This window comes from Arvicanthis niloticus, chromosome 5 (genome assembly GCF_011762505.2).
Source record: "Arvicanthis niloticus isolate mArvNil1 chromosome 5, mArvNil1.pat.X, whole genome shotgun sequence".
Classification (NCBI taxonomy): Eukaryota; Metazoa; Chordata; class Mammalia; order Rodentia; family Muridae; genus Arvicanthis; species Arvicanthis niloticus.
The window spans coordinates 54,201,912-54,274,000 of NC_047662.1; the positions used below are offsets into that span (position 1 = coordinate 54,201,912).

At 37.6% G+C, this 72,089-nt stretch overlaps 1 pseudogene; it reads left to right on the plus strand.

The window, feature by feature from the left end:
• Positions 1-4,584: 4,584 nt before the first annotated feature.
• LOC117708724 (homeobox protein NOBOX pseudogene) lies at positions 4,585-22,009 on the plus strand (annotated as a pseudogene).
• Positions 22,010-72,089: the final 50,080 nt, after the last annotated feature.

Below are 72,089 nucleotides of genomic sequence, written 5' to 3' on the forward strand. Positions count from 1 at the left end.
GTACTTCATTGATCCTGGATATATATGTTTGCATGTATAAGATGATTATTGAAAAACTCAGGCTAACCTTGCCAGTCAGCTGGAGGATGTAGCTCTCAGTGTCAGGCTGGGGGTCTTAATGTGAGGTATATGGGTGTGAATGGAGTCCGACTAATCTTTTGAAAAGAGGTTGCATGTGGTTTTATTTCTCCCTTTCTTCTAGGTACATGCAGAGAACAGTGTACAATTTGCTGCAATTGAACTTGCTTTATCATTGTCAAAATCTAATTAGAGTGAATCTCCAGGAACAGATTGTAGGCTTACCTGTTTGCAAGAGGGGTAGAAACAAGTGGGAGAAGAAAGGAAGCTGCGATTCCTTCCCATTCAAACTTCACAGATTCTTTTACCTGGGTGTTCGTTTGTCTGAGGCTGGAAATCTAGCATTTTGGCAAAGCTCACACCAGCATATGTGTACATGAGTACATATGTGTACATGTGTGCACTCACACACATACTTTATTCTACTAAAACTGATTGTTGTATACATGGATAGAATTCAGTCTAACAGTTTACTACTAGTTTTTACTTGATACTTGTAGATTTTCAAGAAACATGGTTAAGGAGATTTGTTTCAAGAAGAAACAGCATAGTTTTCTAGGCCACCTTTTAAGAGACTAAATTATTAACTTAGACTAATTTGTATCTGGTTATAGGAAAGTTGCTTCTGTATTACCCCCATGTCTGTTTATCTAACCCCATGGTATACAATGGGTCATTGAATGAAGTCTTCTTCTCTCCAGAAATGGCTAACCATCTCTTTGAAAACAAGTGCTGTGTGTGTGTGTATGTTTTTTTTTTTTTTTTCTGGGAAGCAATTTTCAAGTACAAACATTGCAGAGAGGTACAAATGACTGACTCTGGCCTACTTAAGTTCAATTAAATTAGAAGCCTCTGCAATATGACATTGCATTTATGGATGCTCAAATCATTTGGATGGGTGGTATTCATCAGTGTATTATTTAGAAGCCAATATTCTATTATAGTACTTTCAATTAACGGACATTGATTAAAATAATCATATTTTTATTTTGTCTTTTGTTTTGTTTTCATAGCTACTGACATAAGCAGGCATTATAATAACTCTGATTATTTAATTCATCATAAAACTGAAGAGGGGCAATTGGAAGAGAAGACGATTGAAACCAAAATACACTTTACACATATGAAACAACTCACAATGTTTTGCTTAGCCAAAGTAGGGAATGCATATGTACGTACACATATGTGTAGTGTATTATACACATGTTAACTTGTTAGATAATGGCACCCTGCAGTTAGTACTAGAGAGATTATCATGTTATATAAATTAGCAAATACCAGAAAGCAGAGTCAAGGCTCTTTCATCCCCATTCATGAACCATTCAACAGCCCATTCTTTTTAGAAAGAACAAAGTGTAAGTCCAGAAAAAAAGGAGCATTTAGTAAAATTACTGAGCAGCCAATTGACAAAATCGGTGTGGGTGTCTCACTGGGGTGAGATCTCGATAGCCTCACCCACAGCTTTATTAGTCTCGGTTTGCACACACTCAGTTCCTTATTTGACAGACAGCACACCAGAAGCGGCAAATTAAAAGAGGTAAGAAAGGTGACAGATGAACATCTGATTAACAGGAACATTCAAACACGTAACACAGTCTAAGGTTGTGCACTAAAGGGAAAGTGAGCCAAGTGTAGCCTGCAGTTCTTTCCCCGTGTACTTCAAAACTCTTATTATTAGAATGAACTCCACGAGTCATCAAGGAGTACAATAAATTATATTTTAATCCTACTGCTTCCTCTGATGATGAAGTGGTGTTATATGTTCTGCTATAATGCAGAAGTCTGAGTAGTAACACTGAGTTGGAACTTGGGGACCAGCAGCTCCAGCAGCGCTCGAATGCATTTGTTACAGAGAAAAATTTCAGATGGTCTATTTGTCAAAACAAGCCAGACAGTGAGATCAGCTCTGCTGAAGATCATGGCTGCTTTGTAATCTTGTCTGTTCACAATGCGTACTAAGGACCACTGAGAGGACGATCTCACAATCCAAAACTTTCTAGATGCAGAGAATAGAGCTACTTATTAAATTCAACTTAAAGGTTTACGGAACCAAGCTTAGCCGAGTTCATATTTAAAGAAGTAATAAAATAGATGGAATCCCCAGAATTAAGCCAGGTGTTAGGAACATTTGGACCTAAGATATAGGATATAATGGCATTGAATGTTGAATAATAGTTTAAGCTAACAATTGATCATATTGATTTCTATCATTTATCTGCCACTTGCTGTATGTCAGTCATTAAGTCTTTCACTTTCAATCCTAGTTACCCAGCCCAAGGCTTGGGAAGACTAAACATTTTCTCTAAGGTCATTCAGCTACTAAGTAATACTCAGCTTAGAGTGAGTTCAAGGCTAAGGCCAGAGCTCAAAATAAAATGCTAGCTTCTTTGATGTTCCCTATTAATAAAGCAGAAACTTAAAATGAAAATGTTTGGAGGGATTAGAAACAACCTTGAAACCTTGGAACTACAGCTATATAATACAGCAAGAGAGCTCTGAGCTAGCATATTGGGATCAAGTGGGGAAGACAAGTCAGGGACTCAGTATTATAAACTAGAGGAAGGGAGAGAAATCAAATCAATTATGCTTTTAAAAATAAAAGCCAGATTTTAGATGGGTGGCCTCTGTCAGAATCTTCAGATCCTAAGTGAGTCTCCATGACCTTTTGTTGACTAATTGCTTCATAATATAGGCGAAGGCCACATCGAGACCAAACTGACAAGATTAAACTTGGGTGCCCCTAAGGCTTTTCTTTTAAGAAAATTAGGTTTTGAACTATATGAAATGAAAGAATTGAGATCATCTATATCCCCTTTGTAATATAGACTCCAATGGATGTTTCTAAGTAATTTTAAATCCTAAGCATAGAAGGCAATGGTTATGACTTCCTTGTTTGAATTATGTTTTGCATCTCTATGTGAAGAAGCCCACTTTAGGATGATGGCAAAAGGAATGAGAATGGGAGGAACATTCTGGTATACTTTGACTAGAAGTAGAGGTAGGGCCACAGTTAGCAGCTGTTAGTCATTCTTTTTTAGTTAAAAAGGCAAGTATTGAGTCAAAGACGCCACTGAGTCCCGGTTGTTTTCTACCCTCCACAGCTCTGGATCTGCAGTTGTTCATAAATGTTTTTCTCTTTGTTTTGTTTTGGTATTTTGTTTTGTTTTGTCCAGTGTAGTTGTTTTCTGAAATGAGATCTTGCCATGTTTTGTAGCTTGCTTTGAACTCCTGGGGTCAACCAATCCCTGTGACTCTGCCTTCAGAGTAGCTGAGATGCTGTTAGATGCCACACCTAGGCCAAGGTTTTGCTTCTCCCTTAGAGCATCACATTTTTCTTCTTCATGGTGATGAGGGTACAGGAACAAATAGACCAATGTTTCATATGCTTCTTTCTCCCATTCGACCCCAACCATTGTTACTGCTCAGAAACCATATTGTCTTCATCGACTGCCTCCAGCTCAGATGGGACAGATGTGAGTGTATTTGATAAAATCCAGCAGATTATCTTCCCCTTCTCATCTCACCATCCAGTAATAATCATTAAGTCCTTGAAAACCCATGGTGCCAGCAATATTGGTCCAATAAGTAAACTCTCACTTTCCAAACAGATGGGAGTGATGTTTCATTGCCAATGGATGAAATTGCTTTAAAAATCATCAACAATATACAAGGGAGAAAAAGACGCACCGTTGCTGCTGGAAGTCAGGCCACATGCAATATTCTTCGCTTAAGAATCCAACATTACATTTGCTTCATTATAGTACTTTGTCTGTCAGCTCATTTGAGTCTATTAACTTAATTGTTCTTTATTAACAAATGGGTCATTCTCTCTGGCAGCAGAGCAAAGCTCAAATGCCAGTTAAATACTTTTGATGAATGTGATATTGCCTTTCCATTCTGTTCTTTCTCTGTACATGCAGAGAATGGGCATGCATGTGTGAACACACACATAGACATGTGTACACTTGGATGCACACGTGGCCCACATGAAGGCATGCAGAGACAGAGACACACAGAGAGGGGGGAGGGAAGGAGAAAGGAAGGAAGGGAAAACAGAGTGGAAAAGAGAGGACTTGGAATTGAATGTACTTATAGAAAAGAATCTGATTTGTTTTTTACCTCAGCAAATGGGGAAGAAAGTGTTTGTTTTTACAAATGAGTCCTACATGTAACTGCATATTAGATTTCTCTTTCATGCCTCTGGTAAAATGTTCTTACTTTACTAATACAATAATGTTTTAGGTAGACGGATTAGAAATAATCATCTTTGAACACCACAATTTTTGAAGAATTTCCCCTTTAAATCCTAAGTATTTTTCCTACTTGCTATTTTTTTATATTAGCCACATTTCATAATTTCAAAAGAGAGAGTTCCTATTGTCCTCTTCTATCTCAGTCTCCCCTTCTCTTTACCCCCAGCTCCAGCATCTATACCATTTCTTATGGGGTGACATTATCCTACTCACCAAACCTGTAAGTTTAACTGAGGGTGACAGGGTGACCTTGATGACAGATGTTCTTATGGCAACAGATGGCACTGGCAAACCCGAGAAGCTGCTGTATGCCGTCTCCCTGCCACCTGTGCCTGGTCAGATTGAGCCCATCAATTATCCAGGCTGCCCCATCCCCTGCACAGCCAGTCAGATGGATTGGCCCAGAGGGTTTGCTGCTTGTGAGGCGGTAGCAATGGGTCTGGAAGAAGCAGGCAGGTGAGAGGACCCTTTCTACCATTCTTCTGCATTCACCATCACAACTCCTACTGCCCCCAACTCAGATAATTAAAAAATCATAGCAGTTGAACTGTCGTTTCAGAGATAAACAACCACTAAGTTACCTTACTATGAACATATCACTAACTTTATGAGATCATACACAGGAGTATATATTAAGTGGTTAGTGAGTTTACCAGCCTCAGAAACTATTCTAAGAAGAGACACATGCAATTTTTTCTCTCTTCTATACCCCATACAATTCTTGATTCCAGTCTCTTCTTTTGCTTATCTATTTATGTATAAATCAAATGATACATACAGACAACAGAAAAAGAAAAAATATTAACAATAACCTTTAATCTGTTATTGCATAAAAATGTAATAAATGTTCTCATGAAAAAAAATTCCTAGAAAATTTACATTCATGTTCCTTAAGTTTTTTAGTAAATGTACCACAGGTAGAATTTATACTCATTTTGTTGTTGAAGACACTGACTCTCTGAAAGATTCAGTAACATAATCAGAAAATTAGAGTTAAGATCTGAACACAAGACACGTGGACTTTCCACTACAGTATGGTGCTTCCACAGAATAACCCGAAAAATTCTATGATCTACTTGGCTAGAGATGAACAGTCCTAGAAGATGACCAGAGGGCCACAACTCACATTCTTAATGCTGGCTGGCTTGTCTTGTGCATTCCCTGCTACTACAATAATTACATCATTTATTAATAAACTCATATGTGATCTCCAGCAAGAAGGTCAAACATAAGTGCAACCTTTTATTATTTTTCATTAGCACAACAGGGTGGTTAAAGTCAGAACAAATTGGCTTCTCTCTACTCAAACAAAAGTCGAGTAATATATGAAACCATCAGTAGACCTTAATCCAGATGGTCATGTCATTTCTAAGAAATAGCATATGCTAGCCATTATGATACTTAAATGTAATGGTTTTATACCTCTCCAGTGTGTGTGTGTGGGGGGGAAGTAGAACAGATTTTAGCCTAGGAATTTTTTAATGGTGCTTTAACCCTCCAAAATAAAGCATTTCCACAAAGAAATGCAGCTGATAGAGCTTGGCTTAATACAGGAGAGCCTGCTTTTCTGCGTTGATTCATGTAACAATCAGGCAGCATCTGGATTTACTGCTCCCATGGTCGGCTGTTTTACATACTGTTGCTGAATTGGGAACTATTACATGCTTTTTTGATTTTAGAAAAAATTGCCTTAAAAGTTATTTACACTCATTTTATAAGAAAGAGGACAATATAATGATTTTTTTCTCACTGTGATTAGCTATGAGTCATTTCCTAAGAAATGAAGTTAATTTACCACAGAAAGAAAGTTGTAATAAATCATGAATGTGTACTGTTTCTAAGTGGGGTTAAAAACATCTTATTTACATCTGCCCCTGAATAAATCACAAACATTAAATTATTTGTAAGAGACAAAAATCTTCTAATGTTGAAATCGTTCTGAAAACATGACTGGAAGAAGTGAGAGATATGTGTTAAGAGGAGTGGGTGAAGCTGGAGGTCTTTGGGAAGTGAATTGCTAGTCTGGAAGCCTTCATGTTAATTCTAAGCATACTAATTATACGTATTATTTTTTTGTAAATTCACTTAGTATCTCTGTGGCTTCCTTGGTCAAATGAAGGGACTGAAACTCATATTTTTTATTTAAATCTTTTGGCAGCCAAGAGTTCTTCATAACTATTTGCAGAACTACCCAATTTCTGCAGCTGGGAATATCATGATTTTTTTTACCACTGGGAGATCAAAGGTAGTCATGTGACTTCTTCATCCAATGAAATGTGAGAAATGCTCAAAGGCTTTAAGATCCAGTTTATGATCTATCCAATTCTTCTCTCACTGTTGTCCATCATAGTAGGAGGTAATCTGATATAGCCTCTGTCAATATGAATTTCTGCACGGCCTGGATGGTTTACAGGTTCCCTGCAGCATGAGCCAGAGATGAACTGTAGCTGTAACAGATGTTTTTATCTTTGTTAAAGTAGCATAATCTGGCTTATAGTATAGAAGAGGTGAGCAAGGATCAACCTCATCTAGATATTCCAAGCTGTTGAGGCTTCTGCTCATCCAGAATTGGAGAATAAGAATCTCTCATGGCAAGGCAGCAGCTACTTGTACTCTCACAGCGTCTCGGCTGATTTTGATGTATTTCTTGCCTATAACTCACTGAAGATGCCCTTTCAGTCTACAAGAGGGTAGAAAAATAGCTTCTAACTTAGTACATATACCCGAAAGAATAAGGATAATGAAACCTTATGTGCCATATTGTATATCAATTTACACAAGTGCTCTCCCACTTTTGTTGTGTTAACAGCTATAATAAGCAGCCATGGATCTGTGAATGCATTGCAGGCTGCGTCCAATAATTTACCTCCCTGATGATACCCTAAAACTTTGAAGTTTTTTTTTTTGAGTTTTGCTATAAAATATAGTTACTTTGTATAATATATATTGAATACAATACATATATACATACATTACTTATCTGATTCCTTAGCATTTCCTCTACTATCAAGAAATTACCACGCTGGAAAAAAAAATCTACTGAGCAATGATTGATCTGTCAAACGTTCAATACTTCACTAAGAATTTCTGAACTTAACTCTGGCTTTCAACCTTCAACTTAATCTATTATAATAAAAAGTTGCATACTTGATCTTTATCTTGGTAAGTATGATGTTAAACATTCATGCCTATTTCCACATATACAGAGTATAAGTGACAGAGTAGCAGGCCCAATTCTTGTCTTTGTGTAGAGGGTAACTGGGCTTCAAATCTTGGTTTCTTTACAGGCTCCTGATGGGCTGCTTTACAGGATCTTTGTCCTACTTACTTATTTTCTACCATTTAAAAATGACACAATAATGTGATTTACCTTACCTATGTTTTGTCAACATTAAATAGTAAAATGAGTAAACAGTTAACTAAACAAAGAAAATTAATGAGAGAAAGACTAGTCAGAGAGGTAGTTTTGTCCTGGCCTAGCATGGGTAAGGCCTTAGTTAAAATCCCAGATCTGTGAAGAGATGGGAAGAAAGAAATGGGAAGGATTTGAAAAGCAAATTATGAGTCAAATAGAGCACTTAGCAACTTCTGGGCGAGGTTTAAATGAGAAAAGGGGAGGGAAAGGGAGAAAGGTTTGAAAATTAAGGAGGGGAAACCAAAGACTCAGGAATATCTTTTGGGAGAAGATGATACTTGAACCTCCACTGTAATCAAAAGAAAAAGAATGAAAACCAGAGAGAGTAAATAGAGATGTGAGTGAGGAAGGACCTGAGAGTTGAGCAGATATGCCATGGAAAGGATACCAGCAAAGAAAGAAACAGGAAAGCATCGTGATACTTACCCAGAGGTTAAAGGTAAAGCCAGTGAGGACAGGTGCCAGGAGAGTGGGAAAGTTTAAACTGGCCAGCACTAGATTGTATTTATTGCTTTATATTTTCTTTGCCTATCATGCTTATAATTAATTTCATTATAGAATTCCCAGATGCCAAACTTTATTTTTGAATTTGTGAATAAGAAGGGGTAGATATTAAAGAATTTTACTTACCATGATATAAATGTGAAAATTTCCATCTCATTTTCAAAGGGGGAAATGTACCAGTTAGGACCCTGGGAGAAAGCAGTTGCTACCTACCAAAATACAGTTGAGAAAAGTGTAATGAAGTGACTTTACAAAGCAAAGGTACAATACAGTTAAAGAAAAAAAAAGATGACAATAATAAAGCATCCTGGGATTGGCAAATAAGGGCAGACAGTCCAATCTAAATAAAAACAGGAAAGACTTAAGAGAACCTGGAAAGTAATCCAGACACAGCTGGAGATGAAGGCAGTTCATCAGAAGATTTGGCTCGCCAAAAGGCCTAACTTAGTGTCTAGTGAAGTTGGAGAAGGGTAAAGAGCAGATCTCCTGTAATAAGCAAAGAAAGTACTCTACATTGAACAACAAAGTATCAAAGTAGGACTGTTAGATTAGTCACCATGGTAACTGTACAAAATGGATCAGGAGAAATATGAAGCTTATATTCATCCAAATAAATGCTTTATCAAGCTAGAATGGAAAAATACAGATTTATGAGTATATTGAATGTCAAGATTTTCAGGGGTTGGTGACTGGTTATAGCTGGCATATAAGATATATGAATGACAAAAATTATTCTCATAATTCTAGTATGAGTGACACTAGATTGTCAAGTGATGTAACAACCAGTGCAGTAAGCCAGTGGAGGGTTGAAGAATGTCACTTTGTAGAGCACAAGGAGATGGAGAGGCCCAGGGAATGTCCATCTAGTTGGTGACTTGCCACAGGTATTTGGATGTTGGATTGATACCACATGAAAGGAACCATGGCTAGAAAGACAGATTTTTCAGACATTAGACAAAATAGTGACCAGCATTATAGGTGTATGTAATGTTCAAGAGAGAAACAAGTATCTAAGAATAGCAATAGTATCTGACTCACTGCCCTGCTCCTGGGGACCTGGCCCATTTTTTGACTCTAGGCTATTTGCTGACTGACCAAATTTCCAGCAGGAAATTATCCTTACATTAATTATATTTTCTGTTCCAGAGACATAAAGACAGTTAATTTTCTGAGCCTATGGGCCTGTCAAGATTCAGTATTAGAAACAGAATAAATCTTTAGTTTTGATTTATTGCCCTCTTAAAAATTGAATTGATGATTTTATGCAGGCTTGGACTGTTCAAATGATACAAATACTAGAGAAAACATCCTCTTTATTTGTTTGGCCTGATGACATTAATCCACATAACTCTTCAAGGAACTCTTACTCTCCTCTTGTCATGCAAACTAGGCTTACTTAAAGGATGCCATTGGTCATTACTTCCCTCTACTCCATTCTCCTCCCCAGTGCTTTTGAAAGCTGTTCCCCATCTCCTGCTTGGGTTGATTTCCTCATTAGAATACATGAAACTGTTGTGGGAATAGTACAACTGAGTGTGCATATCAAGGTTTGTTGAACATCATGAAAAAAAAGCACTCTTTCCTGTACATAATTGTAGGCAGGTAAATGAAGAGATAGATATTGATACATTTGCATATATAATTCATGATTGTATGTGTTACTTACATGATCAGATATATTCATACATATGGACATATAAGCTATCATGGAGATTCCAGATGAATGTGCTCATATGTGTAAGTATGAATTTATTCTTTAATGTATGACAGTGTGCATGTGCCGAAATACATAGTTGTGTGTGTGTGTGTGTACGTGTGTGTGTGCGTGTGCGTGTGCGTGTGCGTGTGCGTGTGTATGTGTGTGTGTGTGTGTGTGTGTGTGTGTGTTTTACTGGCTGTAGGATTGGGAGAAGAAAATTTTTTCTGTCTTTGTATAATAAGAATAAGACAACAAAGGGTTAAAGCAATCACTTTGCAAATGGCTTTCCAAAAAAGCTGCACCCTAAATTAATTTTGGCTGGTAATCTATATCGGGTTAAATAACTCCTCATTATTCTGTAACACAGCTGAGGCATCTCCAAATGTTTATCTTGTTTTGTAACCGGTACCTTCTGGTATATTCTAGTGCCAGCACTCCCAGCTCCTGCTATATTTCATTCTCACTATTTTTGGACCGAGCTGCTGGTTCCAGGTGATTTAATAAATTGCTTTTTTTTTTTTTTTTGAGGGGGGGTGTTCCTTTTAACTTACCCATCTGCTCAACACATGCGTAACTTGCAATCTGTCGGCAGTTTGCAGAAAGACAAACTGTCAGAGCTGCATGCATTTGACAACTTTGTTCCCAATTAGGTTAGTGGTAATTTAACAGATTTCAGGGCAATGGAGAAAGGGATGGCATGTTATTAAAGCATCAATTCTGACAGACCCGAGCACATATGATTTCAATGTAAATTATTTTAAATGCTTTAATTAAAACCAAAGAAAGATTTACCCTTTTAAATGGTAAGTGATAGCAAGACAAATTTAAAAGGAAGGAGAGTAACTGGGGTTTCTAAATGCTTTATGTATACAAGGCAGTCCAGCAGTCAGGACGCTGTAATCTATGGTGGTAATGTGGAGGCCGAGTTAATTATTCATTGCTTCCTCTCCGTAGCAGATGTGATTCAATACATGACGTACAGTATTCAGAGCCTGGAACGCTCTCTGTGAAAATCTCAGCTCAGGCTTCTTTTGGATCCATCAGGAAATTGCCAGAATCTGTTTAACACGTTAAATATATTCATAAGAAAAAATGTTGCATTTTTTCCTTTGTTTTTCCTATGTTTCAGCGCAGCTGCTTCTCTACTTCACTGAGCTCAGACTCCACAGCCTCTGTATCCCATCCCGGCTACAGTCTTAAATCCCTATAGCACATGGACAGATGTGTACAAGTGATGAGGATGAGTAAATGAGATTCTGTGTCTCAGGTCACTTTGCAGACATGCAGCTCCCCTCTGTGTTGCAGTCATTGGAGTTCCTGTGAGCAGAGTGAGCAGAGTGAGCAGAGTGAGCAGAGTGAGCAGAGTGTCTTTGAATGACTGCTTCATGTTCTGGGAGGGAACTCTCTAAACCAAAAATGTACATATGTAGAGATATTTCCTTAATAAATATGGAAGTATGTTTGATTTATCCAAACTATAAATCTAATAATTGGTTTAGTGATTTCCACTTGTTCTCAGAAAACACGATTTTATTCTTGAAATCACCAATATATCAATTAAGGTTTAAATTTTTTTGAACATAATTGCACAAAATTCTTTAACAGACACATTTCTTAGTCACTTGGGAAGAGCTTACCATTTTTTATATGGGCCTATTGAATTGGGGGCTGTCTACTCTTTTAGAGTTATTGAAATGACTTGACAAAGGAAGTTATTACCACCCTACATGTAGGTTCTCTTAATTTATCAAATTGATTCTAACTAGGTTATTATATCATAACTTTTAAGGGCATCATTTAGAATGATTGTGACTTCATTCAACTGGCTGACAATGTGTTGAGATAAAATTTTTGTAGCAAACTGGACTTTATCTCTCTGTTAATGTTATACACAATTGCATATAAAGTTCTGCAGAAGAAGGTCTCAGTAGCTGCTTCTCTAGAAAATTTATGCACAATAGAACTGAAGTGGTGAGTTAGTCAGAAATGGCACCTTGGGAGTAATGTTGGAATGCTGAGTGATGGGCACAGTGTTAACTTTCTTCCCTCCATCTCAGAGGATAGCCTTCTACAGCCTCTTCTGAATTTCAAACCCTTCTCTGTTCAGGATGGTGTCTTCCTTTTGGTTTGGTTTTGGTTATTCTGTCTATTGTTATTATCGAAGCACAGTCATCACTATGCTTTGATCAGACTATATCATTTCTGTCTCCTAGGACAATGATTCTAGTAAACTCTTTTATCATCCTACACCTCTAGTTTCTCAACTGTGGGCAGAATAATGGAGAGCTAGCTACATTTCAGAGTGTTTTGATAATTAAATAAATGTATTTCAAGTGTTAGGTATATAGTTGGTGAGCCATAAAGATATTTCTGTCACCTCCTTTACTCAAATTTTACTGGTGCTTTTATTCAGTTATGTGTTTTATGTGTTTTGTTCTTATGGATAAAGTTGTGCAAAAAAAAAAAAAGAAAAAGAAAAAGAAAAAAAAAAGAAAGAAAAAATTAAGAGAAACTGGATCATGAAGAACTTGTACCTAATAAGACATATGAAAAAACACTAGAGAAGTCTGTAAAATTCATTAGACAGTGAGTTACATAGGTCTCTGGGGTGTTTACAATGGAACTAGTTCTTGTTTTTGGTTTTTTTTTTATGCTGGATCTTGGACTGGTATCTGTGTATTCTCATATCTACTAGTAAATTAGTAGGTTGAGGCCAACTTGTAGCAAAAATATAAAGAACACTTATATATTCTACAATCGGACAGCCCAATTTTCCTTCTTGTGCTACTGGTGTACTAAGCAAATAAGTACTCTGTTTTACATTTCTGAATCATTCTGTAATGATGAAGTGACGGGGCCTCCATATCAATCATTATTAGGTCTCTCTAGCATACAAGATGGTATCCAGATCCTGAGAGGCTGACAGAGTCTAGAGTATTCAGGCCAGGCATCTTCATGTTCATGCCTCAACAGAGACTTTCAAATACTTATTTCTCTAGTGACATGGCTCTTGTTGGACGTTTTCAAGTGCTTACTCCCCAATGGCATGGTTCTTGTCGGACCTCAATCATTTGGCTCTCATCTAAAAGCTGTCAAGGGCATTTTAATGGAATGAAGGTGTCAGATGGGCCTGGTGGCACATGTCTTTAATCCAAACATTCAAGGGGCAAAGCCAGATAGTTCTCTGTGAGCTCAACGGCACCTTAAGTAAAATATCTGTGTACATATGAATCTCAACCCATTTTAATTTACAAGCATTTACAGAGGATTTTCTGTGTTCAAGGAACTGAAATGCATACTAGAAATAAAATGAAAACTAAAAGCACAAATGTACATTTGGAATTATTATTGACAAGGTGAGCAAATTAAGAGTAATATAAATACAACAGCAGTGCATACGTTATATAATATGGTTTTCAGATCATGAAGTATTATTTCAGATTGAAGAAAAAAATTTGATAACCTAGAGAATGTATGTCTTAAATACTATTTAGCTATTTAAAAATTTATGAATTTTTCAGGCAAATGGATGGAAACAGAAAATATCATCCCGAATGAGGAAACCCAGATCCAAGAGGACATGCATAGTATGTACTCACTAATAAGTAGATATTAGCCATAAAATACAAGATACCCAGGATATAACCCACAGACCAACATAATTTTAACAAGAAAGAAGGTACAAGTGAGGATGCTTCAATCCCACTTAGAAGGGACAATAAAATAATCACAGGAGGTAGAGGGAGGGAGGGAACTGGGTGGGAAAGAAGAGGGGAAAGGAAATAAGGAGGCATGATCAGGTGCAGAGATACAGAGGAGAGAGGCCCAGAGGGGCAGGAGAATGAATGGAAATCTGCAGCTGCCAGGGTGGGGAGAAGGGGGACTCTCTAGGAAGTCCCAAAGCCCTGGGAGAAGGAAGACTTCTGGGAGTCAATAGTGCTGACCTTAGCAGAGATGCCTAACTGTGAGAACATGGAATCTGAAGAGCCCACCTCCTATAACCAGGCAGGATACTTAGTGGTGAGATAAGGACACCAATCTACTCACAAAGTTTTGATCCCAAATTTATCCTGTCTAAAAGACATACAGGGATAAACCAGAGAGCAAATTGGACCAATAACTGGCCCAACTAGAAACACATCCCATGTGCAAACACCAATCCCTGACACTATTAATGATACTTTCTTATGCTTACAGACAGGAACCTAGCATAACTGTCCTCTGAGAGGTTCTACCCAGCAGTGGACTGAAACAGATGCAGATACCCACTGCCAAAAGTTAGATGGAGGAGGTTGGGACACTTAAGGAAGAGTTTTGGGAAGGATTGAGGGACCTGAAGGTGAATGGAACACCACAAGAAGACCAACAGAGTTAAACACCTGGATCCCAGTGAGCTTGTAGAATCTGAGTAACCAACCAAAGAACATATACAGGCTGGAACAAGGCCTCCAGCCCATATGTAACAGACAGGTAGCTCAGTCTTCATGGCTACCTTGTCTGGCCTCGGCTACCTTGTCTAGCTTCAGTGAGGGAGGATGCAACCAATTGGAAGATACTGGTTGTCCTAGGGTAGGGGGATACTCTGGGAGGATCAAACCTTTTAGAGGAGAAAGGGGGAAGGGACTCTGTGAGGGAGGCACCAGGAGGGGTAGGAGTGTTTGGGATGTTAATTAATTAATTTTAAAAAGAGTAAACAAATTTTTCCCTTCTTAAATTTTATTTACATTCCAAATGTTGCTCCACCTCTTGGTCCCCCCTCCCAGAGATCTTTATCCCCTACCACCTCCCCTTTGCCTCACCCATCCAGCCAGCTACCTCAACCCCAACCCCACAGCCTGGTCATCACTCTTTCCTGGGGCATCAAGTTTTTATTGGGTTAAGCACATCTTCCACTGAGGCCAGACAAGGAGTCCTTTGCTACATATGTGCCAGAAGACACCAACTAGCCCATGTATGATCTTTGATTGGTGGCTTAGTCTCTGGGAGCTCCCAGGGGTCTGGGTTAGTTGATACTCTTAGACTTCCTATGGGATTACCATTCCCTTCAGCTCCTTCAATCATTTCATGGTTGGCTCTAAGTATCTGCATCTGACTCAGTCAGCTACTGGTAGACTGTCTGGAAGCACAACATAGCATCAGTAATGTAAAAGGAGGAAAACACTCAAGAAAATTAATAAGAAAACACATAACATACAGTGACCTTAAATGAATTGGAATGTGACAGAAGAGAAAAAAAAAATGGTGGGAACAAATAGACAACACAGACTTTTTACCACATAAGACAGAACACTGGGGAAGTCTGTAGACTCAATTAGGTAGTGATTTAGTTAGGATGTTTTCAGGGTGTATACAATGAATGATATGGCTTATGTTCTTGAATAACAAAGTCAGAGGCCAAGCAATTTGAATTTCGTTGACTCAACCTGTCAGTTCTAGACAATGTTCTAGGTCACTGTCTATCTGATTCTCTTAGTTATCTTTGGTAGATAACTCTAAAGTCAAAGATCTAGTCTTTGTATGCCAGTCATCCTAAGGCTAGAAAAACAAACAGATTCAGTAAACTTTATTAAATTACTCTTCACTGTTGATAAAAACCTGAGACTGGCTTCTGACAGATTTCTATACCTATCTATGCACATAAAATTTTATATAAATATATATATATAATTTTTATACATGTATACTTTTATATACATGTATAAAATTATATACATATGTAAATATATATTCTATACATATATATACATATATAATTGGCTCTCATGCACTCTATCAACAAATATTCTCAGAAATATTGTGAGATATTAACATAATGATGTAAGGATGGCTCAAAACCTTTGAGTATGCGGTTTTCTATAATTGGGAAAAATCAGAATTTGTATGCAACAAACAAACAAACAAACATGGGAGCAGCATTTGCTCAGTGGTATCTGTGACGTTTTTAAGTTGTTGAAATAAGAAATAACTGCAAAGAATGCAAGTTGTTTTTCTTCACTTCTGGGCTTCAGTGTAGCTTTTAGAACTTAAAAGCCTCATAATTCATGCATTTCTGTAGAGATCACTGAAACACTAGACAAGTGCAGTCATTGTGATATGAATAGTGGAGGGCAGAAATGAATCAGATAAAGAAACAAAGCAAGTATTGTAGACGCACAAGAAAGAGAAGGCAGGTGCAAATCTGCAAGCCTGAGAGATGGTCAGATGTCATGAAGAGGTGTAGTTGTGGGCCAGGGCAAGTATGGGGCAACTGATGGCATGCAATTCTCACAGCTGTGCCTTTTCTGCAAGACTCTTGGTCATTAGAAATGGTTCTGTAAAAGACATCACATAAGAGACGTTTAAAAGTGCCACAAATGAGAACTTTTTCAGAACTTTTTCCTTCTCAGAGATCTGAACACTGAAAATGTATTACCATACTATTAGAAAAATATATACATATATTCTAATTGTTATTACACACTGAAACAATCTTATTTGAATTTCTTTTTTTCTGTTCTTTTGTCTCTCTGTGTCTCTATATATTTGAGGTGTGCTAAACATAAAGATGAGAATTTGTGAAAATCTCCAGGAAAATGATTACAGAAAACAGCATTTTCTTCAGGCGTCTTACTCAAATTGACAAATCAAGTGTCCTGGATTTCAAAAGGCATCTTACTAGAGAAATGTCTTCAAGCCATTTGTCAGCCTATTTACCCTGTCTGCAACACATAATCTCATATTATGAATGTAATCCACATGGCAAGATATCTCCTAATGCTTTCTATAGATGTGTATGAAAACTACCTGATCCCCACAAAGTCTCGTAGAGTTGGCAAGAACTCAGAGGGCATTGGCTGAAACTACCTCAGAATTTAGATATATTCATTCTAATTCATCTTCCTGTATGGAACAGAGATGGTCATCTTGCTTTGAAATTATGGGATATAGTCCTTTAAATCATTTCTCTCATATACTCATATACTTGAACACTTAGTCCCGTGTTAGTGGCACTGTTTGGGATAGGTTTTAGGTGGTGCAATCAATGGCAGATGGAGTGAGTTTCTGGTGGTAGACTTTGAGATTAAAGGCCTCATGCAACCTCTAGTTTACCCTCTGCTTTGTACTAGTGGTATTTCTGGCACCGCACCTACCACCCTGCTTTCTGACATGCCTGCTGCTTGCAGCTCTGCTTCCATAACAGAATCAACTCCTTTCTCTCTGGAACTGTAAGCTCTAGTAAATTGTTTATTCCATAAGTTGTTTTTTGGATGTGGTGTTCTATCATGGCAACAGAAAAGTCACTAATGCAAAATGTATAGCTTGTGACTAGCTTTCATTATTCAGAACTCACAATTGTTTAGCCAATGTAGACATGAAGGTCTTCCTAAGATTTTGAGGCTTACAATATAGAATTTAATATTTTATTGGCTAATCTTTAGGTATTAGAAAACACATGATGGATAACTGTTGTGTAGGGGACATTTAGACACATGGATCTCCTTTTGGTATGTTTTAAGCAAATTCAATTCTATAAACTTAATTGATGTCTATTTGGAGTATGCCCTATGTAAAAAAAAGAGGTAAGAAATCCTCTTGTGAAGTGATTGATTCTGCTCTCATTTGGGTTTTCTAAGTACTGGGATTCAGATATTAAGTTTTGTTGAAGCAAGTCCTATCTCTATGCTTGAAGAGCCATCATAAATCATCTTTACAGGCTGGATAATCTGCTTACCTTCAAGTGTTCCTCACAAATATCATCTTCCTCCTTTATCATATGTCTTTCCAGATGCAAACTGACATAGATACATTCGTTAACAACATGGACTGACTTGATTTATTTTCACTGAACAAAGTAAAATAGACAGGAAATTATTTTTAAGGGATTCCATTACATCCCAAGATAGAGCTAGTTGTACAAGTCCATGACAGCAGTGAAGCACTCCTGTAAAATAGAGATTACCAGCTACTAATACCCAGTATTATGTATTTTTTAACATACCACCCTATCAAATTCTTACAATGATTCTTGAGAAGAGCAAGGAATGTGGGATCATATGCATTTTTGCATGAAGATTTACTGAGTGAAAGTCAAAGAGTGAGATGAGAGCATGTCCCAGTGGAGAAAAGTAACAGATATTTGGATGCAACTGTTAAGATACATTGGGCTTGGTGCTTAGGAGTTTATTCATCTCACAACAAAACTATGAATTATCATCACTCATTTGGTTCTAATGAAAAATATGACAGATGATGCAAACTAATCCATCCTGTTTACACAGCTCATATAGGAGATCTGACATTTAAATCGAATTCTCTGACTTAGCATGTGGGACCAACAGGTGCAGTATAACAAAAGATAACAGCTCTGGCATTAGTTTCCCCAGTTCTAGATCATAGCCAAGGTTAAGTCTTGTTACTGTCAACAGTTCTTATGTCCAACACTCAGGTGGCACTTCCCTGGGCCATATGCTAGAATTGGATCATTAAGAAAACTGAATGTAGCAACAGTGCTGGTGAAAAGCCAGGCAGTGTTTGTAAAGAGTTAATAACGCTATGCTCAAAAAGATTTCAGATTGAAACTAGCCTATAGGAAGAAGTATATTGATGAGAACAGAGGGAAATCTGGTAGATGATGTAATCAAGTGATAAAATTTATGAAAGTTTGAGAAATAAATTAGAGCAGTTTCTTAAAACTTTCCAAAATGCTTTATTCAGTACTACTCTGATAGTTCTACTGAAAAAATATAAATGCCATCACTGTTCTTAAGCTAACAGTCCGTCAATATGAAACTTCTTTATAAGGTTTAAACTACCACTAGGATTAACAAGTTGACTTAGACAAATTCTTTTCTTTCTTTACCCTGAATTTGAATGATAGTTCCTTTATTTTCATATACATCTTCAATGCAATGAGGTCTAGAACATTTCCTTGATTATATTGTTCATATATGTTGGTGACTATAATATCTATACTAGTAAGAAGGTTCAGAATTTGCTTCATGTGATTAATTAAGCAAGAGAAAATAAGCTAACTCCCTTCAACTGAGCTGTCAATATAAAAAGTAGAAAATATAAATAACTAAAATTTTAAAATTTAAATATATGGATAAGTTAGAAATATTGAAATACGGTCTGGAATTTTGTTGTCTTATTAATGTTAAAGGGCCATGTCATGCACATTGTAGTATTATGGGGAGAATCCTTCTCTGATGAAAGTAATATATCTGGAAAATATGTACACCTGTCTAATAGAACTATTTGTTACTGCTTTTACTTGTAGTATAAAAAAATCATTTGTCTATTCATCTTAAGAATTCCAAACTTATGGTACAACCACTCTGGAAATCAGTCTGATGGTTCCTCAGAAAATTGGACATAGCACTACCTGAGGACCCAGCTATACCACTCCTGGGCATATACCCAGAAGATGCTCCAACATATAACAAGGACACATGCTCCACTATGTTCATAGCTGCCTTATTTATAATAGCCAGAAGCTGGAAAGAACACAGATATTCTTCAGTACGGGAATGAATACAGAAAATGTGATACATTTACACAATGGAATACTACTCAGATATTAAAATCAATGACTTCATGAGATTCTTAGGCAAATGGATGAAACTAGAAAATATCATCCTGAGTGAAGTAGCCCAGTCACAAAAGAACACACATGGTATGCACTCACTGATAAGTGGATATTAGCCCAAAATCCCGGAAACCCAAGATACAATTCATAAACCGTATGAAGCTCAAGAAGAAAGAAAACCAAAGTGTGGATACTTCGGTCCTTCTTAGAAGTGGGAACAAAATACCCACGGGAGGAGATACAGAGACAAAGTGTGAAGCAGAGACTGAAGGAAAGGCCATCCAGAGACAGCTCCACCTGGGGATCCATTCCATATACTGTTACCAAACCTAGACACTATTGTGGATGCCAACAAGTGCTTGCTGACAGGAGCCTGATATAACTGTTTCCTGAGAGGCTCTACCAGAGCCTGAGGAATACAGAAGTGGATGCTTGCAGCCAACCATTGGACTGAGCCCAGTGTTCCCAATGGAGGAGCTAGAGAAAGGACTGAAGGAGCTGAAGGGGTTTGCAGTCCCATAAGAGGAACAACAATAGGAACCACCCAGACCCCCAAGACCTCCCAGAAACTAAACTACTAACCAAAGAGTACACATGGCTCCAGATACATATGTAGCAGAGGTTGGCCTTGTGGGACATCAGTGTGAGGAGAGGTACTTGGTCCTGTGAAGACTAAATATTCTAGTGTAGTGGAATGCCAGGATGGGGAACCTGGAGTGGGTGGGTGAAGTGACCACACTCATGGAGCCAGGGGAGGGGAATGTGATAGGGGGTCTTCAGAAGGGAATTCAGTAAAAGGGATAACATTTAAAATGTAAATGAAGAAAATATCTAATAAAAACTTTCAAAAAAGTTTCCAAGTTTAGAAAATACGTTCACTAAACATGAAAATGCCTCTATTTCCAGTACCCTGAAGTGTGGGAGAAGAGGATGTTTTTAGTTTGGAGACTAGACTAGCCTAAATAGCATATCTCAAAATCTAAACTAAAAAGAAACAAAGTTTAATGTGTGCAATCCATATTAGCCAAATCCCATCTAAAAAATAACAGAGCATTAGAAAATTCATTGGAAGATAAAGATTTGAAAATCATACAGTGTTATACTTGCACATCAAAAGGACAGCTGGAAAAATCCAGAAATATAATTCTCACTGAAAAAGTAGATTATAGTTTATAAAATGGTAAAGAATGTGAGAGGCACAGTTGATCTGAGGACAGAAAGCCGGTATATTGGAAGCAGAAAGGGTGTTGCAGGATATTTGATTATGCTGTTGAACCCCGAGATTGTGTTATTTACTAAAACAATCCCATATCTAGTTGTTGTATGGCTCAGCCCTTAGCACATACCATTAATCCCAAACAATGAAGATAATCTACTTTATAGAAGGAAACACCCCATGTTTGAATGTGATTTATAATTGAATGGCAGACAAAGTGACCAATCAAATAAAGATTTGATATGATAGGATATACCCAACTCCTACAAGAACAAAGAGAAAAAAAGGAGGCTGTTTAAGAGATAATAGGACAGAGAAAGAAATGGAGAGAGGATGGTATTGCAGGGACAGTTGTACAAAGACAGGTTCCAGAGAGAGAACAAGCCAGACACAGATGAAGACAGAATGAGCCGGAGAATGAGAAGGAGCCAGAAGAGCCCCACATGCTGCTGACTTCTGAAGAGACTCTGACCCCCCTCTCAGCACAATGAGGGTATTGAGAGGGTGGCTGTGACTCTACCACTCTTCAGTCCCCCAACTATTCAAAGGACCAACCTTCCTCTTCCTCTGGGTCCTGTTCAAATACCTCAAGTGCTGCCTCCAGTGAGGGACATTCCTACCAGTGAGAGCATATATACAAGGAAAAGACCTGTGGGTCCTGGGGCACTAGTATCGCCACTCACCTACCCAAATTTGGAAGACCTGAGACCTCACAAATACCAAGCAAGCAGCCAGTTGGATTCATTCCAGCTCTCCCAGGTTCCACAGCTGCCCCCTTTCCCATTCCTTAAGTCCCAATTTCCGTATCTGCCCCCTTTCCTTGCCCTATCCCATGCTGTTTCTACCACCAGAAGACTCTCTCTGTTTTCGTTTCATTTTGGCCTCAGTGGGGACTCATTACAGGATTATTGTCCAGGCCCCCCACCAGGTCAGATCTTGCTGCAGCCACTTGCTGGAAACATAGGTACAGGATCCTAGAGCGGCCATTGTTTGTTAGAACCTCCTTTCCCTCATCCACACTACGCCACAGCCTCTGGGACACCCCTTAGGGATAGAGGGCTACTTTCCCGACCTGTTTCCGATTCCATGTGTTCCGACTAAGAGCAAGCAGCCTTCATTAAGCCTCAATGGGCTTCTTGAAGGAACTAGACCAGAGACAGGGTCCTCACTAAGCAAAATGCCAGATGAGCAGACTTCCTCTTCCCTTGAGCAGCCCGCACCAGAGGAGATCAGAGTCAAAAATAAGACTAGCCATGCTATTGGAGCTAACGAGTAAAGAGAAGGTCTTAATGGAGGCTGGGAGTGTGGGGGTGTGGGGGGCGGAGAACAGCACTGAAAGATTTGAGGGCGCTATGGACTGGCCTGCTATGGAGGTCCAAGGTCTTTCCAGCCTGGGCTTAGAAAAGGAAGAGAGTTGGCTTCACATTTTCCCCTTTATCCCTTAGGGATTCAAAAGAAAGAAGGATGTTGTGACTCTAAATGTTGCATATGGTATTACTTCCAAACTAGACAGTATATACAATTAAACAGTCACTATTGGATGTCTGGTTTTGTGAATGAGAAAAAAAAAAAAAAAGCAAAACAACAACAACAACAACAACAAAAAAAAAAACCCTAAAACAAAACAAAACTAACCAACTAACCAAACAAAACCAGACTGCCAAAGATAGTATGCAGCCAAGCCAAACAATTCAGTTAGAAGCTGAAAGAAGCCACTTTGAATCAGGCAGTACGGAGAGGAGTTTCGAGACAGAATAGCCAAGTTGACCAGTCAGCCAGAGTTCTCAGCAGAGCTAGGAACAGTGAGCTTATTCAGCAATAAGTCTTAGAGGGTGAAAGCATTGTAGGCATAGACAGAACTATCCACTGGCTAAAAGATTCAATGTCTAGACCTAGGTTAGCAGATGGAGGCAGTAAGCCTTAGAGACTACTACTACAGGATAATAGAAGTCGCTTTAACATCTGGTGCTCAATGTGCTTGGAAGGAAAACCCAACCTGATTGAAGAAGGAGAAAGCCCACCAGCGTTGCAGAAAGCAGAGGACATCTGACAAAAACATCATAGAGAATAGAAAACCTCTGACAGAAAGCCACAAAGGTGAAATTCACCTGGGATTGTCTCCAGAATAAGCGTTAGTGCTTTCAGTTCCTCTGGACATCCAGAGAGACTCAGGCAACTTCTAAGCAGCAGGAGCAGCAGGAACAATGCTCTGAAAAACTGAATCACAGTAAGCCTCCCCAAAAGACAATTTTAATTATACAACCAGACTTTTCTTGAAAAAAAAAAAAAAAAAAAAAAAAAAATTGGAAACTCCATTTGAGATTGTTTAAGAGCAAGGGAAGGACTTGAGAGGATCAAAATATTACTTGAAAAGGCTATCACAGTACTCATTATAATCATAACCACTAGAGTAGATCTCTCCCTACTTTCAATTACAATCTTTATAATTTTCTCTGCAAAAAAGGCTGAAAAAATAGCTCTACAACAAGAAAAATTAGCTATGATAATACAAAGGCTTGAGAGACAAAAGACGGGAAATAAGAGAACAGTAAATTCTTAATTGTGAACCTGTGGTACCTAATAAAATTGAGGATCAAGATAGACAGCCCACTGCCTGTGAGTAAGAAGCCTGGTTTGCTGGCATGGAGCCAGCATAGAATTTGAGTGCCTAAATGTCTAGTTTATACGTGGATTCATAAAGATCTAATTATATTTTTATAAACAGAAAGGGGAAATAAGATTAGTTGAAAGTCACTGGATGGTAAAAAATACTATTGAATTAAATCAACCTGTATACTTTTAAGACGTATTAACAGCAGAATGGAACCCAGAGAATGCATTCATTTGGGGAAGAGATTTAGCCTTTGAAAGACTATGGGTTTTATCAAAATTTATAATGATCCAATAATCTGAGTAAGAGAAGAGTCTACATAAAAGTCTGACTCAAGGAATGAAGAGACACAGAAAGACAGCAATGCCGATGATAAAAAAAAAAAAAAAGCAGATTCCCACCCCCCCACCCCCCCATGCAGGAAAACAGCTCAACAAATTAGCTGAAGAAGAAAAAAATCATTCATCAGACTGGCAGATTAAATACCTTGATTCGGAAATGAGCTGTTGCTGAAAACAGATGATCAGACCTGCAGGTATGAAGGATCATCAGATAAATGGATCTTCATAAGGACATTTGGATAGTTAACTTTTGGTTATAAAAGTTATTTTAAAAAAGTCAACTTTTATCTTAGACATAAAGGGGAAAGTGTTGCTGGATATTTGAGCACAATGTGAACCCTGAAGTTGTGTTATTGACTGAAAAATATCCAGTTTCTAGTTGTGATGTAGCTCGGCCCTTAGCACTCACCTTAATCCCTGGCTGTAATATAAACATACCCTTAGTACGCACCTTCAATCCCAAACAATGAAGGTAAATTTGGTTTGTGGAAGGAATCACTGTGTTTGAAAAGATGTTTAATTGAGTGACAAAAAGACAAATCAGAGAAAGATTTGACAGAATAGGTTATGCCCAAACTATCATGATAAGAAAGAGGAAAGGGAAACTACTTGAGGGGCAATAAAGAGAGGGTAAAGGGAGCAAGGAAGGGATGAGAGATACAGAGAGAGAGAGAGGGAGAGAGAGAGAGAGAGAGAGAGAGAGAGAGAGAGAGAGAGAGAGAGAGAGAGAGAGAGCAGTTTTACCGGGAAAGGTTTACAGAGACAGGTGGCAGAGTGAGAACAAGCTAGACACAGGTAAAGATAGATTGATCCAGAGAAGGAGCCAGAATATTAGAACAGATTGCTAGAGTTAGTGTGAGGCCAAGCAGAGTAATTCAGATTGAGGATAGGAGAGAAGCCAGATTGAGTCAGCCAGCTTGGAGAATAGTTTGAGCCAGAACAGCTGAGTTGAACCAGCCTGCCAGAGCTCAGAAAGAACACTAAAGTGTGAGCTTATTCAGCAGTAAGTCTCAGAAGCTGAAAATATTCTAGGCCTAGATAAGATAGTATGGAGACTTGAAGTTTCCAGTTCTAGACCTATTAGGAGACTGAGGCAGTAAGCCTTGGAGACAATTACCTCTAATGAATAAAAGTTACTTTTACAAGAGTGAAGTAGGGCTTGAGAAGGTTATATATATATATATATATATATATATATATATATATATATATATATATATGCCTGCTACCTTTTTAAGCCATTAAAAACCCAGCAGCTGACCAAAACAGAAGCAGAGACCCACACCAAAACATTAGGCAGAGCTTGAAGTCTTGTGGAAGAGTTGGAGGAAAAAATAATTGAGGGGCTCAGAGGTGATAGGGACTCCACAAGACCAACAGAGTCAATTAAACTGGTCACTAGGGCTTTAAGAGACTGAGCCACCAACCAAAGAGCATACATGGGCTGGATGTAGGCCCTCCACATGCAGCAGATGTGCAGCCTGGTCTTCATGTGACTCCCCCAACAACTAAAATAGGGGTTGTTACTGACATTGTTGCTCACCTGTGGATGCTTTTCTCCTAACTGGGCTGCTTTTCTGGCCTTAGTATGGGAGGATATGCCTAATCCTGCTATCACTTGACACTTAATGTTTCAAGGTAGGTTAATACCCAGTGGAGCCTCCACATTCTCAGAGAGGAGAAAAGGTGGGAGATGAGAAAAGGGACCGGATGGCATAGGAGGCTCTGATTGGAATTTAAAGGGAACAAATAAATTAGTGGAAAATATAAAATAAATAAAAACATAACAAAAACTTCTGCTCTAAAAGTTACCTTTAAACCCACAGATAGTTATATCTTTCAGCAAAGATACAGCTCAGCAAAGAAATTTCCTTCTGCAGCAGATAAAACTATTACAGAGATCCACAACTTGTCAAAATTCAAGGAACACCTAACTGTGAATTTCCAAGTCCCATCAGTTCAGTTAAAATGCAATACCTAAGGCCAAGTAAACATTACAGTAGAAGGGTGGAGAGATTTTTAAGAGCAAGATGCCCACTGTGAAATGGTGTCTTCTAGACATGACAAGGAAATTTCACTCATGAAATCTCAACAATGTGGCTGCCAGCATAGATGGGGAAATTTCACAAGGTCTCAGCCTTAGATTAAAAGCTAAAGGCAACCAATGCCTTCTGAGAGTTGTGGGGAGAGAGGCAGAAAGGGAGGGAAGGAGGGAGAGAAGAAACAGATCAGTTTTCTGTAGGCATAAGCCACAATAGATTATTCAGTCCCAATTGGTCAGTCCTAAATCTATGTACACACTAGAAACATTAGGCTGATTCAGACCGTATATGTCAAATTTTAAATGGGAGTAGGAAACTGAGTAGGGTGTGCTTCCTAGTGAATATCTTCTCAATGCCAAATGCTGTCTGAGATATTCAGGAAGGTTTCTTCAGATGTTATCTTCTAGATCTTTATAAAATTATTTCTTCATGTCTTCACTGACATGTAGATCAAACAGCCCAAGCTTTAGCAGGCAAGTTGGATAATAAACTGGTCATAATGTCATAATTGCCTTCAGAAGAATGGTTCAGAATCTGCCATCTACCCAAGATTGCCTATTCCTGATAATGTTGTGTGAAAATTCTTAAATCCTTAAACTACTGCAAATTTTGGTTTTCTTTCATTTAAACAAAACTGTAAACTTACACATAAAGGGGAGGAATGTTACAGAATCTTAAATTTGCCTGTTTTGGTGACTTAACACCACTAACAAAGATTAAAAATAGCTGTAAAGCTGTTAAAACAGAGCTGACGTAAAATGTTGGAGAAAAGATGCTTAGAAGGATAAAGCTGTGCTAAAGAAATACAGTACACTATTAAGAGAATCCCTGGAATTATTATGGTATTTACGTCAAATATGCATGTAGAGTCCTAATGAAATTGTTGCACAAAATGTAAGCATGCAAAAAGCTGTATGTTTAATTATGTTATGATATTATGGAAATAATAACTTTTAACATATGTAATTAATCCACAAATTAAAGATTTTTTTTGCAAATTAAGCCAAGTCAGCCTCACTTGTTATTGCTGAGAAACAAACTCATTTCTTTGAAAATTCTATTTCTATAAACATCACCCATCTTGACATGTTTATAACTACTTTTTCCTTTGATCCCTTTGAATGTCCTAAACTCTTTAGATTGCTTTTGGCACTGTGGACATTCAGATATACAATAACAGCTACAGAACACTCACTATTGTTCACACTGCAATTCTGCGGATGTTTATTACCATAATTTAAGGTTTTTGATAACAGAATTCAAGGATATGGTGCTTGGATGTAAACATAAAGTTCTCATTGAGCCTCAGTGCTGTGAAAATGAGTTGACTTTACAATTAGGCTAATTCAGATGTAAATTGGGAAACAAGCATGAGCCACGTATGAAAAACATTTTATCTCATTCTAGAACTGACTTTTCATGCCTCAGATTGGGTTCTTTGCTATACAGAAATATTTTAGTTCATGTTGTTTAGCCTTAATGCACAGAGGACACTATCAGGGGCCAGTTCAGAACGTTGTTTACTGTGACCATGAATTCAAATATAACTTTCTCTCTTTCTTCTCTCAGACTCAAGACATCAGGGTTTAAGTTAAATCCTTGATCAATTTGAAGCTGAGTTTTGTGCAGGGTGAAAGATAAGACTGAAGTTTCATTTCTCTACATGTAGCTATCCATTTTGACCATCATCATTTATTGAGGATGCTGTCTTTTCTCTGTTTTGTATTGTTGGTTTTCTTGTCCAAAATTGGGTATATTTAGGACCATAGATTTATATATCTCTTATTCTATTATCAACTAGGCTGTTATTATGCCACTATCATGATGTTTTTATTATTATAGCTCTGGAAATAGGAATAATTTGAGTTCTTCCCTATATGTTTGTGCCCTCTTTACACCCATCAGCTGTATTATTGCTGTAGCAATGATGTCAAGTACTGTGTTGAACAGGACGAGGAGCAGATATCCTTATCTTGTTTCTGATTTTAGTGGAAGTGATTTGAGGTTTTTCTCTCATTAGGATAATGTTGATTGTGGCTTGTTTTAAATTTTAGGAAACATTTTATTTCCTTCTCAATTCTTTTCAGTAGTGGATTGTTTTTCTGCTGTTTCTGTTTCTATGCAACTTTAATCCATAGTGGCCATATAAAATACACAATGCTATTTCAATTTTCCTGCATTTGCTAAGGCATGTGTTATCTAATTTGGGGAAATAGCCATGTTGGGATGCTGAAAAAATGCATATTGTTTAGTATTTTGGTGGACCATTCTGTAGATATCTGTTAGATCCATTTGATTTTTTGACATCTTTTAACTCTAGAGTTTCTCCACTTCATTTCTTTTCAGATGTGACCTGTCTGTTGTTAAGAGTGAGATATTGAAGTCATTTATTATCTTTTATTTTTTGTTAATTTGTGGTTTTATATTTAGTAATATTTATTTTTGTGAAATTGTGTTTCTGTGTTTTGTGTTTATAGATGCAATATCCTGTTACTGGAGTTTTCTTTTAATAGATATAAAGAGTGCAAGTTTATGTCCTCTAACTAGTATTGGTTTGATGTTTCTACCTTCAGATAACCAGAAACATTTGTTCATTTTTGGAGACATGCCTTCTTTATTATTGTACCAGATGTGTTGGCTACAAACTTGGTGCAACTCCTACCTCTGCTTTCTGCAGCTACTTGACATCCTACAGGTATGTCCCATGTCTACTTATAAAACTAAATTCTTTTAACTTACTTGTGTGCAAACTGCTAACAATGAAGAGGAAGCATTCCAGTGTTTACTTTTAGTATTTCATTTGTTGCTTATTTAATTACAAAATGTAATATGACATCTACAATGAAGAAATTGATCAGAAGTAAGTATGGTTTTGTTCCACTTTATACTCAGAGAATGTGAGACTACCTGGATTCTACTTCTGCCTTTTAATAGTTATGTCTTTGGACATATGTCTGCACTTGTAAAATGGTGATAATGATAGTTAATGCCTCCTATGCCTGGTATGAATTTAATTTAAAAACTAACTTTTAATATAATTGCCTGGAACACAGAAGTGCCAAATAAGGATTCATAACTGCAATTACTCTGCTGTATGTATCTTAGCCCTTGATGTATTAATTGTTAATAGTAAAACCAGGGAAATAGCTGAAGAATAGAGTTGTGTTTTTTTTTCCTTAAATCATTTTTTTCATCTCTAAATGCTGTCACAGCATTTTTTTATCCCAACTAATAAATGCCTATTTTAATTGTTTTTTTTTAGTGAGTTTGAGTTCATTTAACCTGCAAGATTGCATTCATTATCTGTATAATGAAGAACTTTACTACACTCTTATTTCTCTTCCCCTTTTCTTTTCCTTTCTTACACTGTTTTCTCTCCATTTTCCTTAAATTTAATGTTTGTTTTTATTAAAGGTGTAGTTTCTGCATGCTGAAAAGAAATGCCTTGATTACATGTCTGGCACTATCTATTGGTATCCAGGAAGAAAATCGCAGGCCATGTTCCTCAGACCACATAACCCAGGGTAGGTATTTAAACTCTAGAAGAGTAACAGTGATAATTTTCAAAAGCAAAGTAGAAAAATGATACTTCGGTGCTTTTCCTTATCTGTTAATGCACATCACCTACTGGTTTTTCATATATCACCCTTCCCCTTTGGTTTTCTCCCTCTTTTGGTGTAATGTGTATTTCATACCCAAGAGTGAATGGCCAATACAAACTGGATTCAATGGGGAGATGAACAAGAGAACAGGAAGAAAAAGGGAGAGAAAGAAAGAGAGGAGAGAGAAAAGAGAACACGAAACAGTGAGGAAAGAGAACACAAAGTTGGATGGGAAGGGAGATGGAAAAAATAGTGTAGAAAATGGGGAAGGGCAGGCAAATATGATCAAAACACAGTGCATGACATTTCCAACATATTAATAAAATATTAGTTTAATAATTTTTCTATACCATATTTCAGAGTTTTAGCATTTTGATTTCATGTTTATTTTGATTGGTGTAGGATGTATAAATAATATTTAAAATGTCCTTTATAATTATTTATAATATAAATAAAATAAATATTTTATAAACTACAATTACCATTTGTGTTTTCTTTGTATCCTATAACTTTCCTAAATTCATGTTTTGGTTCTATTATCTTCTATAGATTATTGACTTTTTTTCTATATACAACATTATATCAAACTTACTTAGATATTTTGTATTAAGTCTTAGGTGAATAAAGAAGGATAGATAAAGTATATGGATGAAGAAGTCAAAAAGACACATGGATATTTATCTATAAAATGCAAAATCCAAATGACAGGAGGATGATTGGCTAATAATCTCAGGATCCATGACAGAAACAATGGCTTGGTTTTTCTTTGGACCTCACACAAGCAAGACCTGGAACTAAGGAAATTAGCAAAGTGGAAATGCCAGCAACTGTAGACCAAATAATAAAGTGCCAACAAAACTTTCTCTCTCACGAGGACCAGAAAAGACACAATATATTGAAGCTAAAAATACTTAAATTAACATTCCTTCATTTTAAATTAAATTAACATTCCTTCAATTTAAATTAACATTCCTTCAAATAACTTATTAAAACAAATAAAAAACAAACAAACACAACTATAGTTCACCTACATCTGTGCTTCAAAAGCAAGTGTCAACTTAGAATTTTCATTACCCAAATGCTATGATGATGAGTCTCAATTTGCCCTGGGAGCGGATCAGAGAATACTAAGTTTCATGATATAGGACAGAACAAAAATAAACTTTTTTTGTTTCTAGTGGATATCACTTAGCAAGCCTGTGTTAAGTTTCACCTCTCAGGAACAAAGCATCCCTGAATAAACAGTGAGTTTAGGAGTACATACCCAAGTCTAGACCCTAACAGAAAAGTTGGATTTTTCACCATATGTGTTTATGTGTATATGTGTGTGTGTGCGTGTGTGTGTGTGAACAATCAAATTAAGCTACAAATAAAAATGGAATTTTCAGAAAAGTAAGTTAGCAAACTAATTTAGACTAGGATGAAAGTAGTATGAGCTTTTTCATATGTAGATCCTTATACAATGTACATGTGTGGATTAAGTATGGAGACCACCATTGGATAAAAGTATTTAGGAATAGAGAGAGCAAAAAGATATGTGAGACATGAAATGGAAGAGGTCGGGAAGGAGGTTGCATACAGAGTAGAGAGATCAGAGGAATGTAGGAGAAAGAAATGGCATAACCCTCTTTAAATATTGAAAGAAGATACTCTACTGAACCACAATTTTATACCTAACAAAAAATCCTGAAGCAAGAATCAAAAAGAAATGAACACATTTTCAAATAAAGAAAAATTAAGAATTCCTTTTGCCAGCAAATATATTCTAAAAAGTAACTTAAAATATTTTCGAATATGTATTGTAGAGTACATGCATACGCAATCTATAATGACTTCAATAATTTAATGAAGAAAATATACTATAATAACGCTATCAAGATTAATAATTAAATTTTAAGACAGTAATTAATTAGGGGCTAGGGAGTAACATGTAACAAAACTCTGCATTCAGTCTTCAGCATTAATTGTGTATGGTGGTTTATACTCCTAATCCTAGCACTCGGGAAGTAGAGCGAGTGAATTGAAGTCCAAAGTTACACGTCAGGCATACAGAGATTTGAGGCCATCCTGGACTATATGGGGCATGGAGTCAGCCCTCAAAACATACATACAAGTAACATATGGCCCCAACAAGTTATATTTAGGAATATGTATACAGAAATTCACATATTCTTGCAATAGCAATAAAAAGGCTATGAATTTGAAAGTGAATGGAGACGTATATTGGAGAATTTGGAAGGAGGAAAGAGAAGGAGAGATATGGAATTAAAAGACACCCATAAACACACACAGAGAGAGAGAGAGAGAGAGAGAGAGAGAGAGAGAGAGAGAGAGAGAGAGAGAGAGAGAGAAAAGGTCAGTTGCTGTGAGACTAACAAGTTGAGTGCAGGTCTGTGGGAAGAAGACAGCTCCATCACATATTAAGGACCTGAAGACTCTGTCATAAAATACTTGCTATGCTAGCCTGGTATTATGAGTATCTGTAGTGTTCACCAGAGGGTAATTCCAACAGCAAGGGAGAAAAATGTAGAAAGATTCTCCAAGGGTTATGGACAAATTAGAGATACTGATTTGAAAAGAGATTTTATCATGTGGAATTTGAGGACTCAGAAGATGTAGATGATGTTAGATGAAAAAATATGTGGCAAAAAAAGATTACTACTGAACATACTTGGGTTTGGTTTGGAGGTAAATAGGTAGAGGACAGTGCTGTAACTATCTTACTAGTCGAAGGCCTTAAAATTCTATATGAAACTCTCCACCTGAGTGAAAATAAACCCAAGAGTCAAGAATAAATGCTCAAAAGACAGTTGATTGGGTCTCAAAGAGTTCATTAAATGAGCTTGGAAATGAGCTTGGTAGGTGCACATCAACCAAAATTAAATAAAGGGGAATTGAAGTTTGCCTCCTTCAGTGACCTAAAGAATGCTCATGAAATCTTAGGGCTGGGAGGAAATTACAGGGAGACAAATCAAATCAATTGAAGGCAGCAAAAGGCAGAATTGGTCCAGAAGTTGGCCTCTGTCTGGGAGAGTAGCTCCTCATGCTCTAACTGTGGATCTCACTCCATTAGGAACAAGTCTCACAGCCCACAGAGAAGCAGAGACAGGGTGAGTCCTCTGCTGTTAGTTACTCTGCTGAGCTTGGGAAAAACTGGAAATAATTTTTAATGTAGATCCACCTCCAGCACCTGTGAATGCCAAAAGTCCCAATGACAGTGCAGGTGCAGATCATTGACACTGATGATAAAACTGTAAACAATGTGCCCATGAGGTTCTTTTAAAAACAATAACAAAAAAAAAAAAATCCAAACCATAATTGCTAAGAGTTGTGGTAAGTATACATTTCAGTAGATGTGGGTTTGGTTGTGGGGGGGGTGGAGGGTGTGAGCTAGGATAGATTTTTCTGTACATGTTGACCTCCAAGGGGTTGGTGAAAACTAGTGTACTAAACTAATGTATTTTGATAATCAAATAAAAAAAGGAACAGAATGAAAATATATTCAAATAATAAGTAGAAATTCAAGAAAAGCAAAACAAAAATGAAGACATGTATAGAAAATAAAATTAAATAAAGAGGCGGGGAAGCCGAAGTATATTCAATTCAAATGATCTAAGTAGACTAATTAAATGACAAAGGTCCATAGAGCCGAGGACGACAACCACTGGTTTAAGAAATATGGTTCATGAAAATTGAGTCATGTGGAGAGGTTAAAAGTCAAAAGATTGGGGAAAACACTCATGCTTAATTAAATTAACTAATTAGTGTATTCTATTTGCTTGTCTGTTTATTTTTTTCTGTCGTATATTTTAATCCAAGTGCAGTTCCTCTCCCTCCTCTCCTGCTAGTTCCCCTCTCTCAGATCTCCTCTCCACCAGATACATTTCTCTTCTGTTTCCCTAAGAAAAGTGCAGGTCTCCCAGGGATATTAACCATATATGGCATAAAAAAAACCCGAATATGAATTAGAAGGAAATAGAAAGCTGTGAGGTTACATGTAGCAGACTTCAAATCAAAGAAAACTACTCTTACAGGCACTTTGTATTGGTTATACAGGGTTAATCCACAAAGGAGGCATACTAACCCTAAATCTGTAGGATTGCTAAAACATAATACTGAATTAGCTATATGTTGTATGATAACATAGATTGATAGAATTGAAGAAGGCAGGCTAACCCACAGTTGTACTTGGAACTTTAATACTTCTCTGAAAGCAATTGCCAGAACAACCAAACAGAATTATTAGCAAGAATATAAAAGGTTCTCAGCATTATAGCTAATAGAAGCTCATGAGCACGAAATCATGCTACCCAACACTGACAGAACACGCAATTTTTACGTGCCCATAGAACATATAAGGAACTAGACTATATCCTGAGCCATAAAATAACCCAAGTGAATTGAATATTAGCGATACAGAATTTGTTCTTTGACTAAAATGCAATCAAGTTAACATATAGATAACTAACAGAAAAAAATCTCAAAATATTCAGTACCTAAGAAAAATATATTTCTAAAAATCTGTGGCTTGAAGAGTGGTCAAGGCAAACTAAAACATAGTAAATTTTATCAAAATACAAACTCCCTGATCTTCTTTTACAGATTGTGAAAAAATTATATTGGAAGGTAATTGCAAAATTAGACATATACAGCAGAGTAAAGGAAATGTGGATGTCTAGCTGAGAGGCACAAAGACTCAAAGAAGACAAAAGTAATGTTTTACACTCTGCGGGAAGGTTGTGTGTGTGTGTGTGTGCGCGCGCGCGCGTGTGGATTTATACAAAAGTGTACATGACAAAAGAAATACGGGGTATAGAATTTAAATATGAAAAACATCTATACAGGTATGAAGAAAATGAGAGCTTTTTGTCTACAAAAGTCCTCAAAACCATTCTGGTAAAGCAGGTAACGATAAGCTGTAGCACATTTTCTGCACAAGATAGGTGACACACTAGGATTCCTTCCCACACACCCAGCCTGTGATATTAGAACAAGGAGCCTGGGGTACTCAGTCTGAAGCCATGTGTTCAATCTATTATTATTATTATTATTATTATTATTATTATTAATTTATTTACAGTCCAGCTGTTATACCCCCTTCTAACTCCCCCACAGTTCCTCTTCCCCCTCCTTTTCTCTAAGAAGATGCTTCCCCCACCACCAGGCCTCCCCCCTCCCTGAGTTTCAAGTTTCTCAAGGATGAGGCGCATTTTCTCCCAGAGTCCAGACCAGGCAGTCCTCTGCTAAATATATGTCAGGACCAGCTTGAGTCTTCTCCATGGTTGGGGACTCAGTGTCTAGGAGCAACTAGGGCTCTGGGTTGAGACTGCTGGTCTTCCTATTGGGTCGTTCTTCTCTTCAGCTTCTATGGTCCTTCCCTTGCTTAACTTAAATAGCTATGGATGAGGTTCGCCTGGTGGAGCTCACGTTAAACAGGCTTGCGATGTGATCCTAACAGTTCTGGGAGACTTACCAGGGGAAGAGTCCGGGATGAGCCATCCAGACAACTTTTTCCACTGTCCTTTGCTCTTTAATGATGATTATTTTAAGTTTGCAGAATTCTGGGATTAATGATTACCTGAAGCTTATGTGGCAGTGAACAGCTAATTGCTTTTTTTAAAGCAGAGATTCAGATTCTGTAATGTATCTATCCCTTCAGTCTGGTGCCAGCCCAAGTCACACATGCCTTCTAGCTGCCTCTGCTCACCTGCCAGGTTTAATGAATTTTACAGAATCAATTACATCAGAGCCTCTGACTCTGAATCCTGGTTTGGAATCATTTCCAGGTATAAGTCTCAGAAACATATTTAGATAATTTTAATGACACTGGTAATATCTGGAAGCAAATTTTAATCTAGTTAGGAGTGGATCTTTATGCTTACACCCCTGGAGTTTTATGTAGACTACAATTTTTTTTAAATGGAATAATTTACACATTAGTAACAGCTGCAATGAATTTGGAGCACATTATATGTTTATTTTATTTATGTAAAAGTATGAGTTCATAAGCATACTGCAAAAAACAAAAACAAAACACTTCATCATGATCACTGGGTGTTAGTAGGACCTCCTCAACTCTTCATTGAAAGAAAAACAAATACAAGGAAATAAGCATTTATATGACTTGCATTTTCTGTGCAACCATGTTTCGTGTGATGACATCAACGGCAGTGCTTCAGATGAGAGCCTGACCCATCTGAGGCGTGTATTCAGCCACACTGAAGACTCTGGAACAACTTATTTTGAATAATAGTTTCAGTAGAAAAGTGCAAGAGGCTTGAAAGAGTATTAGTCTTTTGTAATCCATCATGAGATAACAACAGGCATTAAGTCACATATTTGGGTCGGGATGGGCACTTTGAGTGTAGAGAAATTGGACTGAATACTTCTGAAACACTGCTCAACCACTGGTATGCATTTTAGTTCCTTATCTTTTGCTGTATAGCATATATCAAAGAGGTAAGTTTGCTGAATTAAATTTATTTCATACAAGGGTGTTATTTTTGTTTTATAGTTGTAAAATTTGTAGTTCAAAGGTTACATAATAAATGGGTTTATGAACATATTTTTACCAAGAAACAAATTGGAACTTTGAAACAAGGAAGATTTAGTCCCCAAAACAATTCTCTAAGAAGTTTCAGAATTATGTTGAAGTAGAAATAAAAGAACTAAAATATTTCTTTATCTTTGAATAATTTGCCTTTGAATGAATGTCACATGTATACTTAACGGTCTGTATGATCATGTTGCTGTGTTTGTGTACGTGTCTGTGTTTTTATGTGTACATGTCTTAGTGTATGTATATGTGCATTTGAAAGGTCCGGGACTCCCCAGAAAGGGGTCCACTTAAGTCACAGGATAGCACTCACCCAAAGGACACACGAGAGACCGTCTTGCTGTAAAGCACATGAGGTGTTTTATTAAATCAGAGCTCTGGGCCAGCCCATATCCCCATATCTCACATAGGGGATAGAGGGACTGACCTCGTGGCTCAGGGGCATAGCGCTTAAATATGGGCGGGGTAGGGAAAAAGCGAACTTTCGCACGGTGCACAGGATTGGTTGTTTTACCTTTTTTGAACACTAGTAGGCCGTACCATGGGGGCAGGGTGTAGTTCTTCCCTTGGCCAGTCAGTTTCTGGGATGTTCTTAACAGGCCTTTGTCCTGTAACTCCCCCTCCTCTGTAACTAATTAGATGGACCCAAACCTGCTGGCAGGTGCTTTTCTACCCAAGGTCTAAGGCGAAAAATTCACACATATTTCATAAGATGGCCTTTATAATTTTTCACTCTACACATTTACATGTATGTATATATATGTATGAGTGTATTTGTGTATATGTGCATGTGTGTGGTACACCTTTGTTGTATCTTCAGTTTCTGATGCTTTCATTTTATACTTTACCCTGAGCAGCTAATTTGTTTTGTTTAAATTTATTTTTGTATATATTAAAATTAATGTAAAATCAAATCTGTGGTCTAAAACATTAATTTCATTCTTAGTATGATCCCATACACTATTATCAGTTAGCTCTCTGCCTCATACTTGTGGATCAAGATGTAAGATCTCAGCTAGTACTCCAGCACCACACCTGCCTGCCTGCTTCCATGCAATCTGACATAATTGTCATGAATCCTAACCCTCTGAAACTGCAAGCCACCTGCCCCCGACACACTTTCTTCTATAAGTTGCCTTTGTCATGATGTCTTATCACTGCAATTGAAACTTAACTAAGACTGAAGTTGGGAACAAGAAGTAGGCTGTTGTGACAGTTCTGGCAGTGCTGTTTTTGAGAGGAATGAAGAAGGCTTTGATTTTAGACTAGGAAAGCAGTTGAATGCTGAATGCCAGGCTTAACAATCCATCCTAGTAGACGCTTGGAAAATGGTGTTGCTGATATCAATGTGGACTGTGGAGGACAAGTACAAGATGTTTCAACGAGGAAAATAGTAATGGGACTAGAGACCATTCTTTCGATATTTTGTCAAAGAATGTAGCTACTTTCTGTCCTCTTACTAAAACCTCCCTGGGGCTAAATTGAAACATAATGGACTAATTTCTTTGGCAGAGATTTCAGACACCCTAATATTAACTCTCTTGTAGGATTATTAATAATCTATCTTACTGCAGGTTTAGAATGTCAAAACAACAAGTGTGTCAAAAATAAATGCAAAATGTATAGTTTGAGGAGAGAAATACACCAGGAAATTAAATGTTGAAGCCAATGCTTACACTGAAAGAGAAGAAAAGATTTTTAAACAGCCAGCTCCCAAATGGAATCCCTCAGGGCTAGATCCCACTCAACTTGCTTCCAACTTGTAAACAGGAAATGCCTGGGGAATTTTCTGCTCCTAAAAATGAAAGTTTATGCAAATGTGATTCAAGGAAGAGGGCAGGCTCCACCCAAACCTAGCAGTAGAACTTGATGCATTTTCTATTTGGTTCTATCTTTAGAGTCATAGAGGACACACGTGAAAAGGGGTTGTAGAATTTACGTCTATGGTTAAGGAAAGTCACTAAGGCCAGATGTATGGCAGAAGAATCTCGGCAAGCTCAAGAACAGGAGCATCAGCAACCCAGGGTACTCAGCATCATCAGAACCTAGTTCTCCCACATTAGAAAGTCCTGAATTACCCATATCACCAGGAAAGCAAGAGTCAGATCTAAAATCACTCCTAATGACAATGATAGAGAACTTTAAGAAGGACATAAATATTACCCTCAAAGAAGTTGAGGAGAATACAGATAAACAGGTAGAAGCCCTTAAAGAGGAAACACAAAAATCCCTTAAAGAATTACAAGAGAACACAATCAAACAGGTGAAGGAATTGAACAAAACCATCCAGGACATAAAAATGGAAGTAGAGACAATTAAGAAATCACAAAGGGAGACTACCAGGGATATAGAAAACCTGGGAAAGAAATCAGGAGTCATAGATGCAAGAATCAGCAACAGAATAAAAGAGATAGAAGAGAGAATCTCAGGTGCAGAAGATACCACAGAAAATATTAACACAACTGTCAAAAAAAACCCACAAAATGCAAAAAGTTCTTAACACAAAACGCCCAGGAAATCCAAGACACAATGAGAAGACCAAACCTAACGATAATAGGTATAGAAGAAAGTGAGGATTCCCATCTTAAAGGATCAATAAATATCTTCAACAAAATTATAGAAGAAAACTTCCCTAACCTAAAGAATGAGATGCCCATAATCATACAAGAAGCCTACAAAACGCCAAATAGACCAGACCAGAAAAGAAATACCTCCTGTCACATAATAATCAAAACACAAAATGCACAAAAGAAGGAAAGAATTTTAAAAGGCAGAGGAATCTCTGCATAGAGTCCCTGAGAAACCATTGTGTGAAGCTGTGAAACTGAAGCCTAGATTGTATTGCACACCCCAAGATGGTGGAGATGCCAGAGCCATGGGATCTTTGTCGATGAGAGCTACAGAGAGAAGGAATGGAACCAACCCATGAGAAGTGTGTTGCAGCCAGTAAAGCTAGCCAGGAAAAAAACAAGCAAATCCTTTGACATCAGACATGATGCTACAGATTTGGAGTATGTCCTGCTAGGTTTCAATATTTCTTTGGTCCCATATTTCCTCATTATGCATAAAAATCATACATTTTCAAATGCTTATGTTTATTCTCCATCATTGTATGCTGTAATTATGTCTTTCCTTTTAGATTTTACAAGGGGCTACAATTAAGAGATTCCTTTGAGTCTGAGAAGAGACTGTCCTTTGAAATTTTACAACTGTGAGAGATTATGCACTTGAAGTGCTATAGTAACATTGCCACTATTACTTATATTAGCACACAAAGTCAGTGATTAGGCATCATTCTCCATCTGGAATATAAATTCTAACTAGATCCAGATTCAATATTTAATAAGGAACATTTTTCTTCTTAATGAAATAATACTATAAATAGAGTCTGGTGTGGTGGTGTACACCTATAATCCTAGCATCCAGGTCATAAAATGTGAAACTATCATATATGGAGAAACTATAATATATGGAAAAGGAAGCAGACAGAATCCTTTCATTTCACTATCTTTTCCCATTGCCACATTTTCTTCTCCTTGTTTGGAACACAGCTTGAAAAATCACATGACTTAGGATTGCGGATATTTATTATTCTTTAGAAACATCTGCTATATTTGCAGAAGGCAACAGTTTGGTTTACAGAACCCACATTAGACAGCTTAAGGTACCTTCAACTCCACCTACAGGAGAACTAACATCATCTTCTGGTATTGACGAGTACCCATATGCATGAACACAGATATACATGTATAAATATAATTTAAAAGTAGAATAAATACTAGAAAGAAGGAGAACCATAGAACTAGGTGGTCTGTAAGGTTCCATCAGTCCAGACAGTCACCTGTTATTATGGTAGATTGAACTAGCTACTTTCCCAAACAGTATTCCTCCAATTTCTAGCAGCCAAAGCACATAGGTGTTATTACTTATATTTATTTTATAAATCCAATTAACCAAACATATATATAAAATCAGGATGATATGGAAGTCAGTAAAACTTGCTCTATATGTAATCTTATTAATGAAAAAAAATAATGGCTTAAACATATAATAGCATTTCAGAATTCTGTGTGGAATTAAGTCAAACAGGAGCCAACAGAAATCAGAGAGAAAATAAATTATTTCACTAAATAAATTTTCTTAAATAAAATGATCCTATATGTGTTCTTTTTTTTTTTGTTGTTGTTGTTTTGTTTTGTTTTCATTCTTGTGGTATCTGAAAGGTGCTAAGTAAATATATTTAAAAGAGACGTCATTGTCAGAGAAAATAACTGTATTCTTTGGTGATGTTCTAGTTTGTTTCTGCTGGTGTGGCATATTGCATGACAAAAGTGACTTGGGGGAGGGAAGAGGTTAATTATCCTAAAGATTATAGCCCATTGTTGAGGGAAGCTAGGGCAAGTACTTGAGGCAAAACTTAGGGGCAGGAACTGACACAAAAAACATGGAGAAAAGACACTTCCTCTTTCTGTCTCTGCTTCTCAGTATTATGTACCTATGTATCTATGTACCTATGTATCTATGAATATCTATCTATCTATCTATCTATCTATCTACTTAAATTGCTCATCTACCTTCCTCATAAATTCTAAGTCCACCTTCCTAAGTTCACTTTTCCTAGCTTCAATGAGTTGACAACTAAAGCTAACATTTGAAATGGTAGAATCTTGAAAATACAGTAATAAGAGATTATAGATTTTGACTTATATCTATTTGATTAGGTTGTATAAGACCATTTCATAATCAATAGAAGTCAAACCCATCAGTATATAATTCTGCTTCTTTTTATACTGCTGTCTTAGTAAGCAGTAAGAGTTGCTTTGGTAATGGTGTAAGGAGACACCATTACCAAAGCAACTCTTAGGAAGAAACCCATTTAACTGGGGATGGCTTGCAGTTAAGAGGTTTAGTTTACTGTCATCATAGCAGTAAGCATGCTGAGAACCATGGCAGAATGCAGAGAGACATGGTGCTGGAGAAGGAGTTGAGGGCTCTAAGTCTGGATTGGCAAACAAAGTGGAAAAGAATGACACACTGGCTTGACTTAAGCATCTGAGACTTTAAAGCCCACCCAGAGTGATATACATTCAAAGAAAGTCAAACCTACTCTAACAAAGCCATACTTCCTGATAGTCCTCTTTGTGAATATGCGGTGGCCATTTATGTTTATGTTTGTTTTCATTTATATATTTATTCACTTTACATTCCTATCTCAGCCTCCTTTCCTCCTTTTCTCCTCATCCCACCCTTACAAATCTCTCCCTAAAATAGCCCCTCCCCTTCTCTGCAGAAAAGGGGATACCACCCTTGGGTACCACCTGTCCTGGAACATATAGTTCTAGCAGGACTAAGCACCTCCTTTCCCAGTGAGATCCAACCAGACAGTCCAGTTAGGGGAAGGGGATCCAAAGTCAAGCAAGAGAGTCAGAGACAGCCCCCACTCCAATTGTTGGGGGACCCACATGAAGACCAAGTTTCACATCTGTTTCATATGTGTAGGGGTTCTATGTCTAGCCCCTGTATGCTCTTTGGTTAGTGGTTCACTCTCTTTGAGTGCCCATGAGGTTAGGTGACTCTAGGTTTTCTTGGGGTGTCGTTGACCCCTCCATCTTGTTCAGTTCTATCCCCAATTTTTCCACAAGACTCCCAGATTTCTGCCTGATGTTTCACTGTGGGTCTCTAAGTTCATTTCTTTACACCACTAGCTGAAGTCACTCAGGAGACAGTTATGCCAGTTTCCTGTCTGCAAGCACAGGAAAGTATTAATTGTGCCAGCAGTTGGCTTTCTTACATCAGATGGGTCTTAAGTTGGACCAGTCATTGGTTGACTGTTTTGTTCCCTCAATCTCTGCTCCACCATTGTCTCTGCACATCTTGTAGGAAAGACAAATTTTGGGATGAAGATTTTGTGGGTGGGTTGATGAACCCTCTGTCCACTGGAAGTTCCACCTGGCTATAGGAGGTGGCTATTTCAGTCTCCATATCTTCAGCTGATAGGAATCCATGTTAGGGTCACCGTGACCCCCAATGACTCCCTAGAGCTTTCACTCTACTAGGTCTCCAGCTACTCCCAGAGATATCTCCCAATAATTTTCATTCTTATTCCCAGCCCTCTTCTACCCATTCTCTCAAAAAATGAGCACTATCTCCATTCCCCTCCTCACCCCCTCTCCCACCCAGTTTTCTCTCTCCATCCACCTCTGATGACTATTTTGTTTCCCCTTGAGTGAGATTTAAGGACAGTTCCCCCAGAACCATTTGTTGTGTTTTGGGGTGTAATTTTGGCATCTGTGTCAGATGTTGACACAGTTATGTGGAGATATATCAAAACCTTCAGCTCTGTTCCTTTGTCTTATGTGTCTGTTCCAGTGTCATGGGGCTTTATTACTATGGTTCTAAAAATAGCTAGAAATTTAGTTTAGTGATACTTCCCAGAGTATTAATTTGGTTCAGTATTTGGTAGATCATGGCTTTTTCTGTTCCCATATAAATTTTAAGATTGCTTCCTCTATGTATGTAAAGCATGGCTCTGAAATTTTTATTACAGTTGCCTTAGATTTGTAGATTGCTTTTGGTAGTAGAGTGGCTGTTTTCACAACATTAATTCTTTGAGTATTGAAATTCTTTTTATCTCCACCTGTCGTCCTATCAAATATTTCAAATTAGAGTTCTTTCATTTCTTTGGTTAGGTTTATTCCTAAGTATTTTGTTTTTATGGCTCTTGTTTGTTGGGTTACTTCCTTGACTTCTTTTTAAATCTGTTATGTTTTTTTTTCACTTTTTGAAATTAAAATAGTTACATAATTTTCCTCTTATCTTTCCTCACTCAAATATTTCCCATGTTTACTACCATGTTTACTACTCTTGTGATATATAGTTAATAAATCATACATCATTTACTATATGTACATTCATTTGCATATTGATAAATATATAAACAAATTGTGCTTTGTCCATATAGCTGCTTGTACATAATTTAGGGATGGTCAGTTGGTTTGGGGTAACCAATTGGTGATCTTCACTGGGGAAGAAGACTTTCCTATTCTGAGCATTCTTTAGTCGTCTGTAGTTTTTGTTAGTCGTCTGTAGTTTTGTAGTAGCTGTTGTTTGTTTGTGTTTTCTGTCTAGAGTGGAGGCCTGATGAGATTTTTCTATTAAAGATGTCTATATAAAGATATCTATTGGTGCCATCCTTATTCAGGCCTTGTTTAGATAGCCATATTAGTGAGACTTTATGGACCTAACTTCTTTGAGATTTCTAGGAAACATAATCTCATAGCACACTTCTATTCCTCGAGGTCTTACAATATTTCCACCCCTTCTTCTGTTATAATTCCTGACCCTTAGGTGCAGGTGCATCATTTGGAGATGGGTACCACATAGTCATTTGCTTTTGGCTGTTTTATCAGTTGTGATTTTCAGTAGTTATCTCTGAGTATTGGAAAGGAGTCATGATTCTTGATGAAATTTCAGACACTTTTTCAGTGTATTTGCCATTGGTATATAGGAAGGCTTCTGAATTTTGTGTGTGAATTTTGGACCCTGCCACTTGTCACTTTGCTAAAAAAAAAATTTTATTAGTGCTAGGAATCTCTTACAAATTGTCTCATCTGCAAATAAAAATACCTTGAATTCTTTTACTATTTATACACCCGTTTTGAATTCTTCAACGATACATTCATCATTCAATACCATGCTGTTCTATTTCTGTGCTGTAACGGTTTGTATATGCTCAGCCCAGGGAGTGGCACTATTAGAAAATGTGGCCCTGTTGAAGTAAGTGTGTCACTGTAAGTGTGGGCTATAAGACTTTCATCCTAGCTGCCTGGAAGCCATTTTCTGCTAGCAGCCTTCAGACAAAGATGTAGAACTCTCAGCTCCTCCTGCACCATGCCTGCCTAGACACTGTCATGCTCCCGCCTTGATGATACTGAACTGACTCTCTAAACCTGTAAGCCAGCCCCAAGTAAATGTTGTTTTTATAAGAGTTGCCTTGGTCATGGTATCTGTTCACAGCAGTAAAACCCAAGACATGTGCCTTTGTATAATTTCTGTATTTTCTATTGATGTTGATATGTACTTTATTCCACTGTGGTAAGAGAAGACTTAGGTAGTTATTCTAATTTTCCTATATTTGTAGAGACTTGCTTTGTGTCACAATATGTGTTCTATTTTAGAGAAAGTTACAGGAATTGCAGAGAAAAGTGTTTATCCTCTAGCATTTGGGTTCCATTCTGTAGATATCTGATAGGTCAGTGTGCTCTATGTTGTCATCCAATGTCCACATTTCTCACTTAGTTTTTTTCTGGATGACCTGTCTACTATTGAAAGTGAAATTTGGAAGTCATCCACTCTTACTGTATTTGTATTAATCTCTGGCTTTATGTCTAGTAGCGCCTCTTGTATAAAATTGGATACACCTGTGTTTTGAGGGTATGTGTTTCGAATTGTAATGTCTTCATGATTGATTGTTCCTTGATCAGTATGCAGTGATCTTCTTTATCTCTTTTGATTAGTTTTGATTGGAAGTCATTTTTGTCAGATATTAGAATAACAACTCCTGCTTATTTCCTGGTTTCATTTGCCTGGAATACCTTTGCCCAACTATTTATCCATGGCAGTATCTAGCTTAGGATGTAAGATGGTATTTTATGAAAGCAATATAACAAAAAACCTTGCTTTTTAAAATCCAGACTGTGTCTTTTGATTAGGGAGTTTAGACTATTGATATTCATAGTTATTATTGAAAATTTTGTATAAATTCTTATATCTTTGTTAATATTTTAGGGTTTTCTGCTTAGTCTACCTTTGTATAACTAGCCTAGCATGGTTTATTTTTTCCCTGTATTCTTTTAATCATGGTATTTCTTGTCTTCATTCTGAGAAATTCATTTTGGTTTCCTCTATAGAGTTAGTTTGACAAACATAAATTCTTTAATTTGTAATTACTGTGGAAAGTTTTTCTTTTCCCTGCAATTTTGACATGTTTCCTAGTTGTAATCATCTCTTTAGGCATGCAATTTTTAGAACTCACAGGCTATCAGCCCAATCCTTTTTTCTCTTAATATTTTCACTGAAAAATAAATGAAATATCTAATATTTCTATGAAAATGATAGAAAATATCTAATATTTTCCAAGAATTTATTTATTGATTTTATGTCTAGGTCACAAATCCCCTTCCTCTTCTCCTCCCAGTGCTACACTTATAAATTCCTTCCCACATTACCCTTTTCTTCACCTTAGAGGAGGAGAAGCCTCCTTTGTTACCACCCTGCCCTGGGACATCTATTCCCATCAGAACAAAGTACATCCTCTCTCACTGGGCCTCACCCAACCAGGCACTCCAGTTAGGGGAAATAGATCCAATGGCAAGCAACAGAGTCAGAGACAGCCCCAGCTCCAATTGTAAGGGGAGTCACAAGAAGACCAAGCTTCACATCTGGTACAAATGTATAGGGAGCCTAGGTTCATCCCTGCATGCTCTTTAATTGGTGGTTCAATTTCTGTAAGCTTCCATGGGCCCAGATTAGTAACAATTCTTGTGATGTCCTTAACAGCTCCGGCTTACACAATTCTATCCCCCATACTTCCACAAGACTCATCAACTTTCACCTGATGGTTGGCTGTAGGTCTCTGCATCTGTTTCCATTTGCTGCTGGATGGAGCCTCTCAGGGAACAGTTTCTTTCTGCAAGCATAGCAGGGTATCAGTAATAGTGTTATGGTTTGGCTTTCTCCCATGGGTTGGGTCTCGAATTGGACTAGTCATTAGTTGGTCATTTCCCCAATCTCTGCTCCATCTTTATTTCTGCACATCTTGTAGACAGAGAAAATTTTTAGTTGAAGAACTTGTGTGTGGGTTGATGTCACCCTCCTTTCACTGAAAGATCCACCTGGCGATAGGAGGTGGCTTCTCCCATCTCCATATACTCCAGTTAGAAATCTCAGCTAGGGTCACCCCAAAGACTTGCTGGAGCCTCTCCATCCCAGGCCTCCATGTAGTAGGAGAGATATCTCCTATTAATATCTGTTCTCACTCCCAGCCCTCTCTTTTCACCCTTTCCCTTCATCTGATCCCCATCCCAGATTCCCTTCTCATACCCTCTCCAACCCAGTTCCATCTTTCCATCCACCCCTGATGATTATTTTGTTTTTCCTTCTAAGTGAGATTCATGAGACCTTCCTTGGGTCCTTTCTATTACCCAGTTTCTTTGGATCTGTGGATTGTTGCATGGTTGTCCTGCACCAATGTCCACTTATAAGGACCACAATGTCCACATATCAATCTTTGTCCTTCTGGGTCTGGGTTAACTCATTCAGAATGAAACTCTCTAGCTCCCTCCATTTCCTTACATAGTTCATGATGTCTTTATGTCTAATAGCTGAATAGTATTCCATTGTGTAGGTGTACCACATTTTCTTTATTCATTCTTCAGTTGGGGGACATCAACATAATTTCCAGTTCCTGGCTATTACAAATAAAACTGCTAAGAACATAGTTGAGCAAGTGTCCCTGTGGTACAGTAGGTATATTTTGCAAATATATCCATGATTGTTATAGCTGAGACTTGAGGTAGAATGATTCCTAATTTTCTGAGAAACTGCCAGATTGACTTCCAAAGTGGTTGGACAAGGTTGTTCTCCCACCAACAATGGACCAGTGTTCTATTTGCTCTGCATCCTCTCCATGATAAGCCGTCACTTGAATTTTTGATCTTAGCCATTCTGACAGGTGTAAGATAGAATCATTTTTCATGTAAGATGGATATTTTATTTGCATTTTCCTATTACTCCTCTGTCACATGTAGGGTTGGTGAAGATCTTTTCAAATTCTGCAGGCTGCTGCTCTGTCCCATTATTGATGTCCTTAGTCTTTCCAAAAGCTTTTCAGTTTTATGAGGTCTCATTTATTAATCATTGATCTTAGTGCCTGAGCTATGGGTGTTCTCTTCAGGAATCTGTCTCCTATGCAAATGTGTTCAAGGCAGTATCCCACTTTCTCTTCTATTAGATTTAGTGTGTTCAGTTTTCTGATGAGGTCTTTGATCCACTCGGACTTGAGTTTTGTGTAGGGTGATGTTCTTGGTTTTATAGGCCTAGTGAAGACAGGTAGAACAGTGGCTGGACAATGGAGCTGGCAACAGGGAGCAGCAAGCAGTTGTGGACAGCTGGATATTCCCCAGAGGACTCTAGGGCAGAGGAATGGGGGATAGTGAAGAGATCTAACCTGGATTTTCCTAGTCCTGAGGGTCTGGTGAAGGTGTGAGGTGGTGGAGGGGAGGAGGAAAATCAGGGTATTATTCTGATAGACCAGTTTTTATAAGTGACATGGTCTGTCTCTTTTGCAACCTTCAATAACTGTCCTGTTTTTTTTTCATACATTAAATGTTTTGACTATCATGTAATGTGAGAAGATTTTCTATCTTTTTTGTTTGTTTGTTTGTTTACTTGGTATTCTGTATACCTCTTACACTCAGATGAGTATCTCTTTTTCCAGATTTGGGAATTATTTTTGTGTGTGTGATTTATTGAAAATAGTTTCTGCATCCTCAAATTGAAATTTTTCTATGCCTATGATTCACAGATTTGTTCTTTTCATAATGTTCCAAAGATTTGCCACATTCTATTAATAGTACTTGTAAAATGGCTTTGTTTGTTCCATTTTAACTTGTCATTTTCTTTACTGGGTAATCTAATTCCTTTCCCTTGTTTTCAAGCCTTCATACTCTGTCTTGAACTTCATTAATTCTGTTGGTGAGGCTTTCTGCTGAACTTCCTAGACATATTGAATTTTCTAATTCAAGTCATATTTTGGTTTGGGTTCTCATATTTCTCTATACTGATGTTTACTTTCACATGATGAGTTATCTTATTCATTTCATTTGATTCTATTTTCTTCTTCATTTCAACATTTCTTTTGAGTGCCTCTAACATATTTGTAGTAGTTATCTTGAATTCATTTTTTTAAGTGTCATTTAAATTGCTGACACTTGGGTCTATTACTTGTGAATTAATATTTTTGCAGGAGATCTTTTGCCCTTTTAAGTTTTATATAATAAGATATGGGGAATTGAAATTAGAACATTGGTTGTGTTCTGTGGTATTTTAGGTCCACCTTCATTCAGTAATCATTTGAATCTTATTTTCTTTTACCTTGGCTCAACAGGCTTTAGATCAACTGGGAGGTGCTTGAAGTTCAGTCTTGTGGTCACTCAGTTTTGGTTCAGGATTGAGACATGAGAGGTTCATCTAGTTCCCATCAGCAGGTGCTCTGTCAACTGAGCAAGCTGTCCTTATGGTTCCTTGGAGGCCAAACTTAGAATGGCAGAGAGAGCAGAGATGAAAGTTACCTATGGAGCAAACAGATTTACACACCTGTCTCCATTGGCAGTGTTGGGAAGACACAGAAGGAGAGAGATGCAGAGAACCTGTGAAGTGAACAGGACCTTGGTATAGGTGTACAAATGGTGATATTGGGGTCCGAGATGGGATATGAAGGGAGAGTTAACTGAAGGGTGAGAAGGCACTCCATATAACCTCTCAGATGGTGAAGTAGAGGTCCCAGAGGAAGAGAGATGGCGGGCTATCTTTGGGTAAAGCAGGCATTTAGTGTAGATCATAAGGTAGAAATTATAGTCCCAGAAGAAACAGAAAAGGGGGACCACCTTTGGAGTGAACAAGCACATGGCAGAGGCAAAGGTTCTTATACTGCAGAGTTAATATCCTTTTATTGATTTTTGAAAAGTGTTTAGTTTAAGTGTCTTTATATTGATTTAATATATCCAGTTTAATTTATATTTGTCCTGATTTTTATTACTTACATTATTTTGATTACTGAGAATTTAATTTTCTCTACTTTTAGTTTCTTATGGTTTAATCAATTGATTTTAGGTCTTTATTCTTTTCTGATATATGCATTTAATGTTCCAATTTATTTCTGATTATTGTTTGTGCTGTTTGCCACACTTTTTTGATATATTATAAGCATAGACATACACATCCCTCTGTTACTCTGTCTACTTTTCCTCATTCATTAAGTACAATGAATGAGTATGCAGATGTGTTTATCACCTGATTTTATTATCAAATTAACTATCATTTTCTGCCATCCCCCTATTTAATAAGTATCATTTAGACATTATATATACATTTACCTTGATTTCCTATATTTAAAACAAATTTGTTCAAATGTCTGTGTTTCCTATGAGTATCCTTAATCTACTGAGGGAATAGGACCTATTTTCTCAAGTACACAGTTCAAAATGTACTTTTAGGATCATTAAGAGAATGACATTGAGGCAGAAGCCAATCCTTAACAGAAGTCCCAGTTACTCTATTAACTGGCATTTTCTTCATTTAGTAATATTATCATAAATACAGGAAAACAATAGCTGACCTTTCAGTTATTTTTAAGTTATAGCAGCTATTTTAAAACTTTGAATAATGTGGGGGTTTGGTGTCTGCAGATGGAATAGATCCTTAGGTGGGGCAGTCTCAGGATAGCCTTTGCTTCAGTCTCTATTCCATTTTTGTCACTGTCATTCCTTTGGACAGCAACATTTCTGGGTTAAAAATTTGGAGCTGCATTTGTGGCCCCATCTCTCAACTGGGGATCAAGCCTATATAATTGAAGAGCTAGGGGAAGGACTAAAAGAGGGAAAGGGGATTGCAACACCATAGGTAGAACAACAATGTCAACTCATTGAAAACTCCAGGTTTTCCAGGGACTAAAGCACTAAGCAAAGAGTATACATGGAGGGATCAATGGTTCCAGATACATATGTAGCAGAGGATGGCCTTATCTGACATCAATGGGAGGGGAGGACTTTGGTACTGTGGAGGTTTGATTCCCCAGCATGCGGAGATGCTAGAGTGGTGAGGTAGAAGTAGCTGAGTGGGTGAAGGAGAACCCTCTTAGAGGCAAAGGGAAGGGGGAGAGAGGATAAATGGGATGGAGGGGTTGTGCAGGGGTAACTAGGAAGGGGATATCATTTGAAATATAAACAAATAAAATGATTAATTAAAAGAAAACCAAAAAGTTTGAATAAAGTAATAGCCTCAATAGAGAATATTATAGATTTATCCAACATTATGTTTTATCAAAACATTGATCAAGTTTGCTTCATGATGTTGGTCACATCAGCATACAGTCAGCTACTTTACAAACACTCCACCCAGTGTTGCTAAGCTAGTTAATGTATATGCCTAGATTGTTGACAATTGAACACTCTAAATTGTATCTTAAAACTCTCTCTTCCACAGTTAATGCTGACACTGATGTGATCTCTCACTGCAGGCATAGTACATTGTACCTTGTGGCTCTTTGTTTATTTCTGTTTTATTTGTTTTTACTAGTAAAAATTAATTGGAGTCTTGGAAAGCTTATATTCACTCATGAATTTGTGGACATTGTACCAGTGAAAAATATAAAGGAGATATGTGGAATTATATCCATTATTCTTCTTATACTATATTAGAATTAAGCTGGAAGTCTGTTGTCATTCTATTTGTAGACTTGATTAGGCCACAGGATGTTGCAGTATCTGGTAAAAACTTTGTCTGGAAGCGTTTGTGAAGAGTTTTCTGAAAGAGAGTAGCATCTGAGTAATCAGATTCAGTCCCTTCCAATGAGGGAGACTGCCATATTATAATGCACTGAGATTCTGAATGTAACAGACTAGTAAATGGAGTTTGAATGTATTCTCAAGCTCTTATGGTTGGTTTAAGTTTCCAATTTTCTCTTTCTATAGCATTTTGTTCTTCCAGGTTTATGAAGGATTCAAACAATGCATTCTTCTGAATACTCCTTTTACTCTGTATCCATTCTTGAATCTTCTCTTGGGACTTCATGGGCTTAAGCTAAAGCGGTTGCAGTATACAACGTTCTCACTGAAGTCTCAACATTGGCTTAAATAACTTTCTCTCTGAAGTCTTCCTTTGGGACCATATACAGATGAATAAAACAGTATATAACCCCAGGAACCTGAAAATGTACATAAGAATTTACTTTATCTAAATCCCATCATCAACAGGATATGAACACATCGTGAGATATCTGGCATTTGTGAAAGATTCACTCTTTTAAGAAGCCTCATACTGTGTATGATTCCAGAGAGGGATATCAGAAGAAACAAATGATTTGGGAGCCCCTTTCATTCTTAACAGTGTTAATTTAACACTCCAAACATCTGAGTTTACAGAGATGTCAGGGTGTTGATGGTGTAATACTTTAAAATATAAGAGTGGTCTGGGGATATTTTCCCTTGGCTCTGGGTAAGCACTATTGGGTAGAACATGAGGGCTGCAGTTACTGTTGCTGCTTCTTCCAAAGTTGTTGTCCATCTGAGAAAAGAGAAGTTTCCAGAAACATGATAACTTTCTCAATTTTTCAAATACTTATTAGAAAATAACATTATATGTTAAAAAAAATACTGGCAGCTATTCAAGCAGAATGCATATTAAATAAATATTAGCATTCATAAAAAGATGAAAACCTCATCGACTGGCATTTGATTTTCCAATTTAAGTATGTCAAATGGTCTCTATTTGTGGCCCTGTGACTCCTAAACAATCCTATTTCCCTCCCTTCAAAATGTGTCTAGTCAAGAATAAAGAGATGTTCATCCTTTCCTCCTATAATCAAAGAAGAGAGACATTCAGAGAATATGCATTTTGACAATTGAAATTTTAGGAAGATAAGCACAAACCCAAGAGTAAAATGATCTTCTTTCAATTTCTTTGGAAGAATCTATGGTTTTAAAGTTATTGGAGTGTATTTTTTGTCAGGATTCTTTGTTCTGTGTTTATTTCATGAGTCATTGTTTATATAATTTAATTAACATCGGCCAGTGCTGGCACACTGAAACACTGTCTTAAAGCATTTACTTGAAAAGTCTCCTTGTCCCTGAGCTGTCATTTCTTAGCATGATGGATAATGGATAGAAATGATTATCCTGAACAAGGGTAGACAGCTTAAATGATTAGAGCTTCAAAGAATTATCAGCCTTGGCTAAACATCTTATTTTTCACAATGCATTACTAAAGGAAAAATGCCGTAGAGACTGGTATGAATATGGAAACTCTCTAAAAACAGTTCCATTGTCTATGACAGGTGAGCTGTCACTTAAATGAGCTTGCCACACAATACATCATCAATCTTTCTACCAAAATGACTTAAAACACCTTTGAATGTTCAATGTCAATGCAGAACACATATAAGTAAAAATATTGTGGGCGGTTTTATACATGCCAGGGTATTGATTCATCTGACACACAACATCATGTGTCTCCCCATTACATAAACATCTCTGGGTTCTCTAACTGTTTCTTTCTGACAGAAAGGACTCACTATCCTCCCACAGTTGATATTGTGTTATGCTAGTTAGACCCTCCCCCTGGGCCTGCTGAGGAATGTCATTGAGCTGTCTTTTAGAAGAATTTACTACCTTTGTTTTATTAGGACATTTTTATTGTTCAATAAATTGTTTTACTTTTATGTCCAATATTGTAAATGGTAAGGAGAGAATGGAAAACTGCAAGAACAATCAAATAACCAAACAGTAAGCAAATCAATTTAATGTAAGCTTTATGTTTTATGTTTTCAGAGCTACTTCTCAGACATACAGCAATCATAACTACCAAGAGATATCTGTGCTGATGCTCTTTAATCTCTCTGTGTAGGATCTGAGAAGAGGCTCCATATCCTTCTTATGGTTAAATGAACTCCTCTTTGTTCTTCCTCTAAAATTCATTTTCAATCCATGTCAGTGAATAATATTTTACAAATGTTTAAAAAGAATTTTGTAAATGCAATTAAAATCATTTGAGAGAAATTGCTACTATTAAGTCAGATATGTAGGGCTTATCATTCTATTGTGGTGCATGTTCAACTTTTAAAGTGGAGGAAATATTACTTTGCAACAATGATTTGTGGGAGTCTAATTATCTTACATATGAAAACATTTGGCATAAGGCAGTAGTCTCTTCCATACCTAGAGAGTAATCATCTATATTTTCACTTACCAGTAAACATAGTTGGTAGGACTGAATGAGAAGAAAGAAGGGTATGTATCAGTGAATACTCATGAAGCACAATGACTCCCTTGGCCCAGTCTAGAAACCATCATTTAATAATATCTCAGGGTCTTTGGAAAAACAAAATATTGATGCAAGGATCCAACTCACGGAGATTCTGTTGTATGTGGTCTACAGAAGCGATTAACCAACAGGATGTGTTTTTATGAAAATATTGTTGAAAGCTCCTGCCTTATAAGCTATATATTGACCAGATCCAATAGTTTACACAATTAAAATCATATCAGAATATTTTTGGTTGCTTTTTTGAAGTCCAAATTGACAAAACATTTATATCTATATCTCCAGTATACATATCCACACGCATTGCCCATTTCCATATTTAGCCTGCCCCTCTTAATTGATACCTACACAGCCTGAACAACATCAAATTGCAATTAAAATCAGATTCAATGTGACCTAAATATAAATCATATTAAGTGCTGAATCTTTTTGTTTCATAATCTTTGTCCTTCTACTCTAGCAGCTAGCAACTTGCAACAGCACATAAGCATTGTTTTGGGAAAAAAAAAGCAGATACCAAAAATTGTCTAAATTTTAAAGCAGATACTGTTAAAATAGTCTAAAGCAGATACTGTTTAAATTGTCTAAACTTTACAAAATGCTTATCAAAGCTGAAGCACAGCAGCAGGAAATATGTGTGTTCTATTTTGTTTAACCAATATGTACATGCTTTAAATTGGACCATTCTATAGCAGATGCGACTGAGGTTGTGAGGTAGTTTGTTGAGGGTCATAAAGTGGAAGAGCTAGCTAGCATAGAAAGCCAGTCTGCCCAGCAAAGCTACTTTGTGATTTCCAAAGGATGTGAAATGAGCAGGGCCAATTCCAGTGGGAAGCTGCCCAAAGCATGACCTACTCTAATATGTTGGCTAGTTTTTTGTTTTTGTTGCTCCTTTTCATTTTTGTTTTTGTTTGTTATTTGCCAACTTGATGCAAGCTAGAATTACCTAGGAAGATTTAACCTCACTTGGGAAAATGTCTCCATCAGATTGAACGGTTGGTATGTCTGTGGGGTTATTTTCTTGATTAATGGTTGATGTTAGAGGGACTAGACGGTAATGAGCAGTACCACCCCTGAGTATGTAACTTTCTGTGTATAAGAAAGCAGGATGAACAAGTCACTGAAAGAAAGCTAGTATGTATCATTCCTCCATGGTTTCTGCTTCAGTTCCTGCTTGAGGTTCCTGGCTTAAATTTCTGTGTTGATTTCCCCCAATAATATACTTTGGCATGGAAGTGAAAAATAATCTCTTTGTTCCCAAGTTGCTTTTGGTCATGTTGCTTTTATCACACTAAAATGTAAAAGAGTACACCTAGACTAGAACCAGACATTCTACAGTTTCTATCCAGCTCCTTGTGTTATACGTGCCCTCCAGGTAATTCTGATTCTAACTGATTTAGATTCACCAGCTATACTTTACCACCTACTCATTGAAACTGGACTTCATTGTCCAGGGCTCTGTCATATGGAGCTTGTGATTCCCCCTAGGAAATGAGAAAGGACATATGCTGATATCCTATATTCAGCCTCAGGTAGAACACTTTCTATTTGCTAAGAGACAGTTGAGAACAAAGGAAACTGAAGCTGAATAACAAGAAGGAAACTGATGAGAAGACCCAAACCACTTCCCCTTCTCCTTTGTCTTGGCCCCTTTTCCAAGATTGTCAGCTGACTCCAGGAATACTGGTGAAGACATTACACACAGCAATACTTATTTTGTCACAATTAAAGATGTTTGTGTCATTATTATAATTATATACTAATCACCAATGGCATAATTACAAAAGTGCTTCATTATTTAAATCCTTCTTGTGTATTGTCCACTCTGGTTCTGAACCCTTATTGTTTAAACAATTACAAATGAATAGTGTCACTAAGTTTGAGTCTGGGCTACTGATTTTTCCCTTTATTCCATGCTTAAAGTAATCTACCCAGAAGACCAAATTCTATTGCATTATTCTATTTAAAGACTGCCCCAATAATTTTAAGTGTTTATGGAGAAAAATACACACAAATATTACCACCAAATGTGTACTATTTTCCTCTGGGTTTCAAATTTATAAAACACCTATTCCTTTTGGCCTTGAAATTTAAAGTTCTTTACTCCAGTGTGGAGTGATAGATTTCCCACATATCTTGCAGAAAACTTCTTTATAGCTACTGTGACAGCATAAAACTGAATGGGTGGTGATATTTCAAAGTGGGATGTTGGAAAAAGCAGCTTGCACATGGTAATGGATCTTGGAAAGACTACTCTTGTCTTCTTCCCCAGTGTCCTCTTAGTGATGAAGTCACTGAATAAGTCAGACACTCTAGAAACATTTTAAATCTGCATTTGTTCAAGGAGCAGTTGAACAATGTGCAATGGAAGGCAAAGAAGAATCTCTCAGACATAAGGGTAAATAGAATGCAACTTTCCAGAAGTTCAGATTTGATTTCCTTCCTTTCTCCTTCTCCTCCTTCCTTCCTGTCTTTCTAATTAACTATCTTTGAATCTGGCCCAATAGGAGAAAGAAGACATAGTATTTTGTATGGGGAAGGCAGTTGACAATTGGAAACCATGATTATTTATATTAATTCATGTGAATTTACCTCTCTTGGTAAAATATACTTTTGTAAATGGATAGATATTTATCTCTTACTGAGCTACACATTTTGACTTAAAGAGCAAAATTTAACCTATAAGATATAAAAAAGTCATCAATCTTTTTCATTCAGCATAGATTGATTCAATGATTAAATGTAGTCCTTCTGCTTTGGTCTACCTCTTCCAACCCCTGCTCTACCTTTCCAATGTGAGAGAAATGCACTCAGTGAATATAGTCATCAGACATCTTCATCAGTGTCATTGGTAACACATGTTTCTGTAATGGTGGATTTCTTGGTTGTTTAGCAAATGTCTATTTCTCTCATGAGATGGCAGATTCCCATGAAAGACCACTTCTTTTCACATTCTCTAGGAGTAAATATGGAAACTAGCACCTGGAAGATACTCCATGACTTTTGTGAAATAAATCAGTGAGGATACCATGAAATAATTTATCACCAAAAATTAATTGTCATTTCATGCAATTTCCCCCAATCATTTATGCAATCCAACATTTGTAAATGTTTAATATATCTCAAACGATGGTCTTTGTGGTAAGCAAGGAGTTCTCTTCCAGATCATTTAAATACAGTTTCCCAAAACACTGGTGGAATACTTTGTCATTAGGCTCATATGTTTGCAGATATAGAAAGTAAACTCAAATACATTAAGGGGTTTCTCCATGAATGTACTAATATGAGTGAACAAATGCCAGAGTTAATCATGGTAATTTAAATATACATGTATACAATAAGCAATTTATATCATTAATTTTACCTGAACTTCACAAAACAAAAACAAAACAAAAAACCAAAAACCAAACCAAAACAACAACAAAAAAAGGTGCTTCAGCTGTTACTATTTCTTCAGCTTCCAGGTGACTGTGTTCCCACAACAGAAGAGTGAAGTTGAGCAGTTTGTCTCTAAACTTAGATAATGCATAGCAGAAAGGGAATTTGAACACAGACGCTCTGGTTCCAAAATCCAAGCCTTTTGCCATGCTTGGACACTGAAAGTAATCTATGGATGATTCAAATCTGGCTAAACTTCTATTGGTTGGGATCAGTTGAGTTAGAGAATGGAAAATAGATAGAATTAATCTTTGACCAGAGCTCTGACTTTGCGAGGTCATCTGGTTTTATGTCTTGGTTGGTGTAACAATTTGATGGTCAGATATGGTGTATGCTCAGTAGTCAATAGCTATCTGTTGAGATTGTGATTGAGGTATAAAAAGTCTAACACATTAAATCTAATGTCTAACACATTGAACTTTGAATGTGAACTGCTGATTTTAGGAGATGAGTTCTTATTAAACAAAATATCTGAAAATGTGAGTGTAGTTTTCTGGACTAAGGTTTGCCAAACTGAAGAACTCTCTATGCCTCTAAAATACACTAGCAAGAAACCATGAGACCTAACTGCTTTAGTTTTAAGCAGTTGTAGAAGAAGATTATGTCAAGGTGCAATCTTGTCAGTGAGGTGAAAGTATAGAAAATGCTTGTGCCATAATGAGCCTTAGCTTTTACAGAGCACCTCATTTGGGCTGATGTTATTAAAATGGCACTGGCAAAAGCCCATCTATGAAGATTTCAAAAAGTACAAACTTTTCTTTGCTAAGGTACACTAGAGACCAACATGGAAATTTTCAAAACTGTCTCAGAGCCTAAGTTTCCTTTGGTAACTTCTTTTCCCATATTCATGTTTCATTTCCTTGAATGAGATTGCAATTTTACCATTGTACAATTAGTTTATGCATCATTATGTTTCAATGCTTTCATTCATTCATTTCACAAATATTTATTTAGTGTGTGGATGGGTAAGACAGTATGAAATTTATATTAGCCACTCTGTTGTTGAAGGTATTTATTACTCGTAGTATAAATGATTCGTTTTTCACATGTCATTATATCAGGTTCACTCATCATTCAGTAAATCTTTATTGGTGGCCCTTTTGCTTTTATGGTAAACATTGAGGATAAACAAGAATCTAACACAAGTGGCCTTTGCTTCATAAAGAAGCTTTGATCCAAATAACTTTTACCAACAGCAATGAACATGCTACAATGGAGATAGTCTCCTAATTTTGGATAGGGAGAAATTGTTGGCTAATTGAAGCCTCCTAAGGAACAATGGTTGACCTGAGACACAAAAAAGTAAGTACATGTTTTCTAAGTATCTCTGACAAGGTAAGGGCAGGCCTTGAAACACCATTTCTGAATTTGCCAACTATTATGGGGTGATTGTTCAGGACTGGGATTGTAGACAGAGAAGGAGAGAAATTCAAAATTATTTGGTCACATACAAAGTAGTAGAGAGTTTCAGGCAGCTCCTGCAGAGGAATGATAGACTGCATGCCTTGTCTGTGACAACATTGCTAGTCTTTCAAACTCCTTCACTTAGGGTCATTGAAGACCACATAAAAGAGGAAGTTTTAACACTCCAAGATACCTCCTGTGGCAAAGAGGATACAAAAACCAGATAGCTAGCTTCTAGAAAGAGGCTAAGGTGGTTGGGTATAGAAACTTACAGAAGTAGAATGCAGAAAGAATTGATAGACACTCCCAGGGGATCAGAAAGAGCATTTACATTGTCCTTTGTACTACAAAAAGTAAACTTAGGATGTATGCAACACTCCTGTGTGTCTCCCTTTCCTCAGAGGTTAGTGGCCACTAGCCCATGAGAGTGAGGGGAACAGAGACAGGAATGGAATGACTTCTGAGATCAGCTTCAGTGAGACACCTCAGATTTATTCAGAGTGAAAAGGGCTATATAGATCTTAGGGAGTGGGTAGGGATTTCTAGAGTGAAGGTACATTATTAGCTACAGAAGAGGTGCTGAAAATGCTTCATTTACATGAAGATGAATTACTGGGGCTTGCAGGGCTCCAGTTCTTATTGGGAGAGAGGAAATTGAACCTGTAATCTGTCCATAGGCTATGTGACTTTCCTCCAAGGGGTTTGGGTCACAAGCAGGAAGGGTTTGTTGATCATAACACAATACCTAATTATCATACAGTGGGAAGGGCTGAGCAGGACTTATGTGCTGAATTATGCAGTACTTGCAGGAAGCTCTGTGAAGGTTCATCATCTAGACAAGGTCAGGCACCTGTGGTTAGAGACACTCTCAGATAAGATTAGACAGAGCAGTGGAAGCCCCACTGAGAAAGAGAGTTCTCCATTTTGCACCAAGCTCAGAGAGCTATTTGGACATGATGGACTATGATCTTAACATCAGAGTCATTCAGCACACTCTTAGACTGTCTAGAACCTTGGTATTCTGAAGAACCTTTTAAAAATGTAGAATAGTAAGAGCAAGTAGTGATTAAGCTACTGCCAAGTAGGTTAGTAAGAGATGGGCTCCAAAGGTAGAGAAAGGCAGGCTACAGATAGCTTACAGGTCACTGTACTAAGCCTGTGACTTTTATTCAAGAGCAAAGGAAAACAAGTGAATGGTGTTAAGCAAGTAAGAGACACACATGGATTTTACTGTGAAAGTTTATACCATAACCAACAAGGGTTGTGTTTGGATGGAGGAAGGCAGACCCATTAGAAAGCAGAATAGAAGAAAATGATGACCGTACAGATATCATGGGGAAACTGAAAACAAATCAGTGATAATTTATGATAGATTATATAGAAGAGGGGAGTGCTGAGAACAGAATCTGAGATTTCTGGCTCCTTTGAAAGGAAGATAGCCGTTTCATAACACATTGTGCTATGTCGTTATGCTGCTGTGTGTTGAAATGGAATTGTAAATCTTAGGCTACAGAACTAGGACACCTACATTCACCTGTAGGAAGAGACTCTTCAGGCACAACTTACCATCCCCTTTAATTCTGACTAGAAGTGAGCTGATTAGGGGGAAATGGGGGAATAAAGAAAGAAGATAGCAACCACAGCCAGTGTCAAACAAGAACGTGGTAAATGTAAATGATCAGCATGGTCCACAGAAGTCATCATCATGAGAATTATAGAAAAAAATAGTAGCGCAAATGAAGGAATCAGAGCATAAGAAGAGAGAATATAATTACTGTTCATGTGAATGATTCAACAATAAGTTAAGATTCTATCTTGTGAACAGGTATCACAACTGGTTTCAAATTTCTGTATTCTAAATGCTTCTGTAATGAACTTCAAAGGCAACAGCATCACTCACTGGGACCATAGAAATATAGTATAACCTCAATTCCCTTGACATGTACATGTTAATTAGATTTTAACCACTTAACTACATGTATGTTAATTTAATTTTCATCTAGCAGGATGTGTACATTGCTTGAGCTTCATTTTTTTTTACTTTGAGTTGTAATCATAATTTCTGGCTTATCTTTATATGATCTTTGTGCAATTAAAATGTTAGTATTATGCTTAAATATTTAAGTTACTTAGCTTGCATGAGTATCTGCTGTGATACTAATGATTGTTTTATCACTCAAATGAACAAAGAGTTTACACAGTGTAATATATACTTTCCAAGACATCTTATTTTGATTTAAAAGTATTTGGTTAAAGTTAAACTAGAAACTAAAATAGTCTTTTTAGCTAAAACACTTGTACCTATATGATAATAAATTGTCAAATGAAACTCAACTTTTAGAAATATATAATTAGACTTGCAGAATCTAGATTCTGAGTATAAGCAAAAACACTGAGATTATAAAGCTAAATACAAAATCTTAAATCGTTTTCTCAAGAGCTACCCTAAATGACTAAATGAATCACAACATTTAGAGTACTTTGAAAATATTTGTCATATAGTCAATGTTATACATAGACATTTTTCCTTCTATGTTATTTGTGCTCATCATATCTGCTTTTTTTAAATTAATGTCTTTATTCTGAGTCCCTTAAACAGGGATTTACACAAATCAGAGCACCCAAAATATATGAGCCACTAATAACTTAGTATTACATTTATGCCACTTCTATGCTTTCTTCTCCTTGCTCCTTGGTATGGCAGCAAAATATAATGTATTAAAAATTCTTAAACAACTGAAATGTAAATAAATAAAATATACAATAAAAATAAAATTTTAAAAATCTTAAGAGACACAAAAGAGCTAAGTAGATAAAGGAAGCATAAAAAAACCATCTGGTTACATTTTCTGGCCCTTTATCATTGCCATTTCCTCCCATACTTGATCCCTTTTCCCCTCCCCCTCCTCTCTTCCTCCCAACCCCCTTCCACTTTCTACCTCCTGTGAGTATTCTGTTCCCTCTTCTAAGAAGGACTGAAGCATTCACAGTTTGATCTTCCTTCTCGTTGAGATTCATATGGTCTGTGAATTTTATCATTATATTGGCCCAATATCCACTTATCAGTGAGTACATACCATGTCTGTTCTTTTGTGACTGGGTTACCTCACTCAGAATGACATTTTCTAGTTCCATCCATTTGCCTGAAATTTTCATAAAATTATTGTTTTTAATCACTGAGTAGTACTCCACTGTATAAATGTACCACATTTTTTGTATCCATTCCTTTATTGAGGGACATCTGGGATATTTCCAGCTTCTGGCTATTATAAATAAGGCTGCTATGAACATAGTGAACATGTGTCCTTGTTACATGTTGGAGCATCTTCTGGGTATATGCCCAGGAGCATTATAGATGGGTCCTCAGGTAGTAATATGTCCAATTTTCTGAGGAACCACCAGACTGATTTCCAGAGTGGTTGTACCAGTCTGCAATCCCACCAGCAATGGAGGAGTGTTCCTCTTTCTCCACATCCTTGCCAGCATCAGCTGTCATCTGAGTTTTTTATCTTAGCCATTCTGACCGGTGTGGGTGGAATCTCAAGGCTGTTTTGATTTGCATTTCCCTGATGACTAAGAATGTTGAACAATTCTTTAGGTGCTTTTCAGCCTTTCAAGATTCCTTAGTTGAGAGGCATGTACACTGGGGGATGGAGAACTGGAGGTGGTCACCAGAAAGTTCCAGATGTCAAGAAAGCAAGAGGCTCTTGGGACCCAACAGGGATGACAGTAGCTGAAATACCCACAAAGGGGAGGGAGAGTCTGTCGAGACCATATCCAGAGGTTAGGCATGGCCCTGGTTGAGGAAAGGGGCCACATTGTCATCTCTAAATTTTTAATCCAGAATTGCTTCTGTCTAAAGGAAATATGGGGACAAAGTGTGGAGCAGAGACTGAAGGAAAGGCCATCCAGAGACTGCCCTATCTGGGGATCCATCCCATATACAGACACCAAACCTAGACTATATTGCTGATGCCAAGAAGTGCTTGTTGACAAGAGCCTGATATAGCTGTCACCTGAGAGGCTCTACCAGAACCTGACAAATACAGAGATGTTAGACAAAGGGCTGAAGGAGATGAGGAGGTTTGCAACCCCATAGGAAGAACAACAATATCAACCAACCAGACACCCCAGAGCTCCCAGGAACTAAACCACCAACCAAAGAGTATTCATGAAAAGATGCATGACTCCAGCTGCATATGTAGCAGAGGATAGTTTTGTCTGGCATCAATGGGAAGAGAGGCCCTTGGTTCTGTGAAGGTTTGATACCTCAGTGTAGAGGAATGCCAAGGCAGTGATGTAGGAGTAGGTGGATGGTTGGGTCAGGGGAGCACCTTCCTAGAAGCAGGGGGAGGAGGAGGGGATAGGGAGTTTACGGAGGGGAAACAAGGAAATAACATTTGAAAAGTAAATAAATAAAATATCCAATAAAAAAAAGGAAAAATCTGGTTCAAAGGAATCTACAGTTTAAGGGAAAGAACAGACAGTTGAGCCTTGCTTCAGAGACTAGACAGGGGCTGTTAAAACATAATAGGAAATAGGAAACTTGAGTTATGAGGCCAAAGGATTGTATCATTGGCAACATAAGCTGTGCTCCTGAGGGGTCTTGTGAGTTGGCACTTCTAAGAAAGTTAGACCTATTTTAAGAAAAGTGTAATTGCAGAGACCAGCAGCTGGCACCTTAAGTGCGAGAGACTGGCATTATTTCATAGTAAGTGGTAGTGACAACAGTTAATTGTATATTTACAAACACATGTTGTTTCGTGGAAACTCCTTGATAATTACACAGTTACAAGTGTGACTACAACCAAGTTATCTCCTGATAGCTGAGTAATTAACTCATCAGCTGAGCCCACAGGGCTGAAGTGGAGGCCTCAGTAACACTGACTTCTTTTCCTTATAAACATCTGTGCATGCAGCCAGCACTTTCTGATACTGTTGCCATCCTCCTCTCAGTGTCTTGGCTTTGACTGTCAAGTGTGGAACTCTCCTTATTTTTTCTAAAAATTTCTGAGTCTCTTTTCCCGTCTGTAGCCTCTTAACACTTTGGTTCTTGTGGAAATTTTAAGAGACATAGTAGATAACCCCAGAGACCCTGCTATATTCGTGGACCTGGGAAACTTCACTGCTGCTTCACCACACAAGACTCTTGCTTCAGGCTCTGGGCTGGTTGCTCTTCAAGTCTATGATGATCAACCCAGCTTTATACGTTGTAAGGGAACTGATGATGCCTAACAAGGTGATGGTTAGAATAACAAGGTTGAGCTAAAATAAGCATTTAATAAGTTGGAACCCACCACATCCCTTTGCCTCTTAGCTCCAAATAGTCTTAACTGATTCATTTCTTCATCAAGATAGCCAGGGGGTAATATTTACTCCCAGAGATGTAAGCAATGTCTACCTCTCCTTCTAAAGTCACAACAACAAACTGAAATATGATTTCACCAACGTTTACACTGAAAGAAAAAATGAGCTTATTGGGATTACTTATAGAACACAGATGAGGGCCTACGTAGAGTAGTCTGTATACTTCCCTTCAAAATACCACACTAGGAAGTCTCTATTTTGCAAGGATGAAGGCTTTTCTATAGCAACATAGATTGAGCAGCCCCCATAGCCTTGGCCAACCTAAATACTCTAGCCCCTCTCTGAGGCCATGTAAAATTAGGATAGAATTTAATGCAAGAAGTAATATGAGTAGCTGGACATGCAAGAGAGGGCCCCATGATCTTCTCACGCCTTCTTCTATGGAAGTGTGTTAACAGAAAATCTAGCATGTGGCTATAGCTGAACTACCAAAGATGAAGGTTGTTTGACTCAGAGGATTGTCTTGTACAACAGACCTCACAGAAGCCTCTACTTGAAAATTTTTAGCAATCTAGATATAGTTGAAATTAAAGTAAATATGTTTGGTTTAAATTCTCAAAACTAAAATCCAACTGAATTTACTAGATCAACTAGCCTTTGTATTAAAAATGTATGTTGAAATTAATCTCCCAAAATAATTCAAATGGTACAGGCATGTAAATGTAAACCTTGTTTGTTTAGAATTTGACAGAATGAACGCCCACACTAAATCTTGGGTCAAAATATTCAGAGTCAATATGTGTAGAGTGCAAAAGTTGGGAGTCGGTTCTTCTGCATTTGCATGTCACACTCCCTCCTACATGGTTACAAAACCTCTATTTATTTAGCTCTTTATCTAGAGACTAGTGTGCTGTGTAAATAAAAAGACACCAATAAAACAGTTGGGACAATCCACAGATAACAGCAAGAAAAAGATAAAATTGCATGATCTAAAACAGATCAAATGACACTCGTGGTCCTGACAGTAAAAGAAACCAGAGCTATTGAAACTCACTCAGCCTTTGGACCTCTACCATGTATTTGGCACCACATCTTTGCCTCCTTACAACAAAGCAAACTATATGGAGCCTTCAAAACTAGTCATCCATGGTTCAGTTATTTTTCTATAATAATTATATGACTAACATTAGTGGTTTTATCCAGCACTGGACCCTGAATGCTACAATATTGACCAACCAGACAATATATACCCTTTGGTACAATAGTGGCAAGACTGTTATGTGCTACCTTCTGGTTGGAATTGAAGTTTGCTCCACAGAAAGGATTTCATATTTGGAACTGAAAACAAAGTTCAAAGCTAATGGGTAAGGAGGGGGGTCATGGGCCCTAGATTGAAGCCAAGTGTCTTAGTTATCATTTTATTGCTGTGAAAAGACACCATGCACACAGTAAATCATAAAGGAAAACATTTAATTGAAGCTGGCTTATAGTTTCAGAGGATTGTTGTCATAGCAGACAGCAAGGCAGTATTCAGACAGACATGGCGCTGAAGGAGTTGAGAGGTCTACATCTTTATCCAAAAATAGCAGAAGGAGACAGTGAGCCATACTGGGTGTAGCTTGACCATATGTGAAAGCCAACCTCCACAGTGTCACATTTTCTTCAACAAGGCTACAGCTACTCCAACATGGACACACCTCCTAATCATGTCACTCCTTATGGCCAAGCATCTAAACACATGAGTCAATGGATAATATTCCTGTTCAAGCCACCACATCTGGCATTACTGTTTTGCTAACAAGTCATGTTTCCAAATTGCATTCTCATTATATATGCTTACACCCAGAGACCTGGGTTGTTCTCAACCTTGGTCAGAGAACTTTTCTTTCTACAGTAGGCAACAGTCAATGCAGACTTACAAGTAGTCAAATTCCCAAGAATAAATCACTGTGAGTGCTCAGCTCTAAATGGGACACCTTTATCAACCCCCTGCCCTTGACCAAGAAAAAATATCATGGAAGAGGATATAAAAACCATGTAAGAGCTGGAGAATGGAGCAAATACCATGAAATGATATCTTTCGCACACTGCACCCTGAACTCACCATAGCTGTGGATATACCACAAATACTGTCCAAGATCAATCCAGCCAAGATTTCAGCATAAATGTAAAAAAGTTCTTAAACAGTAGATCTCTACTAGAAAAAGGAGAATAATCCTTTAAGAGTGTAGCCACTAGATATTACCCATGGTTTAGTGGCTGGTCTCAGTCCTTTGTACATAAAAATAGCACTAATTGTACTCAGCGAGTTTTGGGTTGGTTTGTTTGTTTTTAAGGAAGGTGTGGAGTTATGATTTTGGGAAGAAGTTAAGATGTGTTTCAAGAGGCCAAGTAGGAACTGGAGGAAATAAAAAGGAGATAAATAGGTAAATATATGATCATATTAGTATTTAGCCAAAGCCTATTTATACGCACACTTTTTTGATTGCACTAATAACTGTATTTTGTACAATATTTACATCCTCTAAAAGTTATACACACACACATAATGTATCAATGTATATAAATCATATCTATCCTATCCCTACTATCTTCCTCTTACCTCATTTCCCTCTGAACTTCATGTTCTCTTATTGTTATTAATAAACCACTGATCCAACTAGTGCCTTTATGTAAAGAGTATGTAGTAATACTTTGAGTATAAGCAATATGAAGTATCCATATCTTCAAAGGAAGTAACTCTACCTCCCACAGTAGCAAATAGTTCTTTCAATTGAGGATATGCCACCGGGATACATTCCTTGTTCCTACAAAATTTTAATTGGCTTAATATTCTGCAGATTTTGTGCTGGTCGCTGTAGCTAATGGGAGCTAATGTGTACAATAGCTATGTCCTATTCAGAAGCATTTCATAGCTCTATTCCCCACCATTGACTTTTACATTATTTCTGCTTCCTCTTCTGCAAAGTTCCCTGAGCTGTGAATGGTGAAAGCTCAACACTCAGTTGTTTACACTCGGAACTTTCTATTGTTGTGAAGATCTACATTAATAACTTCCCATTCCATACAGTAGCTTTCTTGACCAAGTCTAAGGACTATGATCTCCTCAATATTATGCTTTTGACCAGGTTTATAGTACTAGACAGGAACTAGCCTCAAATCCAATCATAAAGCACTTATTATGTCACTTTTGTATTGTGGATACTTGACAGCATGTCAGTGATGCAGAGTTCAGAGCCAGGTAAGACCACTGATGTCTTTTCTCCTTTTTATTGTACCTTCTGACGAGATGTAAGCTAGCCATCAATGAGAGAGTTTCTTGTCAGTTCAATGTTGGCTTCCCATTGTCCTGTATCTAAAGAGGTAGGAAGACTGTGTGAGCCAGAGGACCAGGAAGTCTGTTGTGAGGCAGTGACTTCTACAAATAATGGAGATATTACACCTATGAAATCTCAACAAGATGATTGCCTAAATAAGATCTGAAAGATGACACCAACTGACATGCCAACGTGATTGGGGGAAATCTCCTAAGACCCCACCCAAGATGAAGAGTCACAGGCAACTCATGGCTGCTGAGAGGAGGATCAGTCTTTCACAGGAAAGAGCTCCTGATAGGTTATTCAGTTACAAGTAGTCAGCCCTAAAGTATACATACATACGTACCACTAAGTGCATTCAGCAGATTGTATTTATAAATGTGTGTGTGTGTGTGTGTGTGTGTGTAATGATAATGAAAAAGAAGAGGCTAGAATTTTTGAGAAGGAGTGAGGAGGCTGTAGGAGGAGAGAAGGGAGAGAGAGGAAATGATAAAAAACAAGCACTTATATATAAAATCCTCAAAAAGTTATTGCTTGAACACTTATCACTATATGGTGATATGAAACACTCATTTTATCATTAATAGAATAGAAAAAGTACCTTTAAGCCTTCTTATGGGCATGAATTGTGTAGATCTGATTAAATGTTTGTGTAAAGTCTAAAAAAAAAGAGAGTGTTATCTTCAGCAGTGGGGCCTTCCTTACCATCTAGTTATAGCCAATAAACAAAGCAGTAGCAATAGCTTAAGTTGTTTTGCATGACTTTGATGTCATCCTGATGAATAACAATTAGGGAGGTACATACTTCATAAATTCACTAAACCATTTGGTTATGTTAAGAACATAGAAAAAACAAAACTGTTTACCTTACTTTGTGCATGGGCAAATTTAGACATGGGTAGCTTATAAAATTTGCCAGAACTCTCACCCCATTAAGTAATACAAATGAGATCAGCACCTTAGCTGACTGCCTCCAAAATCCACCCTTTATGTCAACAGGGCTGCTCTCCTGTTTTGGACAAGAGCTAAAATTAGAGCAAATGTGCCTTTTCAACCCTGCACATGAAGACGTACAGTCTAACAAGGAAGAGACTCAGAAGTAATACCATTTAATATGTTGTGGGATGTGTTTGTGGTTGTGAGAGAACCTGAATACAAAGTCCTTGCTTGGGCCCTAAGACTCCTAAGACACTAAAACCTAAAGACAGAAGCTATGTGCACTTTGCTTATTCTCTGCCAGAATTTCAGTATGGAGTCCTACATACTTTTGGGAAAATGGACCATGTCAGGAACGTTGGTAAGGTAGAATAGGTCTGAGACCCTAGAAACTGGGATAAACAACCTGAAATGGTAGGGATTTCGCTATTCTCTGCCACAGTTTTGGCCTGGAATATGGGTCTACACTCCCAACATAGGTCACATAGCCTAGAACAAAGTTCTTTATGCTAATGAGGTAACCAGAGTCTCTGAGGGTTTAGCCAATAAGCTTCCCTTCCTGGACATTCCTCCCTGAAAAAGGTATTTAATCTCTGGTCCACCCTGAGAAGTTTTGTATCATCCATTTTACACAATGAACAACCAATAAACAGTCTGGAACCAAGGACTGTCTTTTTCATAGAGAACTGTCATGGGGGGAGGAGGAACATAGAGATGATCTTCATCTAAAGAGTGGCAACCTAACTCTCCTGTAGAAGGCCTCTCTGAAGTTCCAGAAAACCACCACCAAGCTAAGGAAAATCACCAATGAGTTAAACTGGAGTTTCCATCCCCCACCTCACCCCTGCCCTGGACAAGTTGCTGCCCTCAGCTGGTGGGCTCTGTGGGACCTGCATATCCAGGAGTTTGGGAGCACCTGGTCCAGGCCTCATCATGGCCCGTCGACTCCCACCAATAAATTCCGACTTCTCTGTGTAGTTAACTAGTAGCAACTGGAGGCCCAGAAGTCAGAGAACCTCAACTTTGGGCCCCTACATCTTAGACAGCATCTTCCCACCCTATGACTAGTGTCTAGGTGCTTCCCTAAAGCCCAGCACCAGACCACCTCTGTGCAGGGAGATTCAGTCAAGAGCTCCCCCGTTTCACCTCCCCAACGGCCATGCCCAGTGGTGGGGCAGAATGTGGATCCACAGATACTCTGAAAAATGGGAATGAATTCCTGTAAGACTGAGCTCAGAACTACTCTCTAAGAACTTATCTTTTCAATGACTGATTGTGCTCAGTCAGTCCCTTTTGCTTCTCTGTCTTAGGTAATTGCAGGAAATACACTAAGCCTAAACCTTACTTTCTAGCTGCAGGTGAGAACAGTATACCACAAAAATTAGTTAGCCATTTGAATCTCCCTGTTTCTCCAACTAAGTGCTCTCCATGCATTTCCAGAAAGATCTTTCTACTTAAAGACAGGAGAATAATGTCCCATTGCCCAATGTCAACAATTGGCTGGCTACACTAGTCTTAAAGGAGAAAGAAATGATTACCAGAGGAGGGAGTGCTTAAGGTCTTTAAGAAGGAGTAGGAATTGCCAAGCATGTGGAACAAAAATTCATGACAGCAAGAGTAGTTACAGACACAGAGTGGCCAATGGCAGGAATTTCAAAGTGCACCTCAACATCTAAACAAGAACCATAACAGAAACTATGGACATACAGTCTAATTAGCAAAGACAGTAAAGAATGTTGCTTGTTCTAATTTTCCTAGAGCTCATGGGTGATATCAAAACAAGAAACCCACATGATTTAACAAAGTCAGGGACAGAAAGACAAGACAAAGAACTCACTATAATGACACAGAGACTGTGAGAATGTGAACGAGCCACAGGGAAATGAGGAGCTAGTTATGAAGAATAATCCTCAGGGCTTAGAGGAAGAGCTTGCCTTAAACCATGATGAGAAAGAAGAGGAATACATATGAACACAAGCACTAAAACATTGAAACTAATCTTGGGGAATTGTAATGGCACTTTAGCAAACGGCAGACAAGACAATAGTTCCCTTGGTTTTCTACAGTGTGGAAGGAAGATTCAATTCATATTCCAAATACAGTGCCACTCCAGAAGGTCGGGGAAAAGAGCAGGAGTTGTGTGTGTCAGAGTGTCTTACCACCAGAATCTTACCTTTATCTTGATCAGTCAAGGTGTTCATCAACAACAACAACAAAAAAAGAAAAAATACTGAAATCTAATCTTTGACTCCAGGCATTATTACAAGAAAAGTATTCCTGACAGTAACAACTCACTCTCTGGATTGCAGAAGCTTACATAGCAGCTGTGTCCTCAGCGCATTCTTTGTTCTCATCTCTGTGTGGCAGGATTTATATTTAGATGCCTAATGCAATCCATGCTGTCATAGAAATCTGAGTGTAGGTGCCTGTGCTTATCCCAAATTTGTTCCTTGTAATTCTCCACAGAATTGTCAAGTACCATGGGAGCAAAAATGAGGTCCATTGGTTATTTGGGCCAAAACATAATAGAACTTTTATGACTGAAATGGGATGCAGTATGGTGTACTGAAAACCATTTGGGTCTTTGAAGTTACAGAAAACTGGCTTCAGTTCAGTTCTCTTAAGTGCAAGAAGGATTTCAAGCCTCAACTACCAGAGTGTAACAGACATAAGCACTGTGTATGCACTTGCGTGCCAACACAAATGAAGACAGTGCCACTTTACAGGAGATGACAAGTTACTAGGAAGATGATTTACATGCCTGATACTTTTCTCTCTTTTTTTCTTTTAGAATTATGTTTTTGTGTGTTTTGTCTATGTATATGTCTATGTACCATGTGCTTGCTTTCCTGATGCCTGTGGAAGAGGAATGAATCCTCTGGAAGTGAGGTTACACATGCTTGTAAACTGCTAGGTGGGGGCTGATAATCGAACTTTAAACCTATGAAAAAGAAGCTAGTACTTTGTTTACTGAACCATCTCTGATCCCTCATACACAACAATTTAAAAGTAAAGCAGGTAAAGAGATTGCTGTAGGGTCACTAAATAGGAATCCCCAAGTTACCTGAAGCAGTTTTGGGCCCAGTCTTAGGAGAACTCTAGGCAGGAATGATGACATCAATTCCAAACATAGATTTCGTTATAAATGAAGACAAAAGAACATACTTGGAATATACATATATGATAAGCATCACATAGAAATCCAAGGTGAGGTGACAATATGAGCCTGAGGGAAATTGTTTCACTATCTCCACAACATAAAATGATACCATGTAGAGCCTACAATAACGGATTATTACCACAATGAAAGTTAAAATGTAATAAAATATCCAGGACAGTGTTTCTAACTTAGAAATTTTCAACTATGTAATATGGTTCTCAAAATACTTAACCCACTGGATGTTAATATATGATTTGCCCTTTATGATCAGTTGTAATATAAACGTATACAGCTAAATTAACACAAGCTTCAAACAAATCCATTCAGAATCAGAAATGTTAATACATTGTTTTTATTATGTATCCTTAGAAACATGAGAAAAAGGAAGCGTATATAACACTTTTGAGAACCTTACAAAGCATCCCCCAAGTCATGTTCCATAACTATGGTTATACCTTATGGAACTTAACTTATGGAACATAACTTATGGAACTATTGGCCAAGACTGGGCTAGCACATGAGCTATGTTGCTCAGCTTTAATCCATCTGCATTTGTGTTTCATGAGTTCACTACATTTGAAGATCAGGGATTCTTTATCCCACCACAGTCTGAGTCTGTGTCACAGTGATTCATATTGATGATAAAGAATTCTGTGAGTCAAAGTCAGTGTGGCCTACCACAGTTAGCTTTGTGAAGGGCTATGTTCTAATTTTATTTGCCTTTTAGGTATCAGGAGTTTCAGATCATTATGAGCTGCCACTGAACTAGGCTAGGTTCATTAAATCCTGCTGGGGTGCTAGGTTTTGAACCCAGGCCCACTCTGAGCAATATTATATTGGTTTACAAATGATGGGTCAGCCTAATGTGGTGGCTCTGAGCCTCACAGGTATGAAAACAATTACTTAGTCTTCTGTGTCTCGGGTCCTACTTATGAACTAGATGATGGGTTTGCAACCATAGTATATCAGCTTCCCTCTAGGACTTTACCACATCATGTCATATGTTAGGGTAAAATCTACTAAGTCTCAATATTTTCAATTTGTAGGTCAGGGAACCATGGTGTATAGTGTAGAGTGTTACTGCCAGGCATATTCCACATTCAGTGATCCTTAGGCAATAAAATAAGAACTCCTAGTAAGAGTAAATGGACCAGTTTTCTCCCTAGAGGGCCTAACAATTTCACTTTGAAATTTGAGGGAAGTCAGACAAGGATGCCGAGTGATGTCTATCTGAATGCAATAAAGCAATGGAAGTGACTTTCTGATCTCCAAGCAGAGTTCCTCCAAAACAATGCACCATCAATGCAGTTGCAGTTTCCACACATGCATGGCACAAGTTTTGAGCACCTTCCTACATCTGTTGACAGTCTAAACACATGGAGACTTCACACTTCCTTTGTCTTTAGTGCAATTTTTATACTCTGTTATTTATTCCTCAACAGAAAACATTAAAATTAAATTAAAATTAAAGTGTCTTTGTCTCCCGTCTTTACAAATGACAAAAGCAAAACTCCAAAGGGTAAGTGTCTATTCTAATTCACACAG